Here is a 72,089-nt window from a genome sequence, read left to right as displayed (position 1 = left end):
CCAGAAACCGGATGGTAAGCCATAGGAAATTCTAGTCCTGTATCATTAATAAGCTTACTTTTTAGATTGTGAAATGAAGTTATGTCGAAAATTGTTTTGAAACACATGAATGGAGAGAGATTGCAAAGTGCTGCAGTACAGTGGGACCTGGGGGTACTTGTGCATGAAACACAAAAGGATAGTATGCAGGTACAGCAAATGATCAGGAAGGCCAATGGAATCTTGGCCTTTATCGCAAAAGGGATGGAGTATAAAAGCAGGGAAGTCACTACAGTTGTACAGGGTATTGGTGAGGCCACACCTGGAATACTGCGTGCAGTTTTGGTTTCCATATTTACGAAAGGATATACTTGTTTTGGAGGCAGTTCAGAGAAGGTTCACTGGGTTGATTCCGGAGATGAGGGGGTTGTCTTATGAGGAAAGGTTGAGTAGGTTGGGCCTCTACTCATTGGAATTCAGAAGAATGAGAGGTGATCTTATCGAAACATATAAGATTATGAGGGGGCTTGACAAGGTCCATGCAGAAAGGATGTTTCCACTGATAGGGGAGACTAAAACTAGAGGGCAAAATCTTAGAATAAGGGGCCGTCCATTTAAAACTGAGATGAGGAGAAATTTCTTCGCTCAGAGGGTTGCAGATCTGTGGAACTCACTGCTTCAGAGAGCTGTGGAAGCTGGAACATTGAATAAATTTAAGACAGAAATAGACAGTTTCTTAAACGATAGGGGGATAAGGGGTTATGGGGAGCGGGCAGGAAAGTGGACCTGAGTCCATGATCGGATCAGCCATGATCGTATTAAATATGGAGCAGGCTGGAAGGGTCATATGGCCTGCTCCTGCTCCTATTTCTTATGTTCTTATAAATTATTTACACTCGTAGGGCACAATTTTGGCCAGGAGTTGCTCCGTTTTTTTCCGAGTAACCTGCTTTTTCTGGCATAACTTAAAAATTCCAAAATTCCCCAATCAATTTGCACCAGCGTAAGTCACTTAGTTACGTTTTTTTAAGGTTATTTTTTTTTCTCAAAAGCAGGTGTTACCAGCCATCTATGCCAGTTCTGCCCATTTATGCAACTTTGGCCAGCTAACAAGGTCCAATTTTCCCCAACCCCTTTTTTTGGTGCACTTAGCCTAAATGCGCCGACTTTACGCGCTGGAAACAGCAGCGAATAAAAGTGGCCCCACCCTGCTCGCTCTGTCGAGTCTCCGGTGTCCTAGCGCAGCATAAATAGCGCAGTGGGGGGCGGAGCAACAGCCCAGCGCCGATACCACTGACGGTAGCTGCGCGCATGCGCAGTGGTGTCAGGTCCGATGTGCGCGCATGCTCTGTAGCGCGAAACGTGGACTCGGCCATTTTTAAACTTTAGCGAAGAAGGTCAAAGCAGGCAGCACAGCACAGGTTTGCAGTTCTCTCTCTCTCCAGATAGACCACATCCAAAGGTCCTTTGTCCTCTCCTCTCCCCCTTCAGGTCTTGTGACCTCCCTCCCACCCCTTTGATATCGAGGCCAGCATCTCTCTCTCTCTCCCCGCCCCCCCACCGATGCCGCGTTTGGTCGTTCTGCTTCGTGAGACCCCGCCCCACCCCCATGATATCGAGGCCAACATCTCGCTACCCCCCCCCCCCCCCCCCACAGATGCCGCATTCCGTCACTCTGCTTCCACACCCCCCCCCCCCCTCCGGTTCATTTGCAACTGCCCCTAGCCCTGGATGACTGGACTCCCGGTGGGCGTCTTGCATCCCTATCCCAGGCCGAATGGCCTCACACACAGGCCGGCCTGCTGCCTTCCCAGGCCAACTTTAAAGATTAAGGTAGGATTTACTGATTTCTATTAGCATGTTACTTTGTGCTTTTCCTAGCAATGTTTGGTGCTTGGTTGTTTAGTTTGAGGTCCTCTCCGGTTCCCTTCCCTCCTCTATACCTGCCCTAATGTCTGCCGATGTACTAATGTGCGTTGCTTTCTTCACTATCCGCAATGTTTTTCAGAGCTGGCCACATACGGTGACCTAAGTGGATTTGGAGTAAGTTTTAGCTGGCCAAAGTGGCATAAACGGCCAAAACTGGCATAAGTGGCTGGGAACGCCCCCTTTTGAAAAAAAAACGGAACTAAAGAAAATCGTACCTAACTAAGTTACTCTGGAGCAAGTTTTTTGGGGAAAATGGCGTTTTTCAACTTACGCCAAAAAAAACAACTTACTCCAAAAAAATTGGAGCAAGTCATGGTCAAAATTGGGCTCTTTGTTACTCCATTTCTGCTTCGGCCAGCGTATGTGGCCACTTCAAAAAACCCTTGCGGAGAGTTAAAGAAATCTGCGCAGGTAGGTATAATCGGAGACCGTTCGGCCTGGGATAGGGGCAGGAAGCAGAGAGGACCTGCACCTAAACCAACCAAGCCTTATTCTTAGCAATGTTTGCAAACAAAAAGTACTAACAATTCAATAAGAAATAAAAAATTTAAGTCCTACCTTCATCTTCAAACTGGGCCCAGGAAGGCAGTCGGCTGGTGTGGAAGGCCACTCGGCCTGGGCTGGGGGCGGGACAATGCACTGGGAGGCCACTCAGCCTGGGCTAGGGGTGGATCAATGCACCGGGAGGCCACTCGGCCTGGGCTGGGGGCGGGACAATGACTGGGAGGCCACTCAGCCTGGGCTAGGGGTGGATCAATGCACCGGGAGGCCACTCGGCCTGGGCTGGGGGTGGGACAATGCACTGGGAGGCCACTTGGCCAGGGCTAGAGGCGGGACAATGCACCGGGAGGCCACCCGGCCTGGGCTAGGGGCGGGCAGGAGAACTGATAGAGATCACCGGCAGGCAGGAGCACTATCAGTTCTCCTGCCCGCCCCTAGCCCAACAAAGGAGGCAGAATAAATGCAGAGAATTTTACCTAAAGGAGCCGAGCAACCCAGGGAGGAAGAACTTCGCCACGCTCTCAAACTGACAGAGAGACCTACACCAATTGGGACTGTTGTTGCAGACTCACAGCGCTACTGCGCATGCACGGCCATCACGAATCACCACTGAACATGTGCAGACGTCCCGGCACATTTTCCAGTGCAGAATGACTGGCCACACTGCTCGACTGCAGTGAAGAGGCCAGACAGCGGCCAAAGTTCCAACATTTTTTTCGGAGCATCTGGGAAACTACATAAGCAGCGCAACTCCGGTAAGTGCGTCGAAAAACGGAATCGGCCAAAATTGTGACCATAAACTATAATATTCTAAGAACAAAACCTAACTTTTTATTGAGGCAGAAAAAATTGATAGATTGACAGAGAGTGCTTGACAAGTCGTGAACAACGATTAAGTACCTAATATCATCATCATCATCTTAGGCGGTCCCTCGAACGAGGATGACTTGCTTCCACATGAGTTCACAGATTTTTCAATGAAGGACCTCATATTACATTCTTGAACTCCAGGGGTGGAAGATGCCGGTGCGTGGATTTTTTTAGCGTGTGGTGACCGTTGCACATCAGCCACCACACGGGCTTGACAGAGCTAGGCCTTTATCCAGTGGCAAGGATTAACCAGGATGACTGGAGACCTGCTCTGCTGCACGGACCTTGTGCACACACATATCGCAATGTGGGCTGGCCCGTGCTGCCCCTGGACCCTCGGCTCTTCTGGGCTCCGTACCCTCATCTGCCGCACCTCCGCCACAATCTCTCGCTGCTCCTCTGTCACAAACATTCACCGCAACTCCGCCATGATCTCTCGCCGCTCCTCCGCCACAAAACACTCGCCGCACCTTCGCCACGATATCCCACCACAGCTCCGCACCAAACATTCGCCGAACCTCCGCCACGATCACCCACCGAATCTCAACCACGATCCCTCATCGCTCCTCTGCCTCGATTTGGTGGGCAGGAGTATCGGCGAGGCTCAGGTACAGCAGAGGTGCGGGAAGTACTTAATATATGGAATATATGGCCACTGTTTGTTGCATTAGGGCATCTAATGGCATCTGGCTTTAGTTAGACTTACCCTTGCACCCTTCATAGGAACATAGGCATCCAAGTAGTCCATTTAGCCCTTGAGCCTGCTCCGCTATTCAATCAGATCATGGCTGATCTGTGACCTAATGCCATATACCTGCCTTTGCATAATACCTTTGATTCAATCTCAGATTTAGAATTAACAATTGATCCAGTTTCAATTGCCGTTTGCGGAATGAGTTCCAAACTTCTACCACCCTTTGTGTGACTCCTAATTTCACTCCTGAAAGGCCTGGCTCTAATTTTTAGACTATGCCCCCCCATAGTCCTAGACAACCCAACCAGCAGAAATAGTTTATCTCTATCTACCCTGTCAATTCCCCTTAATATCTTGAAAACTTTGATCAAATCAGCCATTAATCATCTAAATTCTATGGAATTCAAGCCGAGTTTGTGTAATCTCTCCTCATAATTTAACCCTTAGAGTCCAGGTATCATTCTGGTAAATATGTCAGCTGTGGCTCAGTGAGTTGCCTCTGAGCCAGAAGGTTGTGGGTTCAAGTCCCACTCCAGGGACTTGAACGCATAAATCTTGGCTGACACTCCAATGCAGTGCTGAGGGAGCGTTGCACTGTCAGAGGTATCGTCTTTCAGATAGACGTCACCTCAGGTGGACATAAAAGATTCCAAGGTGCTATTTCGAAGAAGAGCAGGGGAGTTATCCCCGGTGTCCTGGCCGGTATTTATCCCTCAATCAACATCACAAAAACAGATTATCTGGTCATTATCACATTGCTGTTTGTGGGAGCTTGCTGTGTGCAATTGGCTGTCGCATTTATGGTGGTTTATACAAGTGGACAAGAGGTAATATATCCTACATTACAACAGTGACTACACTTCAAAAGTACTTAATTGGCTGTAAAGCGCTTTGGGGCGTAGGTGGTTGTGAAATGCGCTATATAAATGCAAGTCTTTCTTTCTTAAATCTATGCTGCATCCCAGTTCAGCTCAAAATATTTTTGCCCACAAAGTTGCTGAGGGTGAGAGCTGATAACAGTGTAGCGAGGGCAACAGGGTATCGGGGACCTGAATGAACAGAGCAAGCAACTGTGTGTCTCTTTAACCAATCAGATTGAAGGATTGGGAAATAAACAGCGTGAGGACTGAGAAGGAAGTGTAAATTAGAGCTGGCGAATTCAATGTCAAATCAGGTACAGCAAGAGAAATAAGGAGAGGGAAAGAAAGATTGGATTAAGACAGTGAGAAAAAAGAGACAGAAAGCAAAAGTAAGAAAAAAAAATTACATTTCAAATTTGACATTTTTAAAATCTCCCTGAAAAATTCAGAATTTGAAGCAATGAGACCCCACTGTTGTGGTAGTTAATTTTCAGTGCTAGAGAGGATGATTGGCAGTCATTAACACTTATCACATCGTTAAAAGGGTACTTGTGCTTGTAATTACTAGTCCTAAATATCTGCGGCAGATTTAGTTCGTATCTCCCGTGCAAATAAAGCAACTTCAGGACATTCAATGCATGTCGATGGTGAGACAGACAATGAGATGCCGTTTTCAGAAAGCTAATGGTGGACAGTGCAGCTCAGACAGCAACCTTTGGATTTCCAAGCTTACTGCCCTTGCCTGAACTTGCTGTACTATGTACGTATAAATAACGACGAGCGCCATTAGCCTCACCATCATTTTGACAGCACAATTGCCCCATAAACAGATCAGAAGGAAGGAACAAGAAAAGCTTTACTCCCCATATAACTCACCTTGTTACTTCAGACTATGTGCAGAGCTTCTGGATCATTTTAATTTCTTTCTTTCCTTCACACCAATTTGGGACTGGATTTTCGGCTTTGCCGTTTCCGGGGCGAAAATGGAGGTGGGGTGGGGAAATTACCGCCCAATTAGCGTTACCGATTAATTGATCAACTTTCGCCATTTGGGCACAGCGCCAGGGGCACAGTGCAAAGGGAGGTGTTGAACTGTTTTCATGGCGCAAAAACGGGAACCACGCCAACTTTAGAGCAGGGCCGGGAGCACTCCGAGCAAGGCCTTGGGAGGGGGAAAAAAACACACGTACATTCAAAAAAACATTCAAAAAACATTTTCAACACCCTGACCTCACAAATCGCTGCAAAAATATAAAGATACAGAAACTGGAATTTACTTTTTTTCCAGTTTATCCAACACAATGTCGCCAGCAGGGCTACACCGTTAGGTTTTCTCTGATGATCATCGCGGGACGCGTTTCGCGGTGTAGGGGTTGGGTGATTGATGAAACTTCTGCCGGTGTGGCAATGCGAGCCATTGCACACCCGGCACAGCTCTCCCTGGCGGTGCTTCTAAGCGCTGCCACAAGAACCCACCCGAGGATCGCGCCCGGATACAAAACAGCTGACCGCCCCATTTTTCATCGCGGAGGGTCAAAACACAGCGAAAACCGGGTCGCAAACGACCCAAAAATCCAGCCCCAGGATTTATATCTCCAGTCCGTTCTGAGTCAAGAACCTGACCCTTTCTGTCCTGCTTGTCCCAAATGTGCACATTCATGGTGTTATTTGCAACCTTGTGCCTTGCCCAAGCCCAAGCCATGTGGAGTGAACCAAATCGGCTGGACACCTGTTGTGATGATGGGAGCTCGGCTGGATGCCGTGTTGAATCATCCACTCAGGGGTTTTGATAAGACCCTTGCAAATACTTCAACTTGTCCTTTGCATTCATGTGCAGCCTCCAACATGGATGAGGATGGAGACGTTCCTGGGACCTCAACATCCAGTTAGTGGCCTGGTTGTGTAAGGATCGACTTCCCAAGGATCTGGACATTGTGTTTTAATCCCCAAGGATTTTTTGGTTATCTGGACCTTGTGTTTTAATTTCTCACTGCAGAAAAAAGCTGGAAGCTGTTTGTGGGAGGGACCCAGGTACTTCTTCCATGTTGGACTTGGAATGATGGGCAGTAGGTCTGGAAAGACAATGGCCAAGATAAGGCAACTCATCGCAGGTGATGAGCAAATGGAGAGTCCCTTTTCTAAGTGAACCCGTCAAGTGAACTGATTAGTGATCGAGCCATTACCTGGATGAGATACCAGAACAATAGAAAGCCATTAAACCCAGACCACTTGAAAGCGAAACCCATCACTGGAAAAACAGGAAACCTAGAAACAAAGGAAGAAAACTTTATTGAGCCAAAAAGAAGAAACATCCACAGGAAGCCTCAAAACTTTATTCGGGCTGAAAGGGGCGGAAAATGTGGGGGTATAACGAAGGGCATATGTGTTATATATGCATACTTGTATTGTTGTATGATATCTGTAACAATGAATTTACTTTTACACTGTACACACCTTACCGTACACCAGAGGGCGCTGCTGCTGGAGACCTAAGGGTTACCTGCACACTGCAGGTAACCCAGTATAAAAAAGAAGCTCACAGCTTGGTGTCCTCACTCGTGGAGCTGCAAATAAAGGACTACAGTCTATACAGTTTAAGTACTATACCCTGCCTCATGAAGTCATTACATACGGCACAACTGGCGATGAGGATGGGATGGTACTTAAACTGTATAGACTTCACAAACAACATGCTCACCACGTCGAATCTCAGAAACTTTTAGCAATTTACCGATGGGGAAGATTGGGATGCTTTTGTCGAAAGATTGGAACATTTCTTCGTAGCCAACGACCTGGATGGGGACACACCAGCTACACGACCGAACAAGCGCAGGGTCATCCTGCTTCGCAGTTATGGACCCACTATCCATTGTCTCGTCAGGGACTTGCTAGCCCCGGAGAAGACAACCACCAAGAGCTATGAGGAACTTGTAACACTTATACAGGAGCAACCAAAACCAAAAGAAAGTATCCTCACAGCCAGGCACCAGTTCTACACTTACCGGCGACTCGAAGGCCAAGAAATTGCTAAGTATGCTGCACACTTAAGGAGACTAGCTGCACTGAGTGAGTTTGGCAACCACCTAAATGAAGCACTAAGGGACATATTTGTCATCGGAATCGGCCAAGAAGGCCTCCTACACAAATTGCTCTCTGCAGACATCACAGTCACCCTGCAGAAAGCAATTCAAGTGAACCAGGTCTACATGGTTTCGGCTGACGACTCCAGGCGAATATTGGCCCAGGACTCTAAACCGGCGAATGCAGTGCACCGCATGGATACTTCTAAAGGCAGAAATGCTGCCCCGAGTCCCGCAACCCTGAGTCTGCCACATGGGGCAAACCGGATGACCCCGTGTTGGCGCTGTGGAGGAAACCACAGGGCCCACCAGTGCCGCTACAAAGACTTTACATACAAAGGCTGCAAAGAGAAAGGGCACCTTCAAAGAATGTGCAGAAAAAGCTTTACTCACTGCGTCTCTGATGAGTTGGCTGATTACCGGGGCTTCGGCACAGATGAAGGTGAAGCTGCTCAACCCCTGGAAGAAGTATATGGAATTTATAGCTACTCCACCGAAAGTTCTCCGTGGACGATGGAAGTAGACATCGGCGGGGTCCCACTTTCTATGGAGATTGACACGGGGCGAGCCAGTCTCTGATGAGCCAAACGACCTTTGAAAAAATTTGGATAAATTCCGCCAATCGACCAAAACTGCATCCTGTCCAAGCAAAGCTGCTCACCTACATCAAAGGTAAAATTCCGGTCGTTGGCAGCGTGGACGTCCAGGTCTCCCAGGGCAGAGTGTTGAACAAACTCCCCCTGTGGATCGTAGCCAGCAACGGTCCCATGCTGTTGGGAAGAAATTAGCTGAACCCGATCCAAGTCGGTTGAAGTGGCTTCGGCCTCTGGGCTCCAGCAATTGACAGCAAACATGGCTGCATCCAGAGATCCCACCGTCCAGCTCGACTGCGCAGAGACGACTCCACAACATCGCGGCGAAATCTCCAAAACTGAAAACCCAAACTCCACCTTCCGGGCCGGGGCAGGACTCCAAGAGGTGAACATCGTCGAAAGAAGTGGATTCCTGACCAAACCTGAGGAAGAAAAGATCACCAGAGCCTACCTGGAGGAGAGCCAGAAGATGGCGGCTGCACTACGAGGAGAAGAACCTAAAATCAAAATGGCCACGGCCAGACCACGAGGGGCAGCGTTGAAGGAGTGACACGTGACACCGGGCGGCCAATTGGATTGGAAGGCTCCCTTAAAGGAGACCGGTAACCAAAAAAATTTAAAGGAACAGTTTCAACTTAATGATGACAGGGACTTTAAAGCTAAAGATGCAGTAAAAGGGTGCAATTTTGATAATGTAACCATGAATTGTGATGCTGGTATAACTAATATGACAAATGAAATGAATGCTTGTGTAAGTAAGGTTAAGAACAAGCTTGTTATGTTTGCAAATTATGACAGAGAGTTTGAAATGCCTAATGTAACCATGTCTGGTGAGACCGTGACACCAAAAAGTGATGCAACTGCTGTAATTTATAATGTAAAGGCAGTCAATAAAGTAGACTCGACTATATGTGATCAGAGCCAAGGTGTCATGTATACAGGTGGGACACTGCTAAAGGACACTGGGTTCTACAGGGACCATGCTAATGCTAGAGGAGTTCCCCTGTGGGAGACCCCCAACTGGCCACCAGACCATGTAGCCTGGACCTTTGGAAAAAATGTGATGCCCCTGGAAGGGCCCAAACACACCCAGTGGGAGCAGACCCACTACAGGGACAGTGGTTAATAGGCAGCACAGCCACCACCACTGGCAACCTGCCCCAGACCAGCCCTACACCCACTGGATACCAGGGCCAACACCAGGAGCGAGAGGCCAATACCCTCCAGCTTCCCTGGCAAACCCTGGGATGACCAGACTCTCATCCCAATTGGAGCTCAAGGAGCCCACCCAGTCCTGTGGCTCTGCCCACCACCACACAATTATCCACATCACAGAGTATGCACCCTGCTGCTGTGGCTACCCCCCTAAGGGATCCCACAACAGTGACACCCACATGGTCTGTGTGTGAGGGAAGGGAAACAAATGAGGCCAGCCTCAAGCACAGGGGTCACACCTGGCACCCACACAACCCTCACCACAACCTCCCATAGCCCACAACTGATCACCTTCCCAAGTCATGACAATAAGGATCTTAAAAATGATTAGGGGGGGAATGTTGTTATATATGCGTGCTTGTGTTTTTGTATGATGTCTGTAACACTGAATGTATCTTTACACTATACACACCTTACCTGTACACCAGAGGGTGCTGCTGCTGGAGACCTAAGGGTTACCTGTACACTGCAGGTAACCCAGAATAAAAGGAAGCTCACAGCTTGGTGTCCTCACTCGTGGAGCTGCAAATAAATGACTATAGTCGATACAGTTTAAGAACCATCCCATGCCTCGTGGAGCCATTACCAAAGGTGCCTACATATACCACAATATGGACACAGCTCCCTCTCTTGCCTCACTGCTTCACCTCTACAAGAATCTAACCCTCCGTATGGGACGGAGAGAAGAAACCAGAAGAGACACCTTTTCATCAGAAGAAGCAGCGAGTAAGCCAGCGAATCGGTGAGCGTCATCTCTGCACACACATCTTTTAAGATCACAGCCATGGTGTGAGTGGGTATCGTGCGTTCTCCCAACCAAATTCTTAGGGTTTTTCAGGGGAGGTGTTAGACGTGAGTACTTCACGTTACGGGGCCGTTTAGATGGGCCAAACTGTGTATTGTACTGCATTTGTTTGTTTTACACATCAGGTGTGTGTGGTTTTACTGGGTGCAGGTGTGTGTGCTGTAACTTTAATAAAAGCATTGCTGCTTGAGAACAAGGTATTCGTTCGTGACTCATTCATGTGTTCAGTACAGTAATCATGCCCAGCTCTAGAACTATTGTAAAGTAGGGGTGCTTCGAAAACACCTAAGGGAAACCACTTACAGTTGTCAACCATCACTGGATGTGATATGACTACAGAGATTTGCTCTGATCTGTTGGTTGTGGTATCGCTCAGCTGTATCTAAAGTCTGCTGCTTTTGGTGTTTAGTATCCTTCTTCAGTACTTTGCACTAGATTGGTAACATTCTAAGGTAAGCCTGGATCTTCTCCTAGCATACCTTTCTGTACTTCACATTGAACCAAGATTGGTCTCCGAGCGTGTGGCAGTATCTCTGCCACCCCTCACCCCATTCTCCCTATGTCTCTGTGCGTCTCTCGTTCTCTCTCTTACTGCCAACCCGTTCCAGTCTGTACTGTTCCCAGTTGGCAACACTGGACTGAGGCTTAAGGTCTCTTCACTTCCTCATAGTTTCCTCATCTGATATATCTCTGTACTTCTGTCTTCTGTAGACGATTAACATTTCCAAAAGACAGGGCAAATGTTTTCTTAACTTAAAATTAAAAGCAGATAACTCGAAGCTGTGCATCTTTTGACCCACATCAAATACAGCGAGCACCGGGATCGGTCAGGGTAAGATGCGCCCACTATTCCAATTCCACAGTGACTCCAACCCGCAACAAAGTAAAAATTCCTGCCACAAGCAGGGAAGTGACTGCCTGAAAGGGTGGTGGAAACAGATTCAATAGTAACTTTCAAAAGGGAATTGGATAAATAGTTGAAAAGGAAAAATGTACCTAGCTATGGGCAATGTTCCCCTAATTTTTTTGGGTGCAAGGTCCCTTTAAACGGGTTGTACGGGCCATTCATAATTTTGTACACGTGCAAAATCTCCCATTGATAAACTGGTCCCGGACCCCGCGGGACCTCCAATCAGCTGCGTGGCTGTCTGTCTATGGAGAAAGGGTGGGGCAATGGGACTAATTGTTTAGCTCTTTCATAGTCTCCTTCTATGTGGTATCATTCTACGATTGTATAAGCACCCAAAGATTTTATCTTAAATCTAACATCAGCTCCCCATTGGCCATGAACTCTCCAGGAAGAAGGAAGGGGTCTGAAGAATGGCATAGGCGCCCAATATCTGCAACAGTGTGATGTAGCAGTCTTTCCATCGCAACCTCAGCATGTACTGTCACCTTTCTCCTGGGTTCCACTGTATTTGAGGAGAAGACAAGAAAATTGGACAGTTTCCTAGGATCCGCCCATCCTCTCCCAACATAATTTAAATATGATGGGCTTATCAAGGGGCGAGCAGCCAGCTTCCCTGCTGGGGAGTGGGGGAGAGAGGGGTGCGGGGGTGGGTGGGGGAGGGGGAGTGGATTTATATAGCTCCTTTAATGTAGTACAACATGCCAAGGTGTTTCACAGGAGCCTTATCAGATATGATTTGACATTGAGTCACATAAGGAGATGTTAGGGCAGATGACCAAAATCTTGGTCAAAGAGGTAGGAGCATCTTAAAGGAAAGAAAACTTGCATTTATGTAGCGCCTTTCACGACCTCAGAATGTCCCAAAGCACTTTACAGTAATGAAATTATTTTGAAGTGTTGTCACTGTTATAATGTAGGAAACGCAGCAGCCAATTTGCACACAGCAAGCTCCCTCAAACAGCAATGTGATAATGACCAGATAATCTGTTTTTCTGTTATGTTGATTGATCCCCTGATCTTTTTGGAAATATTGTTGTGGGATCTTTTACATCCACCTGAGAGAGCAGATGAGGCCTCAATTTAACAACTTATCCAAAAGACAGCACCTCTGACACTGCAGTACTACATGGGAGTGTCAGCCTAGATTCTTGTGCTCAAGTCTCTGGAGTGGGATTTGAACCCACAATCTTCTGACTCAAAGGCAAGAGTGCAATCCACTGAGCCACAGCTGACACAGACATAGAGCAGCAGAGAGGTTTAGGAAGAGAATCTCAGAGTTTAGGCATGACACAAAATGGTGGCGCGGTTAAAATCGGCGATGAGCAAGAGGCCAGAATTGGAGGAGCGCAGATATCGCGGAGGGTTGGAGGAGATTAGAGATAGAGTGGGGCGAGGCCATGGAGGGATTTGAAAAAAAGGATGAGAATTTTAAAATCATGGCGTGGCTTAACTGGAATCCAATGTAGGTCAGCGAGTTCAAGGGTGATGGGTGAGCGGGACTTGGTGAAAGTTAAGAAATGGGCAACAGAGATTTGGATGACCTCGAGTTTACAGAGAGTGGAAAATGGGAGGCTGGCGAGGAGAGTGTTGGAATAGTCAAGTCTAGAGATAACAAAGGCATTGATGAGGGTTTCAGCAGCAGAGGAACAGAGTAGGTCGATGGTAGAGAGGTGGAAATACGTGGTCTTATTGATGGCATGGATATGTGGTCGGAAGCTCCTCTCTGAGTCAAATACAACACCAAGGTTGCGAACAGTCTGGTTCAGCCTCAACGTTGCCAGGTAGAGGGATGGTGTCAGTGGCTAGGGAACAGTGTTTGTGGGAGACAATGGGCTGGATTTTCGGCTTTGATGATTGCAGGGTGGTAATGGTGGTGGGGCGGTAAAGTTTGCGCGCGGGAATAGACATCACAATTGGGCAGATAGGCCTTGAATCTGGGACGCAGCGCTAAGGGAGGCGTAGGATACCTCTCCTGCGCGTTAGAATAGGAAAATTCCCGAGCTAAAGAGGTGGGCCACGAGCGCTCTGAGAGATGCCTGGGGGGTTGGGGGGGTGGGGGGACGGCGGGGAGAAACCTGAAGAAAACCCCAGAAAAACATTCCCAATATATAGCCCACACCACCACAACATAAATCGCAAAAAAAAATGAAAGGTAAAAACAATCACACTTACCTTAAGACTGCTTTACTTACCTCTCTGCAGTGAGATTTCCCAGGCGTTCACTTTCAGGTGCGCTTCGGGGTGTATGGGGTAGACAGGAGTCAAAAAGTGCGCTGGTGTCGCAACCAGGGGCATTGCACACCGGCGCAACTCTTCCGGGCGGTGCTGCTCCACACCGCCGCAAAACTGACCCCTGTCATGTATCTTACATTATTATATATAACTGTATCCTAACATGCTATACATGACTGTATTAAGATATGACCTGTAACCACCAGCATACCTTACTACGAGGGGTGCACTTGCAAGAAACAGGTATATAAGGACAGGTCTCAGGCAAGTGCAGCATTCCAGAGCTGTGAAATAAAGGTGCAGGTCCAGAGTGACCTTGACTTCACTACATGCCTCGTGTGAATCTGTACTGAGGTGACAGGACTTTACAGTGGCGACGAGTTACGGGATTACAGAATCCACAGAATGGCGAACAACGGATCAGATGAAACATACAATGCGGGATACAATTGGGAGGACTTTATAGAAAGGCTCCAGCAAAGCTTTATAACCAAAGATTGGTTAGGCGACGATAAGGCAGACAAGAGAAGAGCCCATCTCTTGACCAGCTGTGGCTCGAAAACATACGCTTTAATGAAGGATCTGTTGGCACCCGAGAAACCAGCAAGCAAGTCGTTTGAAGAATTGAGCACACTGGTAAGAGACCACCTGAAGCCAGCGAGCAGCCTACACAGGGCCAGACACAGGTTCTACAACTACAGACGCTGTGTGGGCCAGAGCATACCTGACTTCGTGGCAGAACTTCGGAGGTTGGCTAGTTTATGTGAGTTCTCCGATGAACTGAGGAGAGAAATGCTGAGAGACTTTTTCATTGAAGGAATAGGCCACACAGGCATATTCCAAAAGCTCATAGAGACCAAGAACCTGACCTTAGAGGCAGCAGCACTGGTTGCACAGACATTCTTGGTAGGGGAAGAAGAAACGAGGTTGATTTACAATGCAGGTATGACAACTAACGAAATATCGGAACAAGAAGTTCACAGCACTAAACAACCTGCTACCTCTACACACAGACAAAACCGGGAGAACAGGCTCTCGACAGCAGGCAGAAGCCATCAAGGGCCACAGGAATGGCCGTTCACACCTCATCAACCCACAATGCGAGCAATCAACTACAAACTGAGAGAAGCTCAAGAGAGATCAGCCAGACACAGCTCATTCTTTGGGAACACTTTGAACAATGGAACAGGTCTGTGCTGGAGGTGTGGGGTGGGCACTCATCAAGGGGATGTTGATTTCAGCAGGCGGTTTGCAGAAATTGTGAATGTACAGGGCATTTGGCCCGCATGTGCAAAAAAGCGGCAGCTTGGCTGGTATACGAATCGGATGGGTCGGAAAACGGACCAGAAGATGGTGGGGACAGTACCCGGGACACCGATGTACAGCGGGTCAACACGATCAATGGCTGCTGCTCCTACAACAGGATGCCTCCTATAATGATGAGGGTCCTACTCAACGGGATATCTGTCAACATGGAGCTGGATATGAGAGTGAGTCAATCTCTCATGGGCGCTCAACAATTTGAACAGCTGTGGCCGCATAAAAGAGACAGACCAAAACTCACAAGGGTCGACACCAAACTAAGGACGTATATCAAAGAAATCGTACCAGTCCTCGGCAGCGCCATGCTCTCTGTCACACACAAAGGGACAGTGAACCGACTTCCCCTGTGGATTGTCCCCAGAGATCCCCCAGCACTGCTGGGGAGAAGCTGGCTGGCAAAACTAAACTGGAAATGGGATGATGTCCATGCCATGTCATTAGAGGAATGGACCTCCTGCTCAACAGTTATAAAGTGATTTGAACATCTCTTTCAGCCAGGTGTGGGCACTTTCAAAGGGGCCAAAGTCAAAATCTATATCACACAGGATGCTAGACCGGTCCATCACAAGGCCAGAGCTGTACCCTATGTGATGAGGGAAAAGATTGAACGTGAACTAGACAGGCTTCTGCGGGAAGGCATTATATCACCTGTGGAATTTAGCGACTGGGCAAGTCCCATCGTCCCAGTCATGAAGCCTGATGGATCCATACGAATCTGTGGGGACTACAAATCTACCATAAACAGAGTCTCCCTACAGGACCAGTACCCGCTGCCCAGAGCGGAGGACTTATTTGCCACATTGGCTGGAGGTAAACTTTTCTTACAATTAGACCTCACATCTGCGTATATGACGCAAGAATTGACCGAGGAATCCAAGCTACTCACCACCATCAACACACATCGAGGTCTTTTCATGTACAATCGATGCTCATTCGGCATCAGGTCGGCAGCTGCCATATTCCAGCACAACATGGAGAGTTTTCTCAAGTCCATCCCGGGGACGGCTGTATTTCAAAACGACATACGTATCATGGGCAGGGACACCGACTCCCATCTCCGTAATTTGGAGGAAGTACTAAAGCGGTTGGATCGGGTAGGCCTACGAGTCAAGAAATCCAAGTGCCTGTTTCTCGCACCCGAGGTTAAATTTTTGGGCAGAAGGATTGCCGCTGATGGAATCCACCCAACAGAGTCCAAAACAGAAGCAATTCGCCAGGCACCCAGGCCCCGGAATGTCTCAGAACTGCGCGCCTTTCTCGGGCTACTCAATTACTTTGGGAACTTAATGCAGAACTTAAGCATGCTGCTGGAGCCTCTCCACGTGCTACTGAGGAAGGGGTGCGATTGGTTTTGGGGGGACGCCCAGGAACGCGCCTTCAATAAGGCACGCAACCTTCTCTGTTCCAACAGTGTTTTGACTTTCTTTGACCCAGGTAAAAAGCTAGTTCTCACATGCGATGCGTCAGCGTATGGGGTCAGGTGCATTTTGCAACATGTCAATAGTGTGGGCAAATTACAACCCATAGCTTATGCCTCCAGGTCACTTTCGCGGGCAGAGCGCGGGTACGGAATGGTAGAGAAGGAGGCGCTCGCGTGCGTGTACAGTGTCAAAAAGATGCACCAATATCTTTTCAGAGCCAAGTTCGCGTTAGAAACCAACCACAAGCCCCTCACGTCCCTCCTACCCGAGAGCAAGGCAATAAACGCCAATGCCTCGGCGCAAATTCAACGGTGGGCACTCATGCTGGCGTCCTACGACTATACCATAAGGCACAGACCAGGCACAGACAACTGTGCTGACGCGCTCAACAGGCTACCCCTGGCGATCACGGAAGGGTCTGACGAACAGGACTGTGAGATAGTCATGGCAATCAATGCCTTTGAGTCCACAGGTTCGCCCATGATGGCTCGCCAAATCAGAGTCTGGACAGCCAGCGACCCCACGTTTATCCTTAGTAAAAAGATGTGTCCTAACCGATGACTGGGCAGAGGCTCGCGATGCCTGCCTCGAGGAATTAAAACCCTTTCACAGGCGCATGCATGAGCTATCACTACAAGCAGACTGCCTGATGTGGGGCAGTCGAGTAGTCATGCCTCTGCAAGGCAGAGAGGCATTTGTCCGGGAGCTCCACCGCAAGCACCCGGGGATCATTCTCATGGAGGCTATAGCCAGATCCCACGTCTGGTGGCCTGGTATTGACGCGGACTTGAAGCACTCTGTTCGACAGTGCACCATTTATGCCCAACTCAGCAATGCCCCCAGGGAGGCTCCACTGAGCCCCTGGCCCTGGCCTACCAAACCGTGGTCGCGGGTGCACGTAGACTATGCGGGCCCATTCATGGGCAAAATGTTCCTCGTAGTTGTCGATGCATTTTCAAAGTGGATCGAATGCACCATTTTAAACTCGAGCACAACCTCCACCACTGTGGAGAGCCTCACAACCATGTTTGCAACGCACGGAATCCCTGACATATTGGTCAGTGATAATGGTCCGTGCTTCACCAGCGCAGAATTCCAAGACTTTATAATTGACCACGGCATAAATCACGTCAAGACGGCACCATTCAAGCCAGCCTCCAACGGTCAGGCGGAGAGAGCAGTGCAAATCATTAAACAAGGCATTCTTAAAATCCAAGGTCCCATGCTGCAGGGTCGCCTGTCGCGACTGCTGCTGGCATACAGATCTCATCCGCACTCACTGACTGGGATTCCCCCCCCGCGCAATTGTTGATGAAAAGTACTTTAAAAACAAGGCTTTCATTAATCCTCCCAGACATGCACGAAATCGTTGAGTGAAAGCGCCGTAAGCTGACTGAGTACCATGATAGAAATTCGAGGGGGAGATGGAATGAGATAGGGGACAAAATGTTTGTACTAAACTATGGCAGGGGTCCCAAATGGCTTGCAGGACAGTAACGGGCAAGGAAGGAAACAGGCTACTGGTAGTACAAATGGACAATGGCAAAACCTGCCGGAGGCATGTAGACCAAGTCAAAAGCAGATTTACCAACAATACTGCGGAACCAGAGGCAGACTACAATGTGGAACTCACACCACACCTGGTGGACAGACAGAGGGAACAACCTGAGGAAAGGGCAATCCCAACAGATAGCCCAGGCGAGTCAACAACAATCACACCAATCGAAACAGACAGCCCAGGCGAGATACCAGCAACCACACCCAAAGAAAAACAGACACCAAGGCAAACAACTGAACCACAACTCAGACGCTCCACGCGAGAGCGTAGACCACCTGAGAGACTGAACCTATAAAGACAATAAGACCTTGGGGGAGGGTGATGTCATGTATCTTACATTATTATATATAACTGTATCCTAACATGCTATACATGACTGTAATAAGGTATGACCTGTAATCACCAGCATACCTTACCACCAGGGGTGCACTTGCAAGAGACAGGTATATAAGAACAGGTCTCAGGCAAGTGCAGCATTCCAGAGCTGTGAAATAAAGGTGCAGGTCCAGAGTGCCCTTGACTTCACTACATGCCTTGTGTGAATCTGTACTGAGGGGACAGGACTTTACAACTCCGAAAATACCCGCGGGGCGCTGGAGGCCGACTGCCCGCCCAGAAGACCTCACCGCCATCATTGACGCCACTCCAGGGGTTGAGGAAAGTTGTGGTGAGGTTGAGCTGGGTGTCGTCAGACCACTAACAATCAGAAAGAATAAAAACACTTACAGCTGATGTATACGGAGGTGATATTTAAAGTAGCAGCCTAAAATGGCTTTGCTTAAAATGAGGAATTGCATCAGATGTAGATGCTCATCAAACAATCACTTTGATTCAGACAAATTACTTTTTTAACATATCAAGCAGAACACATCAGTTCCCCACGGTCCTATAAATAAAAATACCGAACGAGCAGCATTGAGCTGAACAAAATGAAGAACCCGACCCTCTTAGCATAGCTTCCTTGGGATACACAGCAACTCCTCAAAGAATTCGTTTGCTCTTTAGCATCTGTTCCCAGAAACTCTTTAATTGAAGTGATAATGAATCTAATGTGATAATAAACCATAATGGCATTGGAGATTTGTCTGAATAAGATGGTTTAATTAAGACTGGAACATTCAGCCCACTCTCAACCCAATACATACAACACTTCAGTTTGTATTTATTCAAATCTCACTGGGTGACTTCTTGGGAATAAAGCTGACCTTGATTACTCAGAGACAAAGATAAACGTGTTGATTTATTTCTATTTGCTGTGCAAGGCCTGTTTGCTTATCTGAGATTTCTCAGTGGTCACACTTTGAATTCCTGTAATGCATGGAAGTTGGTGTTTGCGCAAGACTCAGCTGTCCTGATATCATCCCATGTTGTAGGATGAAAAAGCTCAAACTAACAATTTTCTTCAATTAAAATGAGGTGTTAATAAATCCTATCGAACCACCTGCCAGAAAAAGCATCAAAGGAGGACAACCATCTCTTTTGATTAGAACTTAGGAACATAAGAAATAGGAGCAGGAGTAGGCCATTTGGCTCCTGGAGCCTGCTCCACCATTCAATAGGATCATGGCTGACCTGATCTTGGCCTCGACCCCACTTCCCTGCCCACTCCCCATAACCCTTGACTCCCTTATCGTTCATGAATCTGTCTATCACCGCCTTCAATATATTCAATGAGCCAGCCTCCATAGCTCTCTGGGGTAGAGAATTCTAAAGATTCATGACCCTCTGAGAGAAGAAATTCCTCTGCATCTCCATTTTATTTGAGCGACACCTAATTCTGAAACTATGCCCCCTAGTTCTAGATTCCCCCACGAGGGTAAACATCCTCTCTGCATCTAGCCTGTCAAGCCCCCTCAGAATCTTTAACAGCATCAAGTGAAGTAAATTTGGCCATGGTAAGGTAATGCTTGGTCTCTTGGGCAGCAATGTGGTTCGGTGTGGATGCCCTCTGACCTGTGCAGCATCAGGTGATTGCGGAGAAAGATGGTGTTGTCGTTGTTGTGGCTGGTATGCTGAGTGGTGCTGGTGTTGGGGATGATTGTGGTGGAATTCTGAGGACCAAGGTGACAGAGTATAAAGGGCACCTGTGCTGATGGAATAGGTGGCAGGTGAAGTAGAGATGACAGAAGCGATCTGTCAATGGTGAGAGAGGTAACAAGGTCAGACTGATTGGAGACTTGTGTAAAGACGTGCAACATGGTGACTCTGTTGTGGAAATGCAGTGAGGAAGAGCTTGTGGCTAAGGAAAGATATCTCTCTAAGGTGGGAATTTTACTCTACATTTGAAGCTGTCAATTCAACAGCTGATTCAATGGCCACTGAACACCCATCTCAACATAACAGGCATGGACCATGACCAGCGTGGATACCGTAGGCAAGCTATCAAATGTCGATGGTGAGCTGAAATTCATTCTTATGTGATTCCACACAAGCCACTATTTACTTGAATTGGGTCCCCCACTGCTGTGTGTCGGGTCTGCACAGTGCTGACAGACTCTGCACCAGGTAAAGGCGCGTGGCGGCGGGTTCACAGCGGGCTCCCGAGCTGCTGGGGGGAAAAGAACGTTTTCCCACCCGACACACCAACGACTGTGCTCGCTGACCACCCCCCCCCCCCCCACCCTCTGGAAAATCCAGCCCATTGAATTTAAAAGCTGGGAAATAATGCTGAATATTGGTTAAGTCGCAACTGGAATACTTGGTGCCAATCTGGGCCCCCTATCAATATCCAACGGGAAGGATATTAGAGCCATAGAAAGGATGCAGGGAAGATTTACTAGAATAATATCAAGAATGAGAATTCATAGTTTGAAGGCTCAAAAAAATTGGGCCTTTTTATCGCTGGAACAGAAGAGGTTGACAGGTGATCTAAGATTATGAAAGTTTTTCAGAGGGAAAACAATAAAAGATTATTTTCATTGCTTGACAAATCAGCAACAAAGCAATCAAAAGAAAGAAATACTTACATTTATACAGTGCCTTTCAGGACCACCGGACATCTCAAAGTGTTTTATAGTCAATGAATTACTATTGAGGGGGAAGGTGAACAGCCAGTTGTCATGGTGCATATAGGTATCAACGATATAGGTAAAAAATGGGATGAGGTCCTACAAGCTGAATTTAGGGAACTGGGAGTTAAATTAAAAAGCAGGACCTCAAAGGTAGTAATCTCAGGATTGCTACCATTGCCACGTGTTAGTCAGAGTAGAAATAGCAGGATAGCGAAGATGAACACGTGGCTTGAGGAATGGTGCAGGAGGGAGGGATTCACATTCCTGGGACATTGGAACCAGTTCTGGGCAAGGTGGGACCAGTACAAACCGAACGGTCTGCACCTGGGCAGGACTGGAACCACTGTCCTAGGGGGAGTGTTTGCTAGTGCTGTTGGGGAGGGGTTAAACTAATATGGCAGGGGGATGGGAACCTATGCATGGAGACAGAGGGAAGTAAAATGGGGGCAGAAGCAAAAGATAGAAAGAAGAAAAGTAAAGGTGGAGGACAGAGAAACCAAGGCAAAAATCAAAAAGGCCCACATTACAGCAAAATTCTAAAGGGACAAAGTGTGTTAAAAAGGCAAGCCTGAAGGCTCTGTGCCTTAATGCGAGGAGTATTCCTATTAAGATGGACGAATTAACTGCGCAGGCAGCTATTAACGAAAATGATATAATTGGGATTACAGAGACATGGCTCCAGGGTGACCAAGGCTGGGAACTCAACATCCAGGGGCATTCAACATTCAGGAAGGATAGACAGAAAGGAAAAGGAGGTGGGGTAGCGTTGCTGGTTAAAGAGAAAATTAACGCAATAGTAAGGAAGGACATTAGCTTTGAATGATGTGGAATCTGTATGGGTCGAGCTGTGGAATACCAAAGGGCAAAAAACGCGAGTGGGAGTTGTGTAAAGACCACCAAACAGTAATAGTGAGGTTGGGGACAGCATCAAACAAGAAATTAGGGATGCGTGCAATAAAGGTACAGCAGTTATCATGGGCGACTTTAATCTACATATAGATTGGGCTAACCAAACTGCTAGCAATACGGTGGAGGAGAATTTCCTGGAGTTTATTAGGGATGGTTTTCTAAACCAATATTTCAAGAATCCAACTAGAGGGCTAGCCATCCTAGACTGGGTGATGTATAATGTGAAAGGACTAATTAGCAATCATGTTGTGCGAGGCCCCTTGGGGAAGAGTGACCATAATATGATAGAGTTCTTTATTAAGATGGAGAGTGACACAGTTAATTTAGAGACTAGGGTCCTGAACTTAAGGAAAGGTAACTTCGATGGTATGAGACGTGAATTGGCTAGAATAGACTGGCGAATGATACTTAAAGGGTTGACGGTGGATCAACAATGGCAAACATTTAAAGATCACATGGATGAACTTCAACAATTGTACATCCCTGTCTGGAGTAAAAATAAAACAGGGAAGGTGGCTCAACCGTGGCTAACAAGAAAAATTAGGGATAGTGTTAAATCCAAGGAAGAGGCATATAAATTGGCAAGAAAAAGCAGCAAACCTGAGGATTGGGAGAAATTTAGTATTCAGCAGAAGAGGATAAAGGGTTTAAATAGGAGGGGGAAAATAGAGTATGAGAGGATGCTTGCAGGGAACATAAAAACTGACTGCAAAAGCTTCTATAGATATGTGAAGAGAAAAAGATTAGTGAAGACAAGTGAGGTCCCTTGCAGTCAGAATCAGGTGAATTTATAATGGGGAACAAAGAAATGGCAGACCAATTGAACAAATACAAAGGAAGACACAAATAACCTTCTGGAAATACTAGGGGACTGAGGATCTAGCGAGAAGGAGGAACTGAAGGAAATCCTTATTAGTCAGGAAATTGTGTTACGGAAATTGATGAGATTGAAGGCCGATAAATCCCCAGGGCCTGATAGTCTGTATCCCAGAGTACTTAAGGAAGTGGCCCTAGAAATGTGGATGCATTGGTGATAATTTTCCAACAGTCTATTCACTCCGGATCAGTTCTGATGGACTGGAGCGTAGTTAATGTAACGCCACTTTTTAAAAAAGGAGAGAGAGAGAAAACAGGGAATTATAGATCAGTTAGCCTGACATTCATAGTGGGGAAAATGTTGGAATCAATTATTAAAGATGAAAAAGCAGTGCATTTGTAAAGCAGTGACAGGATCGGTCCAAGTCAGTATGGATTTATGAAAGGAAATCATGCTTGACAAATCTTCTAGAATTTTTTGAGGATATAACTAGTAGAGTGAACAAGGGAGAACCAGTGGATGTGATGTATTTGGACTTTCAAAAGGCTTTTGCCAAGGTCCCACACAAGAAATGAAAGCACATGGTATTGGGGGTAATGTATTGACGTGGATAAAGAACTGGTTGGCAGACAGGAAGCAGAGAGTAGGAATAAACGTGTCCTTTTCAGAATGGCAGGCAGTGAGTAGTGGGGTACCGCAGGGCTCAGTGCTGGGATCCCAGCTATTTACAATATACATAAATGATTTAGATGACGGAATTGAGTATAATATCTCCAAGTTTGCAGATGACACTAAACTAGATTGCGGGTTGAGCTGTGAGAAGGATGCTAAGAGGCTGCAGGGTGACTTGGACAGGTTAGGTGAGTGGGCAAATGCATGGCAGGTGCAGTATAATGTGGATAAATGTGAGGTTATCCACTTTGGTGGCAAATACATGGAGGCAGAATATTATCTCAATGGTGGCAGATTAGGAAAAGGGGAAGTGTAATGAGACCTGGGTGTCATGGTACATCAGTCATTGAAAGTTGGCATGCAGGTACAGCAGGCGGTAAAGAAGGCAAATGGCTTGTTGGCCTTCATAGCTAGGGGATTTGAGTATAGGAGCAGGGAGGTCTTACTGCAGTTGTACAGGGCCTTGGTGAGGCCTTACCTGGAATATTGTGTTCGGTTTTGGTCTCCTAATCTGAGGAAGGACGTTCTTGCTATTGAGGGAGTGTAGCGAAGGTTCACCAGATTCATTCCTGGGATGGCAGGACTGACATATGAGGAGAGACTGAATTGACTAGGCCTTTATTCAGTGGAGTTTAGAAGGATGAGAGGGGATCTCATTGAAGCATATAAAATTCTGACGGGACTGGACAGGTTGGATACAGGAAGAATGTTCCCAATGTTGGGGAAGTCCAGAATCAGGGGTCACAGTCTAAGGATAAGGGGTAAGCCATTTAGGACCGAGATGAGGAGAAACTTCTTCACTCAGAGAATTGTGAACCTGTGGAGTTCTCTACCGCAGAGAGTTATTGATGCCAGTTCATTGGATATATTCAAGAGGGAGTTAGATATGGCCCTTACAGCTAAAGGGATCAAGGGGTATGGAGAGAAAGCAGGAAAGAGGTACTGAGGTGAATGATCAGCCATGATCTTATTGAATGGTGGTGCAGGCTCGAAGGGCCGAATGTTCTAGTCCTATTTTGCACCTATTTTGTATGTTTCTATGAAATGTAGTCACTGTTGTAATGTAGGAAACGCGGCAGCCAATTTACGCAAAGCAAGCTCCCACAAACAGCAATGTGATAATCATCAGATAATCTGTTTTTGTTATGTCGATTGAGGGATAAATATTGGCCAGGACACCAGGAATAACCTCCCTGCTCTTCTTCGAAATAGTGCAATGGGATCTTTTATATCCACTTGAGAAAGCAGACAGGGCCTCGATTTAACGTCTCATCCAAAAGACAGCACCTCCAACAGTGCGACTCACCCTCAGCATTGCACTGGAGTGCCAGACTAGATTTATGTGCTCAAGTCTCTGGACTTGGATTTAAACCCACAACCTTCTGACTCAGAGACAAGTGTGCTACCCACTGAGCCACAGCTGTCAATGAGTATCAGTAGAATAGTAAAACCAGGAAAGATTTCAGTTGAATGAATATCAGACAGGTTCTATAAAGGGTGTGTGATCCGCTCTGTCATATCACTGCCCAGGTTGTGAAGACATAAATCCACTCCATAATTTGGCTGATACTCCAGTGCGGTACGGAAAGAATGCAGCATTGTCAGAAGTACCATCTTTCAAGTGAGACATCAAACCAAGGCCACATCTTCCCATTCATGTGGACGTGAGCGATCCCATGGGACTATTTGAAGAGGAGCAGGAAATTTTCTCGATGTTTTCAGGCCAACATTTTTCCCTGAACTAACACGAGCAAAAAACAGGCTCTCTGTGATTCGTTATATTTGCTGTTTGCGGGACCTTGTGCAAACTGTCTGCGGTATGTTATCTTCATAACGGCAGTGATTGGACTTCAAAAATAATTCATGACAGCCTGAGATCGTGAAAGTTGCTATGAATGCATGTACGACACCTCAAATCGTTGGAGAAATACCACCAACGATGTCTCCGCAAGATCCTGCAAATCCCCTGGGAGGACAGACGTACAAATGTTAGCGTCCTTGACCAGGCCAACATCCCCAGCACCGAAGCACTGACCACACTCGACCAACTCCGCTGGGCAGGCCACATTGTTCACATGCCTGACACAAGACTCCCAAAACAAGCGCTCTACTCGGAACTCCTACACGGCAAGCAAGCCCAAGGTGGGCAGAGGAACATTTCAAGGACATCCTCAAAGTCTCCTTGATAAAAATGCAATATCCCCACCGACACCTGGGAGTCCCTGGCCAAAGACCATCCTAAGTGAAGGAAGAGCATCCGGGAGAGCACTGAGCACCTCGAGTCTCATTGCCGAGTGCATGCAGAATCCAAGCGCAGGCAGCGGAAGGAGCATGCGGCAAACCAGTCCCACCCACTCTTTCCTTCAACCACTGTCTGTCCCACCTGTGACAGAGACTGTAATTCCTGTATTGGACTGTTCAGTCACCTAAAAACTCATTTTTAGAGTGGAAGCAAGTCTTCCTCGATTTCGACGGACTGCCTATGATGATGATATGAATGTACGTTCGTTCACGGAATACTGGATGGAAAATTCTTGTGATTTCCCAATATACACTCTCAGCCGGTGAGGCTTTCAGTGAACCAGCCCTTAAATGTTCACAGGGCACCAGGGCCAGATGAGAAACACTCTATTATAATCTAGAAGAAATTAGCGAAGTCCTGGTTAATATTTGAAGGAGCTCCATAATTATAGGGCTACGAGAAGATAGTTAATATAATTCCAGCATTCAAAACAGAAGTGAGATATGAATAGGGGAATTATAGATGACTTAATCTAACATTTGTAGTGGAGACAATGCTCGGGAGTGTTTTATAGAATGCTATTAGTATTCATATATGGAGCCAGGGGGCCCAAAGGGGTAATCAACATGGTTTTAAAAACAACAGATCAGGACTCATATTCCCCAAGGAAGTAACTAAAGGCTTTCCTGCGGATATAATTGACTTGGATTTTCAGAAACATAGAAAATAGGTGCAAGACTAGGCCATTCGGCCCTTCGAGCCTGCACCACCATTCAATGTGATCATGGCTGATCCTGCAACTTCAGCACCTCATTCCTGCTTTCTCTCCATACCCCTTAGCTGTAAGGGCCACATCTAACTCTCTTTTGAATATATCTAACAAACTGGCCCCAACAACTTTCTGTGGTAGAGAATTCCATAAGTTCACAATTCTCTGAGTGAAGAAGCTTCTCCTCATCTCGGTCCTAGATAGCTTACCTCAGTGACTATGACCCCTGGTTCTGGACTTCCCGAACATTGGGAACATTCTTCCTGCATCTAACCTGTTCAATCCCGTCAGAATTTTATATGTTTCAATGAGATCCCCTCTCATTCTTCTAAATTCCAGTGAATATAAGCCTAGTCAATTCAGTCTCTCCTCATATGTCAGTCCTGCCATCCCGGGAATCAGCCTGGTGAACCTTCGCTGCACTCCCTCAATAGCAAGAATGTCCTTCCTCAGATTAGGAGACCAAAACTGTACACAATATGAAAGGTGTGACCTCACCAAGGCCCTCTATAACTGCAGTAAGATCTCCCTGCTCCTATATTCAAATCCTCTCGCTATGAAGGCCAACATGCCATTTGCCTTCTTCACCGCCTGCTGTACCTGCATGCCAACAATGACTGATGTACCATGACACCCAGGTCTCATGCACCTCCCTTTTTCCGAATCTGTTACCATTCAGATAATATTCTGCCTTCCTGTTTGTGCCACCAAAGTGGTTAACCTCACATTTATCTACATTATACTGCATCTGCCATGCATTTGCCCACTCACCTAGCCTGTCCAAGTCACTCTGCAGCCTCTTAGTGTCCTCCTCACAGCTCACACTGCCACCCAGTTTAATGTCATCTGCAAACTTGGAGATATTACATTCAATTCCTTCGTCCAAATCATTAATGTATATTATAAATAGCTGGGGTCCCATCATTGAACCTTGCGGTACCCCACCAGTCACTGCCTGTCATTCTGAAAAGAACACATTTATTCCTACTCTTTACTTCCTGTCTGCCAATCAGTTCTCTATCCACATCAATACATTACCCCCAATACCATGTGCTTTAATTTTGCACGCTAATCTCTTGTGTGGGACCTTGTCAAAAGCCTTTTGAAAGTCCAAATACACCACATCCACTGGTTCTCCCTTGTCCACTCTACGAGTTACATCCTCAAAAAATTCTAGATTTGTGAAACATGATTTCTTTTTCATAAATGCATGCTGACTTGAACTGATCCTGTCACTGCTTTCCAAATGCGTTCCTATCACATCTTTAATAATTGATTCCAACATTTTTACCACTACCGATGTCAGGCTAACTGGTCTATAATTACCCGTTTTCTCTCTCCCTCCTTTTTTAAAAAGTGGTGTTACATTAGCTACCCTCCAGTCCATAAGAACTGATCCAGAGTCAATAGACTGTTGGAAAATGATTACCAATGCATTCATTATTTCTAGGGCCACTTTCTTAAGTACTCTGGGATGCAGACTATCAGGCCCTGGGGATTTATCGGCCTTCAATCCCATCAATTTCCCTAACACAATTTCCTGACTAATAAGGATTTCCTTCAGTTCCTCCTTCTCGCTAGACCCTTGACCCCCTAGTATTTCCGGAAGGTTATTTGTGTCTTTCTTCTATAAGACAGAACCAAAGTATTTGTTCAATTGGTCTGCCATTTCTTTGTTCCCCATTATAAATTCACCTGATTCTGACTGCATGTTTGTCTTTGCTAATCTTTTTCTCTTCACATATCTATAAAGCTTTTGCAGTCAGTTTTTATATTCCCTGCAAGCTTCCTCTCATACTCTATTTTCCCCCTCCTAATTAAACCCGTTGTCCTCTTCTGTTGAATTCTAAATTTTTCCCAATCATCAGGTTTGCTGCTTTTTCTGGCCAATTTATATGCCTCTTCCTTGGATTTAATACTATCCCTAATTTTTCTTGTCAGCCACGGTTGAGCCACCTTCCCCATTTTATTTTTACTCCAGACAGGGATGTACAATTGTTGAAGTTCATCCATATAATCTTTAAATGTTTGCCATTGCCTAGCCACCGTCAACCCTTTAAGTATCATTCGCCAGTCTATTCTAGACAATTCCTGTCTCATACCATTGAAGTTACCTTTCCTTAAGTTCAGGACCCTAGTCTCTGAATTAACTGTGTCACTCTCCATCTTAATAAAGAACTTTACCATATTATGGTCACTCTTCCCCAAGGGGCCTCACACAACATGATCGCTCGTTAGTCCTTTCTCATTACACATCACCCAGTCTAGGATGGCCAGCCCTCTAGTTGGTTTCTCGACATATTGGTCTAGAAAACCAGCCCTAATAGACTCCAGGAAGTCCTCCTCCACCGTATTACTACCTGTTTGGTTAGTCCAATCTATATGTAGATTAAAGTTGCCCATGATAACTGCTGTACCTTTATTGCACGCATCCCTAATTTCCTATTTGATGCCATCCCCAACCTCACTACTACTGTTGGTTGTCTGTACACAACTCCCATTAACATTTTCTGCCCTTTGGTGTTCCACAGCTCTACCCATACAGATTCCACATTTTCCAAGCTAATGTCCTTCCTTACTATTGCGTTAATCTCCTCTTTAACCAGCAACGCTACCCCACCTCCTTTTCCTTTCTGTCTATCCTTCCTGAATGTTGAATACCCCTGGATGTTGAGTTCCCAGCCTTGGTTACCCTGGAGCCATGTCTCCGTAATCCCAATTACATCATATCCATTAACAACTATCTGTACAGTTAATTCATCCACCTTATTTGGAATGCTCCTCGCATTGAGACTCAGAGCCTGCAGGCTTGTTTTTTTTAAACACTCTTTGTCCTTTTAGAATTATGTTGTAATGTGGTCCTTTTTGATTTCTGCCTTTGATTTCTCTGCCCTCCACTTTTCCTTATCTCCTTTCTACCTTTTGCTTCTGCCCCCCATTTTACTTCCCTCTGTTTCCCTGCATAGATTCCCATCCCCCTGCCATATTAGTTTACACCCTCCCCAACAGCACTAGCAAACACTCCCCCTAGGACATCGGTTCCCGTCCCACCCAGATGCAGACTGTCCAGTTTGTACTGGTCCCACCTCGCCCAGAACCGGTTTCAATGTCCCAGGAATTTGAATCCCTCCTTCTTGCACCATTCCTCAAGCCATGTATTCATCTTAACTATCCTGCTATTTCTACTCTGACCAGCATGTGGCGCTGGTAGCAATCCTGAGATTACTACCTTTGAGGTCCTACTTTTTAATTTAACTCCTAGCCCCCTAAATTCAGCTTGTAGGACCTCATCCCATTTTTTACCTATATCGTTGGTACCTATATGCTCCACAACAACTGGCTGTTCACCCTCCCCCCTCCAGAATGCCATGCAGTTGCTCCAAGACATCCTTGACGCTTGCACAAGGGAGGCAACATACCATCCTTGTGTCTCGATTGTGGCCGCAGAAACGCATGTCTATTCCCCTTACAATAGAATCCCCTACCACTGTAGCTCTTCCACTCTTTTTCCTGCTCTCCTGTGCAGCAGAGCCACCCATGGTGCCACGAACTTGGCTGCTGCTGCCTTCCCCTGATGAGCCACCTTCCCCATCATTATCCAAAGTGGTATATCTGTTTTGGAGGGCGATGACCGCAGGGGGCCTCTGCACTACCTTCCTACTCCTGCTTTGCCTGATGGTCACCCATTCCCTATCTGACTTCGTAACCTTTACCTGTGATGTGACCAACTCACTAAACGTGCTATTCATGACATAATCAGCATGGCAGATGCTCCAGAGTCAATCCATGCGCAGCTCCAGTGCCGCAATGCGGTCTGACAGGAGCTGCAGCTGGATGCACTTCCTGCACACATAGTATGTCCCTGACTTCCCCCATAGCACAGGAGGAGCATGACCTGGGTCTGGGCTCTCCTACCATGACTTAACCCTTAAATTAACTTAATTTGGCAACAATGCCAAAGGTTACCTACTGATAAGAAAAGAAAAAGAAAATGAAAAAGATAAAATATTCACCAATCCACCAGCCAACCACTTACTCGCTTGGCTGTGACATCACACTTCGATTTTTATTTACTTCTTTGTTTACTTTCTGCTCCTGCTGCACTGGCCTCCTCCCGACTAATGCTGCTCCAAGCTGCCGCCGCCCTTTGTAGTCCCGTGCCCGCTCTGCTCTCGCAATGCTGACCTCCTCCCGACTGCTGCTACAACGGAAATTTAAAAAAAAGATACCGCTGAATTAGTGGAAGATCTTCTGGCTGGATCCATGTGGCAAGTAAATGTATTGGGTGGTGTGGTGCAGAGCCATTTGGTACAGGAAGGTCCCAGAATGCAAGCGGTGTCGTGTACTGGGCTAGCTGGTCTCAGCTGGAGTTGTGGTAGAGGGCATTTTCACCCGGGGGAGCGGAAATCAGTCAATGTTTCCACTCCTGATTGTTAATCAGTGATTCCTGCTGGAACAGCACATGTACACACCTCAGGTTAAGAAAGAATTACCCTCAACCGTAATGGTTCTCAAGGCCAAAAACGCTGGCTCAAAATCATTGGCTACGGTCATACGTAAAGAATGGCCACACGAGTGAGGTGCTGAAAAGTCACCATTGCCTATCGAACCATGCACTGGCATGAGAGCTGAGCTTCAGATGAAGAATAAGAGGAGAATATCAGAGCCAGAATTGAAAGGAATTAAATTGAAGGAACAAAATAAATCAGAAGCAAAGCCTAGTGTTAAATAGTCAAAACTGCCTGGAAGACAATGATTATTGGTTTCTAATGGGGTTTGTTTTGGTTCACATGCTATCATTACAAACATTGGGATAGAATTTACTGCCAAAATAACAGTGAGGTTAAGGTGCTCACTGTTATTGATTTGCAAATCGGGCAGTAACCTCAGGTGAGGGCAGATGCGAGGTTAAATGTGAAAATCCAGAAAGTTGCTGTCCGAGATGCGTCACTCTGCCGATAGCTTCCTGAAAACCGCATCTCACTGTCTGGGTCACCATTGAAATGTATTGAATGGCTTGAAGTTCCTCTACTTACACTGTCGTTATGAACTAAACTCGCCACAGAAAGTTAGGCATTGTCCATTTCAGTCTAAGTCCCCTTTTTAATGGCATGGTAAGTAAGTCTTAATTACTGGCAAACAACCTCTCTGGCACTGATAATTATTTATTTACAAGTGTGGAGTTTCATTCCTTCATCTTTTAATTGTTGTTGGAGTTGTAAAAACATAAACTTTTTCTTTCTGTCTCTTTTTTCCCTCTCTTTAATTTTCTTACATTACAACAGTGACTACACTCCAAAAGTACTTTCTTGGCTGTAAAGTACTTTAAGGTGGTCATGAAAGGCACTATATAAATCCAAGTCTTTCTTCTTTCTTACTTTCTGTACATGATTTGACATTAAATTCAGTATTCTAACTGACACTTCCTGGTTCAGACTGTGCTGTTCATTAACAATTCTTTAATCTGATTGGTTAAGGAGATACGCAGTTGCTTGTCTTGTTCACTCAGATCCTAGATGCCCTGTAGAGGGCGCTATACCATTAGGCCTTCCACGAACAACAATTTGCCGCGTAAAAGCTCACGGACGTCAAACGGGCAAGGGCAAGTTTAACTAACGGCTGCCGATGTTTGTTTGCCAGTTACAGTAAATTCTGGCTCAGTATGGTCAGTATCTGCACTTTGGAATTTAAGGCACAGTTTTTTTTAATACAATCTGACTGTCGTTAACATTTACATCTTCTGTTCTAAACTACAGGCATCTGACTGTAAAAAAAAATGTTCTAAGGTTTTCAAGAGTCCCAATTAAACCACATAATAAGATTTCTAACATAATCATCTGCTTTAAAAAAAACATTTGAAGAACACATTCTACTCACCTTACATACTCGAAAGGGTTCATGTTTCTATGGAAACAACTTTTCCAGGGGGAAAAAATGCTACTTCAATTGTTAATTTTCTTAATTTGCAACTGGCTAAATTGTTGGTAACTATATGCATACAAATATGTTCTAGATGCCAGCACCAATCTTTTAAAAAACAATTCCTTCCCATAGGAAATTGTTTTGTTGCACAGGACATAATATTTGCTTCCAGATGTTGGTGGTCAGTGTGTTCAGTGGGATATATGCCAACATCTAAAAGCACATATTTTTTTAAAACAAAAAAGAAGCAAGTGTGTTTGTAAGCTGCTGAGTTTAAATTTCAGCATCAATGCCAATTATTTCTGCCGTGATTGCTTTTGTCCAGTTCCGCTTTTTCACAATGTGACTTTTAAATAGTGTATTCATACTGTCAAACATTAAAGGCAGGTTGTCATCAATTGCAAACATTTGTGTGTGGCTCACAATGAAGTAAAATCCTGTAGAATTTTAGCAGCATAATATAAAATGGTGCGCACCAGATGGTTTGGCTCAAAGACAGATAGAAGCATCTTACTGTTAGCAGTGAACCAATAGCTTTACTGGTGGAGTACTGGCCTGCTATGCTTGGGAAACACGGAGTGAGGTTCGTATATGTAGTGAAAGTGCAAACATGTCAGCCTTGGATTATTAATATACAAACACACTCATTTGAAATTCCTCTTAACGTTGGCATTAGCCCATTTCAAATAATCAGACTACCTCCTCCACTATAGTGGAGGGATAAATTTGGCACAAGTGCGCTAAGCATTGTTACACTAATATTCTACAGCATCATGTCAAGGCCATTCTTTGTTGAATGCATTTATGCTATCACTATAGTGACCAAAGAAATTCCTCACCCAGTGTGGAAATAACAATCTATTGTTGAACTCAATTTCTTATTTCAACATTTTTCCAAAAGGTGGTTCTTTTGGGCCACTAGCTGAAGCAGGTCATGGAGACTCACCAGCCTCCTCCTCCTTGTCTGCGTCTTCCACCTCCACTCCTTCCTGAGGTAGATCGGCAGCCCGATCTGCCAATTGTTGTCCTCTCCTTGTAGCTAGGTTATGCAACATGCAGCATACCACAATAAACTCAGCGACCTAGTCAGGATGGTACTGTAGGCTGCCTCCAGAGTGATCCAGGCATCTGAAGCACTGCTTGAGCACTCCAATTGTCGTTTCAACGATATTGCGTGTAGCTATGTGGCTTTCGTTGTAACGCTTCTTGGCTTCCGTCAAGGGATTATGCAGGAGGGTCAGGAGCCAGTTGGTAAGGCTATATCCTTTATCCCCCAGCATCCAACCATGACCTTGTGGCTGACTGTCAAGCAGGTCAGAGACAGCGCTCTTACGCAGGATGTGCGCATCATGAATGTTGCCTGGAAATTTAGCATTAACTGCCATGATTATTTGGTTGTGGTCGACAACGAGCTGCACACTCAGAGTGGAATCCCTTTCGGTTACGAAATACCTCCGCATTCTGTAAAGGTGCTTTCATGGCAATGTACGTGCAGTCTATTGCTCACTGCACCTTGGGGAAGTTTGCTATTCTCGAGAAACCCAAAGCCCTCCCGGTTTGTGCCTCCCTGGTCATAGGGAAGCTTCAAAAGTCCATCCTGTGAGCGTAAAGGGCTTCGATCACCTCTCGAATGGAGCAGTGTGTGGCGTGCTGAAAGATACCACAGATGTTGCCAGCTGAAGCCTGAAAGAAGTCAGATGCATAGAAGGATAGTGCTGCAGTAACCTTTACCTCAACGGGCAGTGCGGTCCTGATTGTGCTGGTAGGCTGCAGATCCCCTTTGATGAGCTGACATTTCTCAGTGATGACCTCCTTTTGGAAGCGCAGCCTCCTAAGGAACGTGTTAGAAACATAGAAACATAGAAAATAGGTGCAGGAGTAGGCCATTCGGCCCTTCTAGCCTGCACCGCCATTCAATGAGTTCATGGCTGAACATGCAACTTCAGTACCCCATTCCTGCTTTCTCACCATACCCCTTGATTCCCCTAGTAGTAAGGACTTCATCTAACTCCTTTTTGAATATATTTAGTGAATTGGCCTCAACAACTTTCTGTGGTAGAGAATTCCACAGGTTCACCACTCTCTGGGTGAAGAAATTCCTCCTCATCTTGGTCCTAAATGGCTTACCCCTTATCCTTAGACTGTGTCCCTTGGTTCTGGACTTCCCCAACATTGGGAACATTCTTCCTGCATCTAACCTGTCTAACCCCGTCAGAATTTTAAACGTTTCTATGAGGTCCCCTCTCATTCTTCTGAACTCCAGTGAATACAAGCCCAGTTGATCCAGTCTTTCTTGATAGGTCAGTCCCGCCATCCCGGGAATCAGTCTGATGAACCTTCGCTGCACTCCCTCAATAGCAAGAATGTCCTTCCTCAGGTTAGGAGACCAAAACTGTACACAATACTCCAGGTGTGGCCTCACCAAGGCCCTGTACAATTGTAGAACCACCTCCCTGCCCTTGTACTCAAATCCCCTCGCTATGAAGGCCAACATGCCATTTGCTTTCTTAACCGCCTGCTGTACCTGCATGCCAACCTTCAATGACTGATGTACCATGACACCCAGGTCTCTTTGCACCTGCCCTTTTCCTAATCTGTCACCATTCAGATAATAGTCTGTCTCTCTGTTTTTACCACCAAAGTGGATAACCTCACATTTATCCACATTATACTTCATCTGCCATGCATTTGCCCACTCACCTAACCTATCCAAGTCGCTCTGCAGCCTCATAGAATCCTCCTTGCAGCTCACACTGCCACCCAACTTAGTGTCATCCGCACATTTAATCCCCTCGTCTAAATCATTAATGTACAGTGTAAACAGCTGGGGCCCCAGCACAGAACCTTGCGGTACCCCACTAGTCACTGCCTGCCATTCTGAAAAGTCCCCATTTACTCCTACTCTTTGCTTCCTGTCTGACAACCAGTTCTCAATCCATGTCAGCACACTACCCCCAATCCCATGTGCTTTAACTTTGCACATTAATCTTGTCAATGCATCCACTATTTCCAAGGCCACCTCCTTAAGTACTCTGGGATGCAGTCCATCAGGCCCTGGGGATTTATCGGCCTTCAATCCCATCAATCAGACAAGTTGAGATAAGATTGCTTCTCCCTGTAAGTTCGTTGGCTGTATGTTCTCCTCTGCCACCTCCGCATTAGTCCGCCACCTCTTCAATTGGCCCCTTCACTAAACCCTTCACTTAACTCAACTTCAGACTCCAGCATGTGAGCATTTACAGGAGCTACAGGCCCCATCACTATCACTATTACTGTTGTTATAAATGCCCTTTGTACTAAAATAAATATAAATTTAAGTATAAATGTGAGTGGATCTATCAGTAAAAGGCCCTTAAATAACTCACAAATTATAAGCCCCTTGTTTAAGCAGTCTCTTCACTACCTCCGACCTTCAAAATGGCGTCCGTAGTGCCGAGTTCTGTGAGGAAGGCCAGGTAAAAGCAGCTTTTCTCCAGCGATGTCCACTGATCTTCTCGGCGAGCGATCAGCCCGGCGATGTGTGGGTGATGTGCCGAAAGTTGCACTGGCGATGTGTAGGCGATCACCTCAGTGATTACCTCGGCTATGTGACACAAAAGTTGGGCTGGCCATTTTTTGGCGATGTTACAGCCCAACTTTCCACTTTTGAAGCAAAATGGGTGATAACCTGCCTTTTGGGGCGATATATGGGCACTAGCCCAGCGATCTGAAGTGGAAAGTCTAGCCTTTTAAATGCTTGAGTTTGGAGGAATAATCAGAAAGGAGATTTACCATAATGAATGCAGAGGACGTAACAGAGGCACGAGTTCTCACTATTGTCTGTGGATTCGGCAATATTTATAAAAGAGGATCTGAGCCCCAGACGTGAAATCATTTTTTCATTACATTTCACTGCTCTTTTCTCCCTTTAATTACGATGAATGTTTTTCAGCTGTTATTTATTTCTCTGGTCAGATTACTTTGTGCTTAATTCCTTACACCACCTGGTTACCATTATATCTTTATTGTGCTATGAATTGTGGGTAAATCATGTAATCAAGGGCTCTCCGTTCCTGTAAAAAATCTGTCCCCATGACAATTGCTAAATTACTTGAATGAGTATGATCTCATGTCCCTAGCAGGCGTTCCAGAAATGGTGAGTAGACATGGACCAAACGTTCTTCTTCCATACTTTCCTTTATTCACATAAAAAATGTGTTGCACTATCATTCTTATTTCTAATTATCACAGCTATCATTATTTGAGTCTACCACCATAATCAGCAAGTGCCAATGTTCAATCCATCTCTCACTTTTACATAGGAACATGAGTAGGCCATTCAGCCCTTTCAGTCTGTTCAACCATTCAATTAGGTCATAGCTGATCTGTATCTCAACTCCATTTACCCGCCTTGGTTCCATATCCCTTAATACCATACTGAACAAAAATCTATCAAGCTTTTTCAATAGTGTTTGACCCCAAAATGACATTCCGACCACCTATCCGCTCCATCACCAAGATTGTCGATTGCCACCTCCGTAACATTGCTTGACTCCGAACCTGCCTCAGCTCATCTGCTGCTTAAACCATTGTCCATGCCTTTGTTACCTCTAGACTTCAATGCTCTCCTGGCTGTCCTCCCATCTTCCACCCTACATAAAATTGTGCTCACCCAAAAATCTGCTCCCCATATCTTAAGTCACTTCAAATTTCTTTCACCCATCACCTCTGTGCTCCCTGTCCGACAACGCCTCAATTAAAAAATTCTCATCCTTGTTTTCAAATCCCTCCATGGCCTCGCCCCTCTGTAATCTCTTCCAGCCCTACAAGCCTTCGAAATCTCTGTGCTCTTTCAATTCTGACCTCCTGCACATCCCTGATTTTAATCGCTCCACCATCGGCGGCTGCGCTTTCAGCTGCTTTGGCCATAAGCTCTAGAATTCTTTCCCTAAACCTCTCCATCTTTCTACTCTCTTTTAAGATGCTCCTTAAAATCTACCTCTTTGATCAAGCTTTTGGTCATCTGTCCAATAGCTCCTTTTGTGGCTCGGTGTCAAAAATGTTTACATAAGATCAAAATAATTAGGAACAGGAGTAGGCCATACGGGCCATCGAGCCTGCTCCGCCATTCATCAAAATCATGGCTGATCTTCGACAGCAACTCCACTTTCCTGCCATATCTCCAAAAATCTATCTATCGCAACCTTGAATATACTCAACGACTGAGCATCCACAGAACTTTGGGGCAGAGAATTCTAAAGATTCACAACCCTCTGAGTGAAGAAATTCCTCCTCTTAACACAGAGGAGTCTCATTCGTTATCGGAATTAGCCAGACAAATTGCTTCACCAACTAAGAACGGCCATGTACCACAACTCACAGAATCAAGCAAGAGCTATCAATCTGTCCATCCTTTCTGTGTTTCTTATTGATAACACTCCTGTGACGATTTACTATGTTAAAGGTGTTATATAAATTTAAAGAACGAAATAAAGACTTGGATTTATATAGTGCCTTTCACGACCACTGGACGTCTCAAAGCACTTTACAGCCAATGAGGTACTTTTGGAGTGTAGTCACTGTTGTAATGTGGGAAACGCAGCAGCCAATTTGTGCACAGCAAGCTCCCACAAACAGCAATGTGATAATGACCAGATAACCTGTTTTTTTGTTATGTTGATTGATGGATAAACATTGGACAGGACATTGGGGATAACTCCCCTGCTCTTCCTTGAAACAGTGCCATGGGATCTTTTACGTCCACTTGAGAGAGCAGACGGGATCTTGATTTACCGTCTCATCCAAAAGACGGCGCCTTCGCCAGTGCAGCACTTCCTCAGCACTGCAGTTGTTGTTGTTGTTGACCTAGCCTGAATAGTTTTTAAAGGGAGAGAGTTCCAGATTTCCACTATCCTTTATGTGAAGAAATGCTTCCTGACATCATGCCTGAATGGCCTAGCAGTAATTTTAAGGTTATGCCCCCTTGTTTGAGACTCCCTCAAACAGAGGGAATCATTTCTCTCCATCTACCCTCTCAACTCCTTCATTAGATTCACCCTTACTTCTTCTTTGACCCCAAATGGAATTCTCACATCTCATTCACTGCTAAAGCGGTCTCCAAATAGCTTGATTTCCTAAAAAACGTAAAACCATAGTCGTTAACAGCACGGAAAAGAGCCATTTGGACTATTGTGTCTGTCCTGGCTCTTTGTTAGATCAGTATTGTCCCAATATATTAGCATCTTTTTTATTCATTCATGGGATGTGGGTGCTGCTGGCAAGGCCAGCATTTATTGCCCATCTCTAATTGCCCTTGAGAAGGTGGTGGTGAGCCACCATCTTGAACCGCTGCAGTCCGTGCGGTGAAGGTACTCCCACAGTGCTGTTAGGGAGGGGGTTCCAGGATTTTGACCCATCGACAATGAAGGAACGGCGATATACTGCCAAGTCAGGATGGTGTGTGACTTGGAGGCGAACTTGGAAGTGATTGTGTTCCCATGCGCCTGCTGCCCTTGTCCTTCTAGGTGGTAGAGGCCGCGGGTTTGGGAGGTGCTTTCGTAGAAGATTTGAGGCACTAATTGGGAATACAGCTGTGACTAATAGCAATTCTGAATAATAAATAAAAAATGATTAATAGACACTGTTATTGGGCATGTGCTCTCAATATTCATATTACACAGCAAATTCACACGTATTGTTGTGCGTTTGTTGGTAGAGTGGTAAACCAAAAGCAAAGTGTGCAAGTGTTTCTTGATTGATGTGAGTGCTTTACTCCCTTGGTTACTAATGAATAGATGTTTGTTAAATACATACACATGTGAAGTACATTTACCCTGTATAGAGTGAGTATGGTCCTGCTGTAAAAGGCTGTGTAGCGAAACAACCTCCTCCTGCAATGCTTCTCAGAAATATCCAAGATAATACATCTTGTCTTCTAGAACCTGTGGGTTGGGTAAGGCCTTCTCCAAACAGCTCAAGGCACCTACAGCCTTCCTCGTCAGCCTTGACTGAGTGGTAGGGTTCTCGCCTCTGTGACAGAAGGTCATGGGTTCAGATCCAGCATGTAAAAAAGGACTTGGATTTATATACCTGTTGCGCCTTTCATGACTACCAGACGTCTCAAAGTGGTTTACTGCCAATGACATACAGTTGGAGTATAGACACTGTTGTAATGTGGGAAATGCGGCAGCCAATTTGTGCACAGCAAGCTCCCACAAACAGCAATGTGATCATGATCAGATAATCTGTTTTTTTGTTATGCTGATTGAGGGATAAATATTGGCCAGGACATCGGGGCTAACTCCCCTGCTCTTCTTCGAACTAGTGTCATGGGATCTTTAACGTCCACCTGAGAGATCAACGGGTCCTCGGTTTAACGTCTCATCCGAAAGACGGCTCCCACTCCAGAGACTTGAGCACAAAATCATCACTGACATTCCAGTGCAGTGCTGAGGGAGTGCTGCACTGTCGGAGGTGCCGTCTTTTGGATGAGACATTAAATTGAGGCCCCATTTGCCCCCTCAAGTGGGCGTAAAAGCTCCCACGGCACTACTGCGAAGACGAGCAAGGGAGCTCTTTCCGGTGTCCTGGTCAATATTTATCCCTCAATCAACATCACTAAAACACGTTGTTATCATATTGCTGTTTCTGAGGGACATTGCTGTGCGCAAACTGTTTGCTGCATTTCCTACATTATAACAGTGACCACACTTTAAAAAGTATTTGATTGGCTGTAAAACCCGAGGCCGTGAAAAGTGCTATATGAATGCAAGTCTTTCTTTTCTTTTTCCCAACGGGCCTACCTGCGACTTGGCCTGGTTGTTGAGGCTGCTGCTGCTGCTTCTCTTCCTCCAAATGTTTGCCTATCCGAAGGACTGAAGCTAAATTGTCACCCATGAGAAGCAGCGAGGTCGGTAAGGAAAAGCAAATCAGAAAGAAGCAAATTCGAAACTCAGAACCGTCCTGGAAATACACTGCTTACAGTGGCACACAGATTCTCATGATTTTAGAGGCCTGAGGTGAGTGCCCTTTTAAATTTAGCTTGCAGTCATGTCAGTCAGTTTGTGAAGCCAATCCCTCTAGGTTTTACTTAGCGGCCTTGCTGCTGGTTGAGACCTGTGATCCAACCAGTTAAAATCACATCAGTGTCTAAATGAGGCACCCACCTGCTTCTGGTGGGTGCACTGGCATTAAAGTGGCAGTCGGCGGGAATGGGTTAATAAGTTGCTGCCATGCGCTCAAGAGCCCTATTCCCACTGGACGGGTTGGGATAAGACTGCGGACATTTGCTCAATTCGGATGTGGGCATATTGACTGCTTCCCCAAAGGGACTCAATTTTCCACAGCTTAACCAGCTTGACCTATAGAGAAAAAGGGAAACATCTTTTTTGGCTTGCACTGTAAAAGCTTCCATACCGAACAGAATACCTCAGCTTTTAAAAAAAATGGGGGTGGGGAGTGGGAATAGGAGCCCAATTCAACCAATCTTGTTGCTAAATAAGAAAGAGAGTTAGGCAGAAGATCAAGACCACTGAGATAAGAAGAAATAATTGCACATTTATCATAGACCCTTAAAGCAATGAAATTCAAAATTTCTAATTTCCTCAGTTACCATATCAGTGAATTTGGGTATGAAGACCAAATGGGGTCAAAATTGTCCTGTTTAGCGACACCCGTTAGTGCTTCTGGGGGGGGGGGGTCACTAACATGGCGCAAAACTGTTTTAGCTCGGGGGGAAGGCGGGGCCTCCCGGCTCCCGCGGAATAGTGCGGGAGTTAGTGAAGGTGCTGCCACGGTATCACTGTGCCCCGCCCCAGGTCGCCGTGCAACCACTGATGACATCATCGCTGTGCGCAGTAACCCCTTATGTACGAGCACCGACCCCTTTCCGCCCCATAGTGGACATTGGCCAGCATCCCGCGGGGCGCGAACCGGGCCGACATCCGCTCATGGGGCGGAAGTTAAAGGGGAGATGGGGAGCGCCCCATGCCGCCATCTTGCCGTTTAGGCTGACTCACCGGTCGGCCCGATTTCTTCCTCCATTGAGTTGGCACTCGTTTTGGGTGCCAGGCTGCGGCATCGACACCACGCCGCCCTGGTGGCCCAGCAGAGGCTCGGCAGAGTGCGCAGCAGCCCTCCCCTTTAACTGAAGTGGGGGGGGCGCTGAAATGCGTCAGCGCTTTACGGAGCAGCCGCGTACCGCTCCCGGAACCTGCCCCAACAGGAAGTGGAGCGCGCGAGTTTGCGCTACACTTCCTGAGAGGGCGGAGTGGGACATCTGCGCCTGGCGTGGGAAGTCCCGCTCCGAGTCGGTTACCACCCCCAATCGGGGTGCTGGGGAATTTCGCTCCCAATATTTTTTAATATTCCTAATTTCCTACTTGATCATGACCCAGCACTATAACGATTACTACCTTACTTTTGAAGAATTCTTAGAAAATTAATTTCTAGCTGAAGCTTTTTCCTTTACTTTGTAAGGTACTTTGATAACTAACAGAGCCCCAGAGTTGTCAAAGTGTAGACTGCAAGGGGAAGACTGACTAGAACTGGCAGCCAATGAAATGGTTGAGATTTTCAGCCCAATGACCTAATGCTGCTGATGGGGTTTGCTTGTTATAAATTTCCAGGAATATGCTGAAAGATCAGTCCATTGATAACCTGGAGGAAAACATGGTGCCAAAGAGGAAAGAATTCAATAATTTGAAAACTGGAAATAAAATGGAACATCTTTCCCATGTGTTGTATTGGTGAAGGACAAGGTTCATAGTGGAAGGCAGCATGAGTGTAGAGAAGGTAAGATAAATCGAGAAGAACCTTTTACACAGGATAATGCTGAGAGCACTGTGCAAAAATGTTGAGGCAAACAATCTGCTTTATAGGGTAACTTAAGAAAAACAGCAGGGAGGGATTCAAATTCGTGGGGCATTGGAATAGGTTCTGGGGGAGGTGGGACCAGTACAAACTGGACGGTCTGCACTTGGGCAGGAACGGAACCAATGTCCTAGGGGGAGTGTTTGCTAGTGCTGTTGGTGAGGAGTTAAACTAATATGGCAGGGGGATGGGAACCAATACAGGGAGACAGAGGGAAACAAAAAGGAGACAAAAACAAAAAACAGAAAAGAGATGAGTAAAAATGGAGGGCAGGGAAACCAAAGGCAAGAAACAAAAAGGGCCACTGAATATAAAAGGGCTGCAGGAGGGGTAAAAACTAAAAATCATGGTTTAAAAACGAGGATGAAAACACTCTACCTAAATGCACGCAGCATTCGAAATAAAGTAAATTAGTTGACGGCACAAATCATTACAAATGGGTATGATTTGGTGGCCATTACAGACACATGGTTGCAAGGTGGCCAAGACTGGGAATTAAACATACAGGGGTATCTGACGATTCAGAAAGATAGGCAAGAAGGGAAAGGAGGTGGGGTAGCTCTGTTAATAAAGGATGATATCAGAGCAGTTGTGAGGGATGATATTGGCTCCAATGAACAAAATGTTGAATCATTGTGGGTGGAGATTAGAGATAGTAAGGGGAAAAAGTCACTGGTCGGCGTAGTTTATAGGCCCCCAAATAATAACTTCACGGTGGGGCGGGCAATAATCAAGGGAATAATGGAGGCATGTGAAAAAGGAACGACAGTAGTCATGGGGGATTTTAACCTACATATCGACTGGTCAAATCAAATTGCAGGGGGTAGTCTGGAGGAGGAATTCATAGAATGCATACGGGACTGTTTCTTAGAACAGTATGTAACAGAGCCTACAAGGGAGCAAGCCATCTTGGATCTGGTCCTGTGTAATGAGACAGGAAAAATAAACGATCTCCTCGTAAAAGATCCTCTCGGAATGAGTGATCACAATATGGTTGAATTTGTAATACAGATTGAGGATGAGGAAGTTGTATCAGAAACGAGGGTACTATGCTTAAACAAAGGGGACTACAGTGGGATGAGGGCAGAGTTGGCTAAAGTAGACTGGAAACAAGGACTAAACGGTGGCACAATTGAGGAACAGTGGAGGACTTTTAAGGAGCTCTTTCATAGTGCGCAAAAAAAATATATTCCGGTGAAAAAGAAGGGCGGCAAGAGAAGTGATAACCAGCCGTGGATAACCAAGGAAATAAAGGAGAGTATCAAATTAAAAACCAATGCGTATAAGGTGGCCAAGGTTAGTGGGAAACTAGAAGATTGGGAAAATTTTAAACGACAGCAAAGAATGACTAAGAAAGCAATAAAGAAAGGAAAGATAGATTACGAAAGTAAACTGGCGCAAAACATAAAAACAGATAGTAAAAGCTTTTACCGATATATAAACCGGAAGAGAGTGACTAAAGTAAATGTTGGTCCCTTAGAAGATGAGAAGGGAGATTTAATAATGGGAAATGTGAAAATGGCTGAGACCTTAAACAATTATTTTGCTTCCGTCTTCACAGTGGAAGACACAAAAACAATGCCAAAATTTGCAGGCCACAGGAATGTGGGAAGGGAGGAACTTGAGACAATCACTATCACTAGGGGAGTGGTGCTGGACAGGCTAATGGGACTGAAGGTAGACAAGTCCCCTGGTCCTGATGAAATACATCCCAGGATATTAAAAGAGATGGCTGAAGTTATAGCAGATGCATTCGTTATAATCTACCAAAATTCTCTGGACTCTGGGGAGGTACCAGCAGATTGGAGAGCAGCTAATGTAACGCCTCTGTTTAAAAAAGGGGGCAGACAAAAGGCAGGTAACTATAGGCCGGTTAGTTTAACATCTGTAGTGGGGAAAATGCTTGAAACTATCATTAAGGAAGAAATAGTGGGACATCTGGATAGGAATAGTGCAATCAAGCAGACGCAGCATGGATTCATGAAAGGGAAATCATGTTTAACTAACTTACTGGAATTCTTTGAGGATATGTATTAGCATGGATAGAGAATTGGCTGGCGAACAGAAAGCAGAGAGTCGGGATAAATGGGTCCTTTTCCCGTTGGAAATCAGTGGTTAGTGGTGTGCCACAGGGATCAGTGCTGGGACCACAACTGTTTACAATATACATAGATGACCTAGAAGAGGGGACAGAGTATAGTGCAACAAAATTTGCAGATGACACTAAGATTAGTGGGAAAGCGGGTTGTGTAAAGGACTCAGAGAGACTGCAAGGAGATTTGGATAGGTTAAGCGAATGGGCTAAGGTTTGGCGGATGGAATACAATGTCGGAAAGTGTGAGGTCATCCACCTTGGGAAAAAAAACAGTAAAAGGGAATATTATTTGAATGGGGAGAAATTACAACATGCTGTGGTGCAAAGGGACCTGGGGGTCCTTGTGCATGAATCTCAAAAGGTTAGTTTGCAGGTGCAGCAGGTAATCAGGAAGGCAAATGGAATATTGGCCTTCATTGCAAAAGGGATGGAGTACAAAAGCAGGGAGGTCTTGCTGAAACTGTATAAGGTATTGGTAAGGCCGCACCTGGAGTACTGCGTGCAGTTTTGGTCACCTTACTTAAGGAAGGATATACTAGCTTTGGAAGGGGTACAGAGACGATTCACTCGGCTGATTCCAGAAATGAGGGGGTTACCTTATGATGATAGATTGAGTAGACTGGGTCTTTACTCGTTGGAGTTCAGAAGGATGAGGGGTGATCTTATAGAAACATTTAAAATCATGAAAGGGATAGACAAGATAGAGGCAGAGAGGTTGTTTCCATTGGTGGGGGAGACTAGAACTAGGGGACGCAGCCTCAAAATACGGAGGAGCCAATTTAAAACCGAGTTGAGAAAAAATTTCTTCTCCCAGAGGGTTGTGAATCTGTGGAATTCTCTGCCCAAGGAAGCAGTTGAGGCTAGCTCATTGAATGTTTTCAAGTCAAAGATAGATAGATTTTTAACCAATAAGGGAATTAAGGGTTACGGGGAGAGGGCGGGTAAGTGGAGCTGAGTCCACGACCAGATCAGCCATGATCTTATTGAATGGCGGGGCAGGCTCGAGGGGCTAGATGGCCTACTCCTGTTCCTAATTCTTATGTTCTTATGTTCTTATCTGGAGCTTAAGTGTGCATTATATTACAGCTTTAGTATCACTGCAAAGCAGTTTCTGCCTTACAGCCAGACTAAAGTTGCAGAGCCCGACTTGACTGTAGAGGGGCGTGGTGTGAGGTTCCCTGGAGAAGGCAGGCCCACACCACATGGGTTTGATGGTGTTTAACTCCAGTGCAGTGGCAATTCTGGTTTTATAATGCCTAGGAAATCTTCTGGGACTTTCCAGCGGAGATATTCATGGGTCTGTGCCTGGGCACAACAGATATTGGAAACTCAGGGAGATTCTTGTACAGGTATGCGCTACGGCACGCCCAGTTTACCGATACCTGCTGCACCAGAGTGAGTCAGTACACCTGACAATGACCCTGCCAGCCCCTCCTGAAGTTGCCTTTGATGTCTCAAGAGTGCGAACACTTCTGCGGCCTTGTCCAAACTTTGGGGGAGAAATTCACAAATGATTTTTCACTCGGCGGTGGGGGGGAGGGGGGGATGCTACCGGCTCCCTTGAAATTACGCGGGAGTGCGCAGAGGCGCAAACACGGCAGCGCCCCACTCCCACCTGTAGATCCCCGGGCCTCTATGCCTCCACCAATGAAATCATCACCGTGCACAGCGCCCCGTTTCCACCCCACTGCGGCCTGTTTTCGCCACCTGGCGGAAATAAGGCAGCGCCGCGTATGGTCGCCGCGGGCGAGGTCAGCACCAGCCTCGCGGGTCACGAAACGTGTCGCACTCCACTGGCGGAGGCAGAATTTAAAGGGAAGGTGCGCAGCGACATTTTTTCCTCTCAGCCGACTTGCCACCCCGGTATTTGTTCCGTGGGGTCTGTGCCGCGATAATGCAACCCAGCAACCTTTGCGCGCTTACTGCCCCAGTCCAGCCCCTGAGAGGATGTAGAGCACCCAAAATTGCTTTCCACTCCCTCTCGGGGGCGGTAACCCGAATTTAGGTCACGGGGTGGGACTTCGGCGGGCAGGAAATCCCGCCTCACCAAGGTTACCGCCCCCAATTGGGACGATACGCATTTTCACCCCGTTTGATCTAAATCGTCAGAGAAGAAGCTCAGCACATGCAGGGAAGCTGGAGCACTGCAGCGGTAGCCAGGCATTGCCTCATGTGAACCCAAACTGCAGCTACCAGTCTCAGTCTGTTACTGCTGCACCATTTGCATCACTAAAGAAAGTGTGCACCTCCTAGTTACAACTCTCATAGATTCAGAAAAGGAGAACTAAAGCAAGAGAAAATAAATCCACGTGTGCCAGCGCACATCATAGCAACCGAAGTCGGTGAGGAAAGAAAGTGGAATGAAGGTAAACATAAGGACATAAGAAATAGGAGCAGGAGTAGGCCATTTGGCTCCTCGAGCCTGCTCCACCATTCAATAAGATCATGTCTGACCTGATCATGGATTCAGCTCCACTTCCCTGCCTGCTCCCCATAACCCTTTACTCCCTTATCGCTCAAAAATCTGTCTATCTCCGCCTTAAATACATTCAATGTCCCAGCTTCCGCAGCTCTCTGGGGCAGAGAATTCCACAGATTTACAACCCTCTGATAGAAGAAATTTCTCCTCATCTCAGTTTTAAATGGGCGGCCCCTTATTCTAAGACTATGTCCCCAAGTTTTAGTTTCCGCTATGAGTGGAAATATCCTCTCTGCATTCAACTTGTTGAGCCACCTCATTATCTTATAAGTTTCAATAAGATCACCTCTCATTCTTCTGAACTCCAATGAGTGTAGGCCCAACCTATTCAACCTATCTTCATAAGTCAATCCCCTCATCTCCGGAATCAACCTAGTGAACCTTCTCTGAACAGCCTCCAATGCAAGTATATCCTTCCTGAAATACGGAGACCAAAACTGTACGCTGTACTCCAGGTGTGGCCTCACCAATACCCTGTACAGTTGTAGCAGGACTTCTCTGCTTTTATACTCTATCCCCCTGGCAATAAAGGCCAACATTTCATTTGCCTTCCTGATTACTTGCTGTACCTGCCTACCCACTTTTTGTGTTTCATGCACAAGGACCCCCAGATCCCTCTGTACCGCAGCACTTTGCAATTTTTCTACGTAAAAATTTATTTGCTTTTCTATTATTTCTGCCAAAGTGGATAACCTCACAATTTTCCCATATTATACTCCATCTGCCAAATTTTTGTCCATTCACTTAGCCTGTCTATATCCCTTTGCAGATTTTTTGTGTACTCCTCACAATTTGCTTTCCCACCCATCTTTGTATCATCAACAAACTTGGCTACATTGCACTCAGTCCCATTCAAGCCATTAATATAGATTGTAAATAGTTGAGGACTCAGCACCGATCCCTGCGGCACCCCACTAGTCACTTGCCAACTGGAAAATGAACCATTTATCCCGACTCTCTGTTTTGTGTTAATTAGCCAATCCTCTATCCATGCTAATATATTACCCCCAACCCCGTGAGTAAATGAGAAGCAAACTGCTGAGAGGGAAGGTGGAGCAGTTGCAGGAGACATGGCAGGTGTGTCATTACTATAACCATTGTTATTTTCCCTCGGATTATACAATTGTCTGTTTATACAGCAGAGCACTTTAATTGGGTGGTGCCTTGGAACAGTTAGACCTGAGGATAAACTAGAATTGTGCAGTGGGTAATGTGGAACCAAGACTCATTCTCCACCAATAGCTTGAGTAGTACTGCAAACTGAGGGGTTCAAATGACTTCTTCCTAATTTACAGCAGCAGCAGTTTGAAAATAAGAAGGGTTTTACTGCATGAAAACAATGTCTGAGGCAGATTAAAATTTGCAACAGGGGCAATTGCAGGGACTTGAGGACCTGAGTTCTTATTGTGGGATGGCACTGAATAAGGTGGATGTATTTTGGCTGACAGATAAATTACCCTTTGATTAAGAAGTGAACTAAGCTGCTGCTATTGGTGGGCATGTGAGATCCTCATAAATCAAAGACAGCTGGACACAATCAAATTAGATTTCACCAAAGTTTCAAACTATATATCTTATTGGCACAGGAAACAAACCATTGCAAATGATGCCATTGGTCAGCGAATTCCTGTGCGTCACAAATCGAACTGACGAATGTTATTGAAATATTGGCTCAGATTTTGCTGAAAAGATAATGGTGTCTGAACGACACACATCATTATTAGTGCGCAAATCGGCCTGCAATGTGTAGCGAGGAAGAGATACCTCATGAATTGCAAATCGCCACAAGTTGTTGGACATTTGTGCCGCTCTGCCATTAGCTTTGTAAAAACGCCATCTCACCCTTAACCTCCCCGAGAGTTTCATGAAGTTGCTGCATTTTGCACATTAATTGCCCATTAAACGCGCCACAGAATGTTAAGTCTAGTAATTAACAGCGGAAGTACCCTTTCAAAGACATGATAATTGTTAATGACTGCCAGTCGACCTCTCTTGCCCAGAAACTGAAGAATTAAAAGTGTGAACTCTTTCTTTCAGGTTGTGAATTGTTGTTGGAGAATTTACAAATGTCAAATTTTACATTTTTTCATTTTCTTCTGTCTCTTTTTTTCTCTTCCTTATTGCAATCCTTCTTTCCCATTCTTTAATTTTCTCTTTGTATCTGATTTGACATTGAATTCACCCTCCTTCTCAGTCCTTCCTCTATTTATTTCTTAATCCTTTAATCTCATTGGTTAGGGTGTTTGTCCCGTTGTTCACCAAGATCGCAGATGCCTTGCTGCCTTTAGCAGCTCACACTTCCATTTGTCGACAACAAATGTTAAAACCTAAATGTGCAGGAACAAGTCTCACCAACAGGGCACACTCCAGCAAAATCTGGGTCATTATTTATGGACTTAATATTCCATAATAATAGTCATATTCCTCCACAAACATTGTGCACTGCTGCCAATATTAATGGGATATAGTAAATGCTTCACATGTCACAAACTAACACAATATTGCAGTGTCTGATACCAACACTATTTAGTGGCAGTCCTAAGGCACTGCAGTTGGGGGCTGGCCACGATAATATTGAGATGTACTGATGCCCTCTGCTGGCTAAAACTTAGAATCTAGCATTAGCATGACATAAACAGAATCCAATTTGGGGCTAGAAATTCAGTTTTCATTGAAAACGGTATTTTTTCGCAAAAATTACCGTTATCGCTTCGCTACAGCTATCAGGCCGGAAATTCAACCTTTAATTTGCGCAGCGGTAAAAATTGTTATTGCGCAAAGATTCATGACGCAATCCTCGCGCAATCCTTGCCAACTTTAGTCTGAGGCCGATACCACTGCGAGAGAGCCCTTGGGAGGGCGGAAAAACACCAAAAAATAAATTGGAAAAAAAACATTCACAAAACATTTACAAGACATTTGTCTATCGAATCGCTGAAAAAAAATTTAAAAATAAAAACTTTAACTTACCTTTTTTGCAGGTCTTCATACTTACCACTGCTGGCAGGGCTGCACTGACAGGTTTATCCCTGTCAGTATTGTGAGCGCAGAATGCGGGTGCGGAGAGAGCCAAATTTTGGGCGAAGACGCTATCTTGGGTCTTGCACGGCACGCTCCTCTCTCCAGCGGTACATGGAAAGTGCCGCCGCAAAACATCATCGAATTTCCCACCGACCGGGTTTTCACCAAATAAGGTGAAATAGCACCAAAAACCCAGTCGCAAAGTTAACGAATTTCTAGACCCAAGAGTAGCCTGAAAAATGCTGCTGTGGGATATTGAATGAAATCCTAATGTGTTCATCTGAAATTCCTAACACTGCTATTTTAATAAAGGGGTTAACCCATTTTAAAAAAGTGTTAAAATCACAGAGAGAGGAATTTCAGCTTGTACATTTATACCCACAGCGTAATTTCAGGGCCATGGCAATATAACACATTCTTTTGTAAATCTGCTAAAAAGTTGCCCATAAATGATGCGACAACGCAACTCATGACATAACTCACTTTATTATTTCCTTGAACTTTTACGTATTAACAGTGGCACGCGTATGTGCAAAGAACCTAACGCCTGTTTCGGGTGTGGGCCCTGGATGCCGATACTGGAACCTTTACCAATATGGCAACAGTGCACCTCCGGTGCAGAATGCATACACACACGCTGACTGCCATATTGGATGTTTAGATGCCCATCTTACCCCTGTAACATGGGCATAGTGCCAATGAATTCCTAAGGCATTATCTTTGGCCTCCACCACAAAATCTGTACCCTTGCCACCGATTCCATCCCGTTCCCCAGCCACTGTCTCAGGCTAAACCAACTGATCATTCCCTTGGCCCATTGGACCACAAGCTGAGCTTCCAATCCCCAAACCAAGCATGAGGGATAGAATTGAAAAGTAGGGAAGTTGTGCCAAGCCTGTATCGAACCTAGGTTAGACCACATTTAGAGCACTGCAGACAGATCTAGTCACCATATTATAAAAAGGATATAGAGGCACTGGTGAGGGTGCAGAGAAGATTTACAAAGATGATACCAAAAATGCGAGGTTATACATATCAGGAAAGGGTGAACAGGCTGGGTCTCTTTTCTCTTGAAAAAAGAAGACTCAGGGGTGACCTAATAGAGGTCTTTAAAATTATGAAAGATTTTGCTAGAGTGGATACAGAGAGAATGTTTCCACTTGTGGGGAAGAGCATTAGAGGCCATCGATATAAGATAGTCACCAAGAAATCCTACAGGGAATTCAGAAAATACTTTTTTACGCAGAGAGTGGTGAGACTGTGGAACTCGCTACCACAGGGAGTGGTTGAAGTGAATAGTATAGATGCATTTAAGTGGAGGCTAGACAAACATATGAAGGAGAAGGGAATAGAGGGTTATGCTGATAGATTTAGTTGAGGAAAGATGGGAGGAGGCTCGAGTGAAGCATAAACGCTGGTATGGACTGGTTGGGCCAAATGGCTTGTTTCTGTGTCATATATCTTATGTAATCCTATGTAAACCCCAAATCCTCTCCATCACAAAGAACACCTACTTCCACCTCTATAACATCACCCAACTCTACCTCATTTCAGCCCACCTGCTGCTAAAACTCTCATCCTTGCCTTTGTCATCTCCAAACGCAACTATTCCAATGCACTCAGAGTACTTCCCATTCTCCATAAACTTCAGTTCATCCAAATATCTGCTGCCCATGTTCTTTCCCTCACTAAATCCTGCTTATCCATTATCCTGCCCTCATTGGCTTCTGCTCCCCCAACTCCTCAAATGTAAAGTTCTTATCCTTGTGTTTAAATCTCTCCATTGCCTCCAGCTCGCTATCTCTGTATTTTCCTCCAGTCTTTCAATTCCCCCAACCCAAATTCTCCATTCCTCTTACTGTGGCTTCTTGTTCAATTTCCCCTTCCTTTGCCCATGTCTTCAGCTGCCTGGACCCCACACTTTGAAATTCCTTCGCTCCACATTTCTCTCTCCTCCTTTAATACCCTCCTTAAAATCCACTTCAGTGACCAAGCTTTTTAGAACTGCTCCCAATATCTTATTCTTCGGTTTGGCATCCATTCATTTGATCACACCTCTGTGAAGCAAGTTGGGACATCTTTCTGTATTAAAGACACGACATAAATGCAAGTAGTTGCTGTTGTTTTAAAGATGCTGGTGTTAGTGAAGAGCATTTGTGGTCAAAGTAACTTTGATTGGAGGAACTGGCAGAGAAACATAGAAACATAGAAAATAGGTGCAGGAGTAGGCCATTCGGCCCTTCGAGCCTGCACTGCCATTCAATAAGATCATGGCTGATCAGTCACCTCAGTACCCCTTTCCTGCTTTCTCTCCATACCCCTTGATCCCTTTAGCCGTCAGGGCCATATTTAACTCCCTCTTGAATATACTTAATGAACTGACATCAACAACTCTCTGCGGTCGAGAATTCCACAGGTTAACAACTCTCTGAGTGAAGAAGTTTCTCCTCATCTCGGTCCTAAATGGCTTACCCCTTATCCTTAGACTGTGACCCATGGTTCTGGACTTCCCCAACATCGGGAACATTCTTCCTGCATCTAACCTGTCCAGTCCTGTCAGATTTTTATATGTTTCTATGAGATCCCCTCTCATTCTTCTAAAGCCCAATGAATACCGGCCCAGTCGATCCAGTCTCTCCTCATATATCAGTTCCGCCATCCCGGGAATCAGTGTGGTGCACCTTCGCTGCACTCCCTCAATAGCAAAAACGTCCTTCCTTAGATTAGGAGACCAAAACTGAACACAATATTCCAGGTGAGGCCTCACCAAGGCCGTGTACAACTGCATTAAGACTTCCCTGTTCCTATACTCAAATCGCCTAGCTATGAAGGCCAACATGCCATTTGCCTTCTTCACCGCCTGTTGTACTTGCATGCCAACTTTCAATGACTGATGTACCATGACACCCAGGTCTCGTTGCACCTCCCCTTTTCTAATCTGCCGCCATTCAGATTATATTCTGCCTTCATGTTTTTGCCACCAACGTGAATAACCTCACATTTATCCACATTATACAGCATCTGCCATGCATTTGCCCACTCACCTAACCTGTCCAAGTCATCCTGCAGTCTCTTAGCATCCTCCTCACAGCTCACACCACCACCCAGCTTAGTGTCATCTGCAAACTTGGAGATATTACACACAATTCCTTCATCTAAATCATTGATGTATATTGTAAATAGCTGGGGTCCCAGCATTGAGCCCTGCGGCATCCCACTAGTCACTGCCTGCCATTCTGAGAAGGACCCGTAGGACCCGTTTATCCCTACTCTCTGCTTCCTATCTGCCAACCAGTTCTCTATCCATGTCAATACATTACCCCCAATACCATGTGTTTTAATTTTGCACACTAATCTCTTGTGTGGGACCTTGGCAAAAGCCTTTTGAAAGTCCAAATACATCACATCCACTGGTTTTCCCTTGTCCACTCTACTAGTTACAACCTGAAAAAATTTCAGATTTGTCAAGCATGATTTCCCTTTCATAAATCCATGCTGACTTGGACCGATCTTGTCACTGCTTTCTAAATGCGCTGCTATTTCATCTTTAATAATTGATTCCAACATTTTTCCCACTACTGATGTCAGGCTAACCAGTCTATAATTTGCTGTTTTCTCTCTCCCCCCTTTTTTAAAAAGTGGTGTTACATTAGCTACCCTCCAGTCCATTGGAACAGATCCAGAGGCGATAGACTGTTGGAAAATGATCACCAATGCGTTCATTATTTCTAGGGCCACTTCCTTAAGTACTCTGGGATGCAGACTATCAGGCCCTGGGGATTTATCGGCCTTCAATCCCATCAATTTCCCTAACACAATTTCCTGACTAATAAGGATTTCCTTCAGTTCCTCCTTCTCGCTAGACCTTTGACCCCCTAGTATTTCCGGAAGGTTATTTGTGTCTTCATTCTAGAAGACAAAACCAAAGTATTTGTTCAATTGGTCTGCCATTTCTTTGTTCCCCATTATAAATTCACCTGATTCTGACTGCAAGGGACCTACGTTTGTCTTCACTAATTTTTTTCTCTTCACATATCTATAGATACTTTTGCAGTCAGTTTTTATGTTCCTAGTAAGCTTCCTCTCATACTTTATTTTCTCCCTCCTAATTAAACCCTTTGTTCTCCTCTTCTGAATTCAAAATTTTTCCCAGTCCTCAGATTTGCTGCTTTTTCTGGCCAATTTATATGCCTCTTCCTTGGATTTTACACTATCCCTACTTTCCCTTGTTAGCCACGGTTGAGCCACCTTCCCTGTTTTGTTTTTACTCCAGACAGGGATGTACAATTGTTGAAGTTCATCCAAATGATCTTTAAATGTTTGCCATTGCCTATCCACCGTCAACCCTTTAAGTATCATTCGCCAGTCTATTCTAGCCAATTCGCGTCTCATACCATCGAAGTTACCTTTCCTTAAGTTCAGGACCCTAGTCTCTGAATTAACTGTGTCACTCTGCATCTTAATAAAGAATCGACAGAATAAGCGGTGTACCAAATTTATCCAAGCATCTTGTATGATATTTATGCATGGCGGGGAGCTGGTGTAAGTGGTTTCCCTTGAGTGTTTTCGACACACCCCCACGTTATAATAGCTCTAGACCTGGGAGTGATTACTGTACTGAACAGATGAATGAGTCACGGACAAATACCTCGGTCTCAACCGTCAATGCTTTATTAAAGCTACCTCAACACAGCAAAACTACAAGTAAATACAGTGACAATGTAGTACAATCCAATACCTTGGCGTGTCTAAACCGCCCCTATTGCGAAGTACCCATCGTCTAAACCATCTGCTCGGATCCACAGTGTACCCCCGAATCTGTACTGACCGGCTGGGTGTACCCCTATGTTCCTTGCTGCAAAATCTCCACACTAACACCCTTCTAAGGCTTGGTTGGGAGAACACACGACACCTCCTCACACAGAGGCTGTGATCTTAAAAATGCGTGGGCAGGGACGATGCTCACCGTTTCGTTGACTTACTCGCTGCTTCTCCTGGTGAAAATGTGTCTCTTCTGGTTCCGTACTGTGTATGCTTTCTTCTCTCTGCCCCAGATGGAGTGCTCGGTTCTTGCAAAGGTGAAGCAAGGGAGAGCAAGAGAGAGAGAGAGATATGGTCACACGGCCACCTTTTATATCCAAAGTTTGTTTACCTTTTCTGGCCCAATAAAGTTTTCCTTGTTTTGAGGCTTCTGTCTGAGTGGCCCATGTATATTCTAGTGATGAGTGGTTGAGAGGTTTCGTTTTCAGCCGGTCTGGGGCTTAATGGCTTTCTATTGTTTTGGTTTCCCACCTCTCGGGATTATCTCATTCCAGGTAATGGCACTGATCATTGATCAGTTCATATCTGTTCTATCTCTGATGAGTTCACATTGCTTAACAATGGACCCTCCATCTTTGCCCATTGCCTGTAATGAATTGCCTTCTCCTGGCCATTGTAAAGTCCCAGACCACCCCCACCCATCAGATGTGGATTTTTCATGTATAACATGGAAAAATACCTGTGCCCCTCCCACAATAGGGGTGCCAGCTCTTTTCTGCAGTGAGAAATATTAAAACGCAATGTCCAAATAATGCCCAACAATCGTTGGGGAGCTGATGCTTACAGCGGGGAGAAGGGCAAGGGACAGAAAGGGGAAAACAGCTGGAATGCTGCATTCAAAACTTAACAATCTTCAAATTACATCAGGTAGGCTGCCTGCAGGAGTATCAGAAGATTTTTTTTTTCTCACTCAAATGGCAAATTATTTCAGAACTTGTGGGCTGGAACAACATACCTATCTCCTTGGAAACTGGGAGAGTGCACTGGATCAGAGCTTGGCACATAGCCCTCTGAAACAGTCACGAGTCTCTAATGATGTAATTCCTCTGTTTCCACAGTTAGACAGACATCCTTAGCAGAACTCAGGAAAACACACTCGACTCCATTTTAAAAAAAATTTTCCCTTTCTATTTGGAAGGCGATTTCTATTGGTTCAATTCGTCCAATGTGAGATCTTTCCATGTCAAAGCAGCAGCCCTAGCCAAGACAGCAGTGCCGACAACCAGCTCTCAGGCCTCCGGATTGCTGATTTGTAAATCAGCTGTGAGAAAACGGGCATCTCTGTGGAGAAATTATTCAAAAAAGGGCAGTTGAAAAATGTTTGGAGTGTCCCCCAGATTGGAGGGCACTTGACTTAACTGTTTTATTGTTATCCAACCAAAAGAGTTGTGGAGAAATTCTTGGCTTGCATTTGCCCACAATAGCATGGGTGAGGTTAGGAAGAAAACGGACATTCTTCTGTTCCATGCCACAACTCATTACATCTCCCAATGAGCTACTTCAGTGGATGGGTAAGGTAAGAAGCCCAACTCTTTGGAAGGAGTTGCATTTGTACGCCAAATCAGACTTTCCTAGCGAACGCTCAAATTAGAGTTGCATGTTTGGCGTGTCACAAGTGCAACTATCAATCACTTCTGAAGGCTGCATCGAGATGAGGTTAATTAAGCCGTATTATTTCATCACAGAACAAATAGGCCAATCAGCTACCGTGCCAATTATTACCTCAGGAACGTAAGCTATGGTTTAAAACACAACACAATTATGTGGAGAGATGGGAGTAGCCAGAAGACAGGTCAATGTGACATTATGTACAAAGGTAAGACATTTACGTGTCATACATAGCTAACAATTTCCTTACGCATGGTGGCACAAGTGGCTGCTCTCAGGCTGCAGACATTCTGTTCCATATAATTAAGATTGAACATTATTACATGTGCAGTTATTGCTCATATTATCAAAGATGGTCTGAAATATGCAGGGCCGCTGCTGCTTTTAACGCAATTCTGTTCCTAAATCACATAACAAGTTATAGCAGATTATCTATTGGAGACTGTTCAGGACAGCACAATGCACAATTGAGTGTGAAGCACTACTGTTGTCATCTGGAACATCTATCCTGAAATACAGGCCTCCAGTCGTCCTGGTTAACCCTTGCCACTGGCTCTGTCAAGCCCGTGTGGTGGTTGATGTGCAACGGTCACCACATGTTAAAAAAATCCATGCACAGGCATCTTCCACCTTTTCAACTGGAGGTCAGGACTGGAATATCGGGTCCTTCATTGAAATATCTGTGAGCTCATGTGGAAGCAAGTCATCCTTGTTCGAAGGACAACCTATGATGCTATCCACTAATACCATTCTCCTCTTCTCTGGAAGAAAAGGGAAGTGAGGGAAGAATATACTATTCCCTTTATGCGGATTAGGTTTTTTGATGTTTCTGTCATTTTCTTATTTTCCTACGAGCAGATGATGACTGTGGTAGAGCGAGTGAAGAAAAGCACAGCTGCAAGACATTGGCTTCATCCTGCTGTCCTTAAAGGATTGGAACAGATTTTCTACAGCTAGAGGTAGGATGATACTTCTTTTCAATATTTTTCCTCTAGTAATAACTTTTTCAAGATGCTGCCCTGAATGTTAGTGGAGTTAGTGGTTGCAGTAAGAGGCTCCAAAATGGTGGCTGAGTTCAATAGATAAAGTTTCAGCAAAATCAAGAGCCAAGAATCTCACCTTAACCTTGAAGTAATGCCAACACTAAATTGGGGATAGCCGAAGATGGTTAGAGCAACTATATCCAACTCCAACAGCATAGCAGTTATGTATTGGCCCGGAACTTGCCGTCAGTGCGAAGAAAGCTGCCCACAAAGATCTAGCAATTGCTGTGGTGTGAACGTCACCTCTCCCGACGTTCGTTTGGATTTGGCGCCAAATCAGAAGCATCTCCAGCATCCAGCAACAGTGATGTCATGAAGCAGGCTAAGCAGCCTGAAAAAACAGGCTGAACCATATTGAAGAATTCTCACAGACAGCAAACCAGGAAGTAAAATTCACAGATTATAATTTATCTTATATAAATTTTACAGAGAGTGAAATAAAGATCAGGGCATGCATATAGGATTAAGATGGAAGCTGAAATATCATAAACAAACTTTAAAAATATATATTATGTTGAAAACATTGCAATTCTTATTAATGGAAACATTTGAGATTCCACAAATATAAATGTAGTTTTTTAGGGCCTGAATGGTTATTCAGCAGTGGTTATTACTCAGTACGACATTTAAAACCCAGTTACATCTCTTTCAACAAGGCTCAACTTTTTCAGTTTTTTTTAACAGTGATATCCGAGCGAAAGAGGGGAAGTTTTCACCAGGAACTACATTTCAGTGTGATTTGAATTGATTGCCAGCTCCGGGGAGTTCCACAGCGCAACCTGTGGAGGAACAGGGAATGACTGACAGCAACTTCTGGATTTCCGGGTTTATCTGCGCATGCGCTGACTCCAGAAGATGCTGTCACTTTTAGAGGAGTAATGGTGGCGAACACTGACAGTTTTGCCGTCATTACCACCACAAAATCCAGTCCTATGTTTAAAGAACCCTTCTCTGTCCATTATTGTCCTCGCTCGATGTCCATGGGAAGTTAATTATCCAGTTTCTAGCAGTGCTAAACTGCTGTGTTCTAATTTGGCATTAAACCAACAGTCAGAAAGGCCACAGGATGGGAAATGGGAAGAAGTCACATTGGCTGGTAGAAGATACCCTTCTAAGTTTGGAGGTGAGACCCATTACTGGGGCACAGTAGAAGGAACTTTACTTTGCATTATATGCCACCCACTTTGCGGCCTCTGTCTGTCAGTATAGTACCAGATTAGGGAATAGCAGCTTTGCACTGGATGCTTGTGCCAAAGGTTCAAAATGGAAAGTGTTGTATCCTCAGCAGTGATACCCTGCTGAGCAGAAAAATCCCCCAAATACTTCAAATAAGTAGACTTAGAAATGTAATTCATTGCTAATTATTACTTATCAGCTTTATACATATTGTACACCTGTAGCACTGAGCCTCTATCTATACATTCTCACTGCAGAGTTCGCATAAGGCAGTAGTGCACTTTTTGTCCTTAGTTTTAATTTTTCACTCTATCCAAATGTGGTGTGGATGGAATTGTGTGCAAATTAGGGAAAGACATCAATATTTTACAATTAGAGGCACGGATATTTACAGGGGTGGGGGTGGAGACAGGGGTGGCAGAGTTTCGGACGGGAAACCTGGAAGTCCAGGTTTTCTCCGCATGCTGTGGAGTTTTAAAAAAAATCATTCCTGGGACATGGGCGTCACTGGCAAGGCTGGCATTTATTGCTCATCCCTAACTGCCCATGAGATGGTGGTGAGCCACATTCTTCAACTGCAGAGGGCAATTAAAAGTCAGCTACATTGCTGTGGGTCTGGAGTCACATATAGGCCAGACTGGGTAAGGACGGCAGATTTCCTTCCCCAAAGGGGTGAACCATATGGATTTTTGTGACAATTTGATAGTTTCATGGTCGCCATTCCTGATGCTAGCTTTTTATTCCAGATTTATTTAATTAGCAACATTTTAATTCCCCAGCTACCATGGTGGGTTTTGAACTCACATCTCTGGTCCATTAGTCCAGATCTCTGGATTACTAGTCCAGTAACATAGCCACTATGCTACTGTACCCTAGTTTTAACATTGTTTCTCCTTATTCCTTCTACGTGAACTAGAGGTGATACAAAACTCGGCTGCCCATGTCCAAACTCGCACCAAGTCCCACTCACCCATCACCCCTGTGCTCGCTGACCTATATTGGCTTCTGGTTAAGCAATGCCCCAATTTCAAAATCCTCATCCTTATTTTCAAATCCCTCCATGGCCTTGCCCCTCCCTATCTCTGTAATTATATGCCACCCACTTTGCGGCCTCTGTCTGTCAGTACAGCCCTACAACCCCCCAAGATATCTGCGCTCCTCAAATTCTGCCCTCTTGAGCATCCCTGATTGTAATCATTCAACCATTGGTGGCCGTGCCTTCTGTTGCCTAGACCCCAAAATCTGGAATTTCCTGCCTAAACCTCTCCGCCTCTCTACCACTCTTTCCTCCTTCAAGACGCTCCTTAAAATATACCTCTGTGACCACACCTGCGCTAATTTCTACTTATGTGGCTCGGTGTCAAATTTTTCATCGCATAATACTCCTGTAAAGCATCTTGGGATGTTTCATTACGTTAAAGGCGCTATATAAATACAAGTTGTTGTCGTTGTTACTACAGGTTCCCCGCCTGGAAGTCAGCCTGATTGACAGGTTTGGCTTCATGTCGGGTGGGCAGGCCACAGGAGCAGGTAGGTCTGATACCCCACCCCAGAAGGGGGCCTTGCTCCCGGGGAGTGGAGGTCCGAGGCTGGGGAGGGAGGGGGATCTGATTTCTGACTCTGGAGTGTCCCATCCCGGGGGTGTCCGATCCCCGATCCCCGGCCCTGCAAGTCTTTATATTGGGGATGGGGTCTGATGGGGAAGAGCTAGGGGGGGCTGGAGGGTGGGGGGGGGGGTGGGGGGGTAGCACTCCTGCTCCTCCTGGCCTACTGGCAGTGCTAAATGGTGCTTTCCTTCTCCCTGCAGTTGTCCTCACCTCCCTTCGGCTGGCGGGCTTCCCGAGGCCTGGGAAACCCGGCCGGCCACTGCAAAGCAGGTTAACTCAGAGGCTGCAAGCCTCATTAAAATATTTAAATTGCCAACCAGCCTCCAGGGAGTGGGTATAGTGCCCGCCACCAGAACCGTCTCCATCAAACCCGGAAGTGGGTGGGTTGGAAGCAGGTTGGGATTTAAAGATTTAAAACAATTTAGCATCTGACCCTAACCCCAACCCACCTGTTTTGGGGGGCTACATTTAATATCAGCATTTAACTGAGGCTACCCTTATTTCTCTGTAGCTTAAAAAAGTGATCAGTTTCTAGTACTGATGGGTCAGGGGTATTTTCTGCTGTTTTCTTCTGCTTTGAATTTTTGAGATATTGGAGGAAGAACCCTATTTACTTATTTCTTTCATCTTCCTCAAATAGCCAACTGTGTAAGTGCTCCATTTGGTGTTGTGTTGTGTCACACAGAGCGAGAAGGTTCCAGGCTCCATTCATGGTCTACGTTGAATTTGTTGCTTTCAGTCAGGACTGTGATGCAGTTGGTCTTTCAATGCCTGTTTCTGTGTATGTTTCAATGTCTCCCATTGGACGGGCAGATAAGGGGGATGCCAACAGAAGTCAGATCAGGCTCAATTGGAATGATCCCAACATCAACACTCACGGTCTAGCTCGCCGCTGAAAGAATGAACACTTGAATGAGGTACTGGAGGACTGTTGCTACTGTGGATCCACCAGAAAAGAATAGAAAGACTTGCATCTTCATGAGGTCCCAAAGCGATTTACACCCAATGAAGTATTTTTGAAGTGTGGTCATTGTTGTAACGTGAAAAATGCGACAGCCAATTTGCACACAGCAAGCCCCCACAAACAGCAATGTGATAATGACCAGATAATCTGTTTTTAGTGATGTTGTTAGAGGAATAAATATTAGCCAGGACACCGGAGAAAACTCTCCTGTTCTTCTTCGAAATAGTGCCAAGGTATCTTTTACATCCAGCTGAGAAAGCAGACGGGACCGATGTTTAATGTCTCATTTGAAAGACCCCCTCTGACAGTGCAGCACTCCCTCAGCACTGCACTGGAATGTCAGCCTAGATTTTTGTGCTCAAGTCTCTGGAGGTGAGAGTGCTACCAACTGAGCCATTCTCCTGTGTGGGCTTCTTCAGGAGCAAGGGTACATAGGAATGTACAGGACTGGATATGACTATTGAAGTCCATCCTGTTACAGGGTCTATGAAATGCCACATCCCACAATAGCTCTCGTGGTCCTCTAGTGAATTTCCCAGTGGGTACTTGTCCAATTCTCAGCCCTCACTGCCCCCGCTGGGAAAGTGTAGGGAAAACTGGGAGAAGGAATTTTAAATAATGTTCCAAGATCACGTGAGATAGATTTTTCCACAGCATCCAAACATAATTCATCAGAATAATTTGAAAGTAGATGGAAACACATTTTAGGTAGTTTGTGAATATTAATTTGGCAACGGAAATTGATTTTCACAGATTCTGAGTGCAGCATAGCACTTTACACACAAAACAACATTTAACCAATAGTCAATTCTAAATTTTACTTTCCGTCTCATACTGTGTTTGTGAATCTATTTTAAACTTGCGTTGAATTCAAGGGCTACAGCATGCTGTTTTTATTACATTTAATTTATAATCTAGGGATCATTTCCATTCAACCCATCAGCAATGTCCTGTCACAGTATTCGAGCAATGTCATCTGCAACCTGCAATCAACCAAGAATGTATAAATGAAAAAAAAATCTATTTTCTAAGTTAACCAAAGGAGATTAATCATTTATTTCGACAGCCAAATGGACCCAATTACGGCATTACAGATTTATGGTTAGCCAGTGGAAAGGCTGTCCTTATTTCATTTGTTATGTGTAATTTCCACTCGTCATTTTCATACTGCCCTATTAAACCTGTGAAACTGTCATGAAGCATTAGCTGTTATGCGTATAAATTAAGTATGAACCTAAATGGTGAACACCTATAGCTTTCAGAGGCTGTTGGCAAACCGAGTTTTTAGATATTTTCTCCTGGACTTGATTTTTTTTTTAAACTTGGTTTGAAGCACACAGCTGTGTGTTGGAGGAATTGGATTTACATGCTGTGATCTGATTCCAGAAGCAGTACGCTTCTGTTCCGACTAATTACGAAATACTTAAGGCTTTATTGGTTTCCTCTATGCTTAAGCGAGATCTGATATTGAGAGTTTGTTAAATCACTATTAACAAGGAAAAGGCTGGCCTTCAGAAATGAACACGTGCTACTCAAGGCCAATTCTTTAGTGCCTTGCATTCCTAGTCAGTGCTGGTTCATTTGCAAAGAAGCAATAAACAAAGTGACCATTCAACCACATCCGTGATAAACTTTATCCAATCACCGCAACTGTACACAACTAAATAAGGATTGCAATGGCAGATTCAAGAAAAAAAAAGATCAAATCAGGAAAGCATGTTCAAAAGCATTTTTTTCAGTCCCTGGTGAATGCTGGCATGGCTGCTCTCAGTCGGGGTGACAGTAAGGGTATTTGAAATTGGCTACAACGTTCCTGGGTTAAGGAAAAGAAAATCAGTCACGGTTCCTGTCCCGACCTATATCCATGAACTCCTGCTGACGTGCACCTTTAGGTGAAGACTGCGATGCCCACCCCTTGCACCACTCCCCAGGTCCCTCATCCGGGTCAAATAATCTGCCCATCTGACATTTCAATCCTTATTTATTTCACTCACTGGCATGGCTCACATCGGAAGAATGGTCACTTGATTGAAGTATAGGAGAGTGAGAGTGAACGTAACCTCAGCAAAGAATCGACATCTTCAGGAGAGGAAGTACAGCAAGCAATTAAGAAAGCAAGTGGTATGTTGTCCTGTATTACAGGAGGATTTGAGTATAAGAGTAAAGACATCTTGCTTCAATTATATAGGGCCCTGGTGAGACCACACCTGGAGTATTGTGTACAGTTTTGGTCTCCTTACCTAAGGAAGAATATACTTGCCATAGAGAGAGTGCACCTCGCTGGAATCACCAGACTGGTTCCTGTGATGGGGGGATTGTCCTATGAGGAGAGATTGAGTAGGCTAGGATATATTCTCTCTAGAGTTTAGAAGAATGAGAGGTGATCTCATTGAAACATACAAAATTCTTACAGGGCTTGACAGGGTGGATGCAGGGAGGATGTTTCCCCTGGCTGGGGAGTCTAGAACCAGGGGAGTCTAGAACAGTCTCAGAATAAGGGGTCGGCCATTTAGGACTGAGATGAAGAGAAATTTCTTCACTCAGAAGATTGTGAATCTTTGGAATTCTCTACCCCAGAGGACTGTGGAAGTAACTTCAAGACGGAGATCGATAGATTTTTGGATATTAAGGGAATCAAGAGATATGGGGACAGTGCAGGAAAGTGGAGTTGAGGTAGAAGATCAGCCATGATCTCATTGAATGGCGGTGCAGGCTCAAGGGGCCAAATGGCCTACTCCTGTTCCTATTTCTTATGTTCTTATGTTAGGAGAGGAGAAAAATTAGTATAGAAAAGAAGATGAGAAGCAAAATTAATTTAGAGAAAGGAATTTCTTCACACGCAGCAGGCATGAATGATAATGACTTGAGGCAGTGTGGCACTGATGGATTTGACACTGTTACCTCTGCACAGCTCTTGGCTGTGAGATCAGAATGCTGATATTTGCTCGCTTGCCCAGAAGCACAGAGATCTGTTCACCAGCACCCAACAATGATGGTTATATTTTAACAAAAAGTCAATAGTAGAATCCGTTCTTTTAAAAGGTTAAAAATTAAGGCTCAAATGTTGGCATTGCACTGGTTTGCAGTTATAGTGCCTCCTGTGCACCTCTTCAAAGTCATCCCACATCACCTGCTAAAATGCAATGCACTGGGATTGTACCATCCCTTTACATCAGTGCTGAAACCACTTTGCATCAACTCAAAATATGCACCATAACCAGTCTATTGGATACTCTTTCCATTTACAATACTGTTAATCGAAGCCCTTAACAAAGCAGCAGACAACTCTGAGCAGTACATATTCTCTGGAGTGTGTTGAATGAATGGTTTTTCTGTAAGTGCTTTTAAAATGAAAACGTGATTCTATTTGAGCTCTTGTGAGAGTAACAATTTGCAGTGAGTTTGCCATTGTCCGTTGGTCTTAGATGCACTAAGGTTAGACTTTCATCTTTGCTTCTTTCATCTGGCCAACAGAAGGAAATAAACATCAGTAATAAGGGTAAACGAGGCTTACGTAATCTGTGTATTTTACAAAAAGTTACAATTAAAGGGGAAAATTGCAGATCCTTTTGCCCTCGAACAAAATATAATAGCTGACCTTAATTTGACTTTGTCCCGAGCTTTCTTGGTTTGAGTTATCTCTGGAAATAATGAAATCTGCATTCGCTCATATTTCTCAGAAACATCATTGCTATTGAAACTCAGCATCAAAGTGTGACCCCTAAAATAAATCTATCATTTTCCCTTATTATCTTTATATACCCTGCAATCACTTTGAAGGGAATGTCTGCCTTTGATCAGGGTGTGACTAAATGCTCCTGTTGAAGTGTATTAGATCCAGGTTTTAATAATAGGTTTTCATTCATTTTTTTCATACCACAAACAAGTTGTGGTTTACATTACCGAGATGTTAATATGCAACTTTATTCTCTTATATGTGATTACTATATTATTGTATGATCATTTTCTATAGAATGAGCACCCTTCAGGCAAAAAGCAAAATATAGTTCACTCAGCGTATAAATTAACACTGGTACATTGTTTTCATTGAGGTGAACAATTATAGTTTCAAGTCTATGAAGATGAAGGGCATTGACAAAACTAATCCCTGCAAAGTTTTCACTGTGGTAAAAATGCAAATATTCGGGACATCAGGGACATTTAGAAAACTTGGGAGTAAAACGGGAAGCTAGATTGAACTTTTTCACACTTAAGTTAAAGGACTTGTGGAATAAGTTACAAGAGAAGGCCTGTGTAAATGGGTTCAAGAAGCTGTTATTTTTCCGGAGAGAGGAGATTGAAGAATTTGGTGAGAAGGAAGGTAAATTGGGATGATCTGTCAAAAAAGAACAGGCTTGCTGGGCCTACTAGCATTTTCCACTTCACAAAGGCATACAAGTACTGTACTCACTTCAGAATGTTTAAACTGAAACAACCTGCTACAACTGTACAGGGTATTGGTGAGGCCACACCTTGAGTACTGCGTACAGTTTTGGTCTCCGTATTTAAGGAAGGATATACTTGCATTGGAGGCTGTTCAGAGAGGGTTCACTAGGTTGATTCCAGAGATGAGGGGATTGACTTATGAGGATAGGTTGAGTAGGTTGGGCCTATACACATTGGAGTTCAGAAGAATAAGAGGTGATCTTATTGAAACTTATAAGATAATGAGGTGTCTCGACAAGTTGGATGCAGAGAGGATATTTCCACTCATAGGGGAAACTAAAACTAGGGGACATAGTCTTAGAATAAGGGGTCGCCCATTTAAAACTGAGATGATGAGAAATGTATTCTCTCAGAGGGTTGTACATCTGTGGAATTCTCTGCCCCAGAGAGCTGTGGAAGCTGGGACATTGAATATATTTAAGCCGGAGATAGCCAGATTTTTGAGCGATAAGGGAGTAAAGGATTATGGGAACGGGCAGGGAAGTGGAGCTGAGGTCAGGATCAGATCAGCCATGATCTTATTAAATGGCAGAGCAGGCTCGAGAGGCCAAATGGCCTAATCCTGCTCCTATTTCTTATGTTCTTATTAGGAAGCAAACTAGCCATATAGAGTTCTTTCTAACCTGTAGCAGCTTAGTATTGATAGCTTGTGTACTATATCACACATCTTTAGTAATTATGTATTTTAATAGACTTCAATTTCAATGGACTCTTGACCAGAAATCGGATTATAAATTCTGTTCTCGATTGATATCATCCAGGCTTCCTTGAAATCACTGCAAGACCATCCCTTGCCACGTGCTCAAGTGTGCCTCCGAGGGGGCAAGCAAGAAGCAGTGTTGATTCTGTTCCTTGGAATATTTACAGGCTGGATTGCCTGTCCCTTTATCCGAAGTGGAATATAAATCCTTCCAACTGATGTAAAGTGCAATGTCTGATCTTGAGAGTTTATTTTAGATGAGTGATCTTCATTGTTTTAAGCATTAGTTCAGAGAGCCTGCAATACTTCAGCCGACTTTGTCCTCTCAATTACAAAATGTGCCTAATCGTCAATGTCAGTTTTTAAACAAATAAGAAAAATAATTGACCATGTATGATTCACACATAAAAAGAGAGTGTGAGAATGAGAGAGAAATTGATGGATGGCTTCTAGTTAGATTAAAACATGCTAAAACTTCAGGTGGGTAAAACATGTCTGTTTTATTTAACAAATTCATTCTGCTCGGTGGTAATGAAACATGATTGGGACTGACGATTAAAGCAATGCACTTCAATACACAGATCCGTCACATCCCTGTCCGCTTTCCTATCTGTGCAATACATTTGAATGAAAATGAATGAAAAAAACAAGCCTTCAGCGAGTTAACAACCTGGTTTGTATTCTCTCTAGATTGTCCACAAATCGGGTTTCACCCCAAGGTGCCTCTGTACTGCAGCATTTTGCAATTTTTCTCCACTTAAATTAGAACTTGCTTTTCTATTTTTTTTTGCCAAAGTGGATAACCTCAGATTTTCCCATATTATACTCCATCTGCCAAATTTTTGCCCACTCACAGCCTGTCTGTATCTCTGCAGATTTCTTGTGACTTCCTCACAATTTGCTCTCTCACCCATCTTTGTATCCATCAACAAACTTGGCTACATTACACTCGATCCCTTCATCCAAGTTATCAATATAGATTGTAAATAGTTGAGGCCCCAGCACTGATCCCTGCGGCACCCCACTAGTTACTGTTTACCAACCGGAAAATTACCCATTTATCCTGACTAGCTTTTTTCTGTTAGTTAGCCAATCCTCTATCCATGCTAATATATTACTTCTAATATATTGTCCTCTAATTACATTAAAATAATCTGGTTACTGCCTCTGTTAAAATAACGACAAAGGAATTTGAATAAACATTGAAAAACAATAAACACCGTCCCTTGACATTCAATGGCATTACGATCGCCGAATCACCCAACATCAACAACCTGGGGATTACCATTGACCAAAAACTTAACTAGACTAGCCATATAAATATGGTGGTCACAAGAGCAGGTCAGAAGCTGGGTATTCTGCGGCGAGTGTCTCATCTCCTCACTCCCCAAAGCCTTTCCACCATCTAGGCACAATTCACGAGTGTGATGGAATACTCTCCACTTGCCGGGATGAGTGCAGTACCAGCAACACTCGAAGTTCAACACTATTCAGGACAAAGCAGCCCGCTTGATTGGCATCCCATCTAGCACCTTAAACATTCACTCCTTCCACCGCTGCGCACTGTGGCTGCAGTGTGTACCATCTACCAGATGCACTGCAGCAACTTGCCAAGGCTTCTTCGGCAGCACCTCTCAAACCTATGACCTTTACCATCTAGAAGGACAAGGGCAGCAGGCGCATGGGAGTACCAACTCCTGCAAGTTCCCTTCTTAGTTGAATTGGAAGTATATCACCGTTCCTTCATCGTCGCTGGGTCAAAATCCTGGAACTCCCTCCCTAATAGCACTGTGGGAGCACCTTCGCCACACTGACTGCAGCGGTTCAAAGAAGGTGGCTCACCATCACCTTCTCAAGAACAATTAGGGATGGGCAATAAATGCTGGCCTTGCCAGCGGTGCCCACATCCCAGAAACGAATAAAAAGAAACTCATTGAGATTTCAAGGCTTTTATTTTAAACATTTACTGTAACTTGTTCTGAGAATAAATAATTGCATAATAAATGTGTAAGACTTGGAATAGTTGCAAATGATTAAAAATAACTTCAGTCAAAAGTAATGAAAACATTAATAAATGGCGGATGTCTGGGTAAGTTATTTCTGGTGTGGTTTTTTCATGAGCATGAAAGATCCATAGAGCCAAAAGCAATTCATTCTAATCATCACTTCCACAAGTGAAGGAAAGCTGGGACCCTTCATCACTGGTGAGATTATGAGCCTGAACTTCCGATCTCCCGGGTCCATACGAAGTTTCTACGGACCCGGGAATGCATCGGAAAAGCCGGTTTTCAGTGTGCAATGTGCATGCACTGAAAACCGGCTTTTCCTATCTGTCAAGTTTCTGGCTTGACAGATCTCGCGCCTATCGGGAGCGAGGACACTTGCAGGGCAAGATTTGTGATATTTACGCATATCTTGCCCAGCAAATGTCCTCACAAATCTTGCTCCTGGAGAAGCAGCCTACTTTTACAGGTGCAAGTGTTTAAAAACATACATAAACATTAAAATTAAATTAAATAAACACATATGAAAACATATTTTATTGTTAAAAATCTTCCCCGCTGTGGTAAGTTTATTTTAAGGCATAATTAAAAAAACTTTTTAAAAAGTCAGGAAAATATTTTTTTTTATAAGAACTTTAATTTAAATGAATCTTAAATATGTAATGTATTTAATTTTTATTAGTGTTTTGTGTGTTTGGGTGGGTTTCTCATTCATAATAATAGGAACTCCAACTTACGGAGTTCCCATTATTATGAATGAGAAAATACTGCACGTTGATTGGCTGCCCAGAGCCATGTGACTCCAGCTCCAGCATACGGACGTCCCAACGTGCACGCGCTCTGATGCGTAGGGAGTGAAGGCCTCAGGATCGGAAGTTCAAGCGGGCACATCACCTTCAGTTAAGAACGTATTTTTTTTTCCTTTTTTCAGTAGTTTGTCCACGGGAAGATCTCGATCGGGATTTCTGGGCCATTCTATGCCTTTGGTTAAAACCTCAGCACACTTTAAAATCCCTTCTGGAATGTTTTTAACTGTTTGAGAACAAATTAAGTCCATGTTAAAATTGTTTTAAATGCATGTGCATTATCGATGTGTTGACCAGTGAACATGTATGTGTGTGTGAGGTGTGTATGTGTGGAATGTGTGTGAAGGGGGGGATGGTAGGGGTGTGTGTGTGGGTTGTATGAATGTGGGGTGTGTGTGGGGTGTGTCATCAATTCTCTTCCACGAGTACAAGGTTAAGAAGGCTCAAACAAGACATGGAACAGACAAATCGAAAAACTGTTGCCTCCCTCACCATGCATGTCATTGAGTGTTGCCATGGCATCATTGTGCTTTAGGCCCTTCAATCCGACCATGACACTGCTGCTCAACCTGGGGAAGGGCCAGCTAGTGGATGCATGAAGTTACAGAGCCATTCCTGCCTTCAACCTTTTGGTCAATTCATCACAATGTTCTCTCCACTATACTCTTGGTGCTCGTCATCATACTACCAGCCTGCTTCCTATTTCTACCTCTGTAACATTGCCCGACTCTGCCCTGCCTCAGCTCATTGGCTACTTATCCATGCCTTTTATTACCTCGAGACTTAACTATTCCAATGCACTCCTGGCTGGCCTCGCACATTCTACCCTCCAGAAACTTGGGGTTATCCAAAACTCTGCTGCCCGTGTCCTAACTCGCACCAAATCCCATTCACCCATCACCCCTGTCTTCACTGGCATACATTGGCAACATTGCGGGCCACCCCGACTTGTGTGAGAACACCACCGCAGGTCAGGGCTATAAATAGAGCTGGAGCGCCGGGCCCTGGAACATTGTGGGCCGCCCCAACCTGTATGAGAACACCACTGCAGGTTGGGGCACTAAATAGAGCTGGAGCATTGGGCCCTGGAACATCGTAGGCAAGGGTAGGGGGCCCAGAAGAGCCGAGGGCCCAGGGGCAGCGCGGGCCAGCCAGCCAGCACTGCGATATGTGAGCGCACTAGGTCCGTGCAGCAAAGAAGGTCTCCAGTCGCCCTGGTTAACCCTTGCCACTGAATAAAGGCCTAGCTCTGTCAAGCCCGTGTGGTGGGTGATGTGCAATGGTCATCACACGTTAAAAAAATCCATGCACAGGCTTCTTCCACCTCGTCAATTGGAGTTCAGGACTGGAATATCAGGTCCTTCATTGTAACATCTGTGAATTCTTGTGGAAGCAAGTCATCCTCGTTTGAGGAACCGCCTATGAAGATTCCACTCATCTCCCCTTTCCTAGTAAACAGTCATTTCAAGCTCCTGTGAATCCCAACAATCTACATCTGCCACCTAATTTGTCAACCCTACAGTTGACAATTGTAATATATAGCTAGTGGACTACTGCTCTACCTAGTGGACTACTGTGGTAATGCAGCCATTGCTGGAAATACAATAAAAGCATCAGGTGGTAGGTCACCTGACAAGTTCCTGAGTTGAAGCCATCTTGTAAGTGTGTGTTTGTGATGTCATAGAGAATATACCACATTGGCGATGAAGGATACAATTCCTGGATACACTAGCTGAAATTTTTGTTGGTGGTTGATTCCAACCAAACAACAGAGAGACGAGAGAGGTCCTTTGTGTTGCAGAACAGCTAAAAATCCAAGATAAATTACAAGCACACTTGGCTGAGCTGCCAGAGTCTAGATGGCCGCGCCTATGGCATTAATAGGGAGCTTGGGTGAATTCCATCATGACCGAGAGACTTTCAGATCATATGTGGAATGGCTAGAAATGTTTTTCACCGCGAATAGTATCATCAAAATCCCTGATGATGAAAACCGTAACCGGGTGGTGTTTGAAAGAAAACAAGTTACTTTCTTGACTGAAGCAGGCCCTGCGGTATAGGAAACCCTGAAAAATGTGCTTGTTCCCATCAAGGCAAAGGACACATCACTTACGGAGTTTCTAGCACTACAGTCCTGAGCCCCTGGAAATTGCTGAAAGTTATTGTTTTGGAATAAGAGATTAATTCATTGACGAGAGTATCAGTGAGTACATTGTAGCATTAAAAAAGCTATCCATTCACTGTCATTTCAGAAACTATCAGGAACGAGCATTGTGGGACCACTTTGTTTGTGGGATGAAAAATGAAGCGATCAGAAGAAAGTTGTTGACAACCCCTAATTTGACTTTTGATTTAGCTTGTCAGACAGCTATGTCAATGGACATGGCCGACCAATAGTCCTGAGAATTTTGTACCATTTCCAGTCATCAGACAATCGCCTGCAGGTTAAAAGAAAAAGGCAGTTGGGCCCCAAGGCCTCAGCAACTGGCCAAAGTAACAGAGCATTGAAGTAGTGCTATCGGTGCTTGGGACAACATATTGCTCAAAGTTGTCCATATGTGAAGGCAGAGTGTTTCTTCTGCAAGGAGGGAGAGAGAAAACAGGGAATTATAGACCGGTCAGCCTGACCTCAGTAGTGGGTAAAATGATGGAATCAATTATTAAGGATGTCATAGCAGTGCATCTGGAAAATGGTGACATGATAGGTCCAAGTCAGCATGGATTTGTGAAAGGGAAATCATGCTTGACAAATCTTCTGGAATTTTTTGAGGATGTTTCCAGTAAAGTGGACAAAGGAGAACCAGTTGATGTGGTATATTTGGACTTTCAGAAGGCTTTCGACAAGGTCCCACACAAGAGATTAATGTGCAAAGTTAAAGCACATGGGATTGGGGATAGTGTGCTGACGTGGATTGAGAACTGGTTGTCAAACAGGAAGCAAAGAGTAGGAGTAAACGGGTACTTTTCAGAATGGCAGGCAGTGACTAGTGGAGTGCCGCAAGGTTCTGTGCTGGGGCCCCAGCTGTTTACATTGTACATTAATGACTTAGACGAGGGGATTAAATGCAGTTTCTCCAAATTTGCGGATGATACTAAGTTGGGTGGCAGTGTGAGCTGCGAGGAGGATGCTATTAGGCTGCAGAGTGACTTGGATAGGTT

The sequence above is a fragment of the Pristiophorus japonicus genome, chromosome 3 (assembly GCF_044704955.1).
Source record: "Pristiophorus japonicus isolate sPriJap1 chromosome 3, sPriJap1.hap1, whole genome shotgun sequence".
NCBI classification, from domain to species: Eukaryota; Metazoa; Chordata; class Chondrichthyes; family Pristiophoridae; genus Pristiophorus; species Pristiophorus japonicus.
The sequence above is the reverse complement of the archived record's forward strand: the minus strand, read 5'-3'. Positions refer to the sequence as shown.